The 72,089-nt window shown below is 34.0% G+C and overlaps 5 protein-coding genes across 12 annotated transcripts; 1 reads left to right on the plus strand and 4 right to left on the minus strand.

Annotated features, from left to right (window-relative positions):
- Positions 1-10,067: 10,067 nt before the first annotated feature.
- LOC110724140 lies at positions 10,068-17,031 on the minus strand. 6 transcript variants are annotated; one of them, XR_002511861.1, is made up of 7 exons: positions 15,924-16,682; positions 13,355-13,409; positions 12,801-13,254; positions 12,553-12,699; positions 11,761-11,856; positions 10,519-11,084; positions 10,072-10,394 (listed from the first exon to the last, which is right to left on the minus strand). XR_002511861.1 is itself a non-coding variant. In XM_021903531.1 (5 exons), exons 1-5 carry the CDS (start codon positions 16,706-16,708, stop codon positions 10,584-10,586), a joined length of 900 nt encoding a protein of 299 aa, XP_021759223.1. In that variant the 5' UTR covers positions 16,709-17,031; the 3' UTR covers positions 10,068-10,583. The 6 variants fall into 6 exon arrangements, 1 of the variants encoding a protein (XP_021759223.1); XR_002511859.1 differs by lacking the exons at positions 12,801-13,254; positions 13,355-13,409 and adding an exon at positions 16,689-17,031 and having other exon boundaries at positions 10,069-10,424; positions 15,924-16,059; XR_002511858.1 differs by lacking the exons at positions 12,801-13,254; positions 13,355-13,409 and adding an exon at positions 16,689-17,030 and having other exon boundaries at positions 10,070-10,394; positions 15,924-16,059.
- Positions 17,032-20,375: 3,344 nt separating this feature from the next.
- Positions 20,376-23,632, plus strand: LOC110724011. Of its 2 annotated transcripts, none has more exons than XR_002511806.1 (5): positions 20,376-21,532; positions 22,279-22,377; positions 22,716-23,089; positions 23,204-23,347; positions 23,432-23,632. XR_002511806.1 is itself a non-coding variant. In XM_021903419.1 (5 exons), the coding sequence occupies exons 1-3, from the start codon at positions 21,278-21,280 to the stop codon at positions 22,579-22,581; spliced, it is 459 nt and encodes a 152-aa protein (XP_021759111.1). In that variant the 5' UTR covers positions 20,924-21,277; the 3' UTR covers positions 22,582-23,089; positions 23,204-23,347; positions 23,432-23,632. The 2 variants fall into 2 exon arrangements, 1 of the variants encoding a protein (XP_021759111.1); XM_021903419.1 differs by having other exon boundaries at positions 20,924-21,532; positions 22,477-23,089.
- A 1,019-nt stretch (positions 23,633-24,651) lies between these two features.
- On the minus strand, positions 24,652-26,868 carry LOC110724141. The gene is made up of 7 exons (XM_021903532.1): positions 26,852-26,868; positions 26,646-26,770; positions 26,374-26,539; positions 26,122-26,279; positions 25,307-25,976; positions 25,009-25,182; positions 24,652-24,931 (listed from the first exon to the last, which is right to left on the minus strand). Exons 2-5 carry the CDS (start codon positions 26,651-26,653, stop codon positions 25,772-25,774), a joined length of 537 nt encoding a protein of 178 aa, XP_021759224.1. The 5' UTR covers positions 26,654-26,770; positions 26,852-26,868; the 3' UTR covers positions 24,652-24,931; positions 25,009-25,182; positions 25,307-25,771.
- An 8,803-nt stretch (positions 26,869-35,671) lies between these two features.
- LOC110724142 (branchpoint-bridging protein-like) lies at positions 35,672-36,300 on the minus strand. Its single transcript, XM_021903533.1, has 2 exons — positions 36,012-36,300; positions 35,672-35,938 (listed from the first exon to the last, which is right to left on the minus strand). The coding sequence occupies exons 1-2, from the start codon at positions 36,285-36,287 to the stop codon at positions 35,684-35,686; spliced, it is 531 nt and encodes a 176-aa protein (XP_021759225.1). The 5' UTR covers positions 36,288-36,300; the 3' UTR covers positions 35,672-35,683.
- Positions 36,301-36,579: 279 nt separating this feature from the next.
- LOC110724144 lies at positions 36,580-37,561 on the minus strand. Of its 2 annotated transcripts, XR_002511863.1 has the most exons (3): positions 37,255-37,561; positions 37,026-37,169; positions 36,580-36,861 (listed from the first exon to the last, which is right to left on the minus strand). XR_002511863.1 is itself a non-coding variant. In XM_021903534.1 (2 exons), exons 1-2 carry the CDS (start codon positions 37,531-37,533, stop codon positions 37,098-37,100), a joined length of 351 nt encoding a protein of 116 aa, XP_021759226.1. In that variant the 5' UTR covers positions 37,534-37,561; the 3' UTR covers positions 36,580-37,097. The 2 variants fall into 2 exon arrangements, 1 of the variants encoding a protein (XP_021759226.1); XM_021903534.1 differs by having other exon boundaries at positions 36,580-37,169.
- Positions 37,562-72,089: the final 34,528 nt, after the last annotated feature.

Genomic DNA, 72,089 nt, shown 5'->3' on the forward strand with positions numbered 1-72,089 from the left:
TCTCTTCAATTCTTAATACTTGTTCCTTCCTAAAAAAGGAGATTATATATACCTCTGTAGTTTTTATTGCATAGCTAGTTAGATTTATGGTATCTTAACACCTTAATTAGTAACATAAATAATTACAATTTGCTTTTTAAAACCTCATAAACAATTACATTATAAACATGAACCTGATCACTTTATTTGTTTGTCAAAGTAGTGATTATATCAATACTCGGTAATCTATCCATGATTATAGTGCATTAAAGACAAATAACACTTACCAAACAATTAATCAACAGTGAAATCTTTCAAAAAAAAAATCAACATTGCAAACTACATTTTAAAGGAGAACTATAACAACTTTTCAAATAAAACTTATATCAGAGATTATAAATTTATCCTTCACCAATCCGATTACAAAATATGATATGACCAAGAATGCTATTAGTCTTTTTAATTAGGAGCCACAATATCAATTCCTGCTACAGTAGCTTAAATAATAATAATAATTTAAACCAAAAAAATACAGAAATACTTCTAGCAAAGCTAGCTTGTTAGGCTCCCATGAGTAAGTTCGTTCCACCACCACTGCAGATGATGGTGCAGTCCATTCCTCCTAATAAAACCTCAACAATAATAATGATAATAATAATAATAATGATAGTAATAATAATAATAATAATAATAATAATAATAATAATAATAATAATAATAATAATAATAATAATCCAAATAATAAGAAGTATAATAATATTGATGGTAGTTTGTTGTACCACCATTCTTGTTGACAAAGTACTCGACGGCCTGGTAAAATACACTATTTCTCCAATTTTCCGACCACCAACAATGGGGGCAGTTATGCACCTCGTCGATTGTAGAGTGACTGATCTGACAAAGAAGAAAGGTTGGAAACAGTGAGCTGCAAGTTGACTCCAATCGACATCAACGTTCCTACCCACTCTTGCCCCTGCCTTTTCACCCCAGTACTTGTTGAGGGACTGAATACGTAGGATGTCAAATATGCCAGTGATTTCGGAAAAATTTCCTCTTCAAAAAGCACATCCCACTGTCCATAAGCATCATGGTCAAGGTAATAAGGTTCACCTTCATGATGTGGTTCCATGGCTATTAGATTATAATTTAAAAAATGTGAATAAAGTGAAACCTAGTCTCTACTGTGCCTTTTTATAGACTAGAGGATGTACCTTTTTTTTAAAAAAAAAAGTATTTTTAATATAAGATGATCAACCAAAGAGATGCATTTTATATACACAATTAATTACAAATACACTTTATTTCTATAAAAAAACATTAGTTACTAAATATTGGAGTAACTATCTCACTAATACAAAAAAAAAGATACTTTTTTAAATTTAGCCGTCATTGAAAATCACCCTTTGCCTTTTTGTTTTTGGATGTAAAATTTGCATGATCCTATCCATTAGAAAATTAAGTTACATTTTATTTCTTGTATATCTCCTTGCATTTGTATATTTTTATAGAAAAAAACAATTGAATGTCATATATTTATTAATTGGACACACAATTAACCATTTTTTTTTTATTAATTGGACACATAATTAACCATGATGTATTGTAGAAAATAGAATTACTATTTCCGTTAATGTAATATAAATAATAAAACGAGTTAATACTGTACGACCCATTGGTTATTTATTACTCCGTACTTTGTACATTACATAGCCAATATAACCATTTAACAATAAATAATACTATCTATCCTGGTTAGGGGTATCCATTATTCGGTAGTAAACTGAAATCCAACCAATTGAAACCAAAATTTTAATTTGAATATGATCTAAACTTTAAGTCTGATCGGATCAATTCACAGTTTTGAATCGGATCAGGTTGACCTTGTTCAGTTCCAAAAAGCAGAAATAACCAAAATATGAAAGCATTATTTTACAAATAAGTATTGTTAATATTAATCATGTTTTCCAATGTTTATGATGATATAAATATTAATCATGGAAAACTATGTTTTCAATACTTGTATTAATAGTGTATTTTAATATGGATTCTTGGATTCAATCCAAATGACGAAATTATAATTCTTGTTGAATTTGGTGGGGAATTTGGATAGGATCGGAGTTGACATTTGCAATCCGATTTATTTCCAATCGGATAGATTTGGGCAAAATCCAAACTGAGAATCGAATGGATACCCCTAATCCTTGTAACTTTATAAGAAAAAAAATAATTCTAGAGACCCATTAGATGTAGGCAATTTTGTCATTCAAATTGAATCACGATCTACTTTGTGTCGCCGGAAATTTATCATCATCAACCAAAACTGGATAATTCTAGGGCCTAATGATATCTCTTCCATGACCTCTACAATGATGAAAGAGGTGTAACAACAATAGTCAGTGATTCAGTGCCTCCATCGGATTAAAGCAATTAGTATTCCTTGTTTCTAACAACGGTTAGGAGTTAAACATCCATAATTTCCATTTCTTGTAAAATGTTAAGTAAGAAACAATTCCTTATCACTGATAATTTATGTGCTATGACCAATTTGAACAAAGATGTATTTGATTTTGGATTACATTTTTCTATATTATCAGTTCTATTAATATTGAGTATCACTGACCGTTTTCATAGTATCGCACAATATATTATTTATGGAATGTTTGGTATATGCATCGTAAATGAAACAGAAATGATTCAAATAAGTAGCGGAAAGGGTAATGATAGACGTTACCTTAACGATAAGTTTGGTATCATAGTGGAATGGCGGAAACAATCTGAGCACATTGTGATTAAGTAAGGAAACATATTTTGTTTCTACTAGTTTGTCAAGGGTAACAAATTAAGGGATTTTGTTATCCTTTGGAAATGGTATTTGTTAATTTCAGTTTTCACCCATACGGCCATACCAAACAACTAGAAATTAGAACACATAATTGGATTCATTTCCTACATCTAAAATTAGTATACTAGACCCCACTATAAAAAGACCCTATAAAATAAGTAAGGATTTATCGTTTAAGCATGGCATCAGAAGAAAAATTCAACTTCGCCAGTTCGAGCGGTTACGAGTTCGAGAGTGACCAAGCTATGGAACGCGGACGCATTTTATGGTCATCAAGAAACACCTCCACACGGTTTTCTTTTTTCCATTTAACGTCTTTGGTAGGATGGTGTGCCTTTGTATTGAGCCGATGACAAGTGCGGGGCAACCCTACCCCCACTCCCCCACCCCGTGAGATTAGTGCCCTAGCCGTCACAATGTCAACTTTATGTTAATACTAATTAAGGTTTATCGTTACAATAAATTAGATTATGATACCCATTAAAGTTGTTTGTCACTAATACAATATCTTACTTCGGATTGAAATTAAACTGCTTATCAAAATTTATTTTAACACAATTAAGGATGTATAGAGACTCGATCCCTACACAATTTATTGTATCAATATGTCAAAATTACGGTTGCATAAAATCAAATCTGTAATGCCACATCTGTAGCATCAAATTCAAACCTATATATGATACGTATTCCACTCGGTTTTCTTTTTTCCAATCAATGTCTGCGGTGGGTTACTTATTCCTTTGTATTTAGCCGATGACAAGTTCGGGGCAACCCCACCCAGTTTGATTTGTGCCCTAAGCGTCACGAGCATTTAATCTGTGCACATGTGTTTACTTCCTAGTAATCTAGTGTAAGCGTTTCATTTGGAGACTTATATCAATTTTATCTATCGATGCTTGCATAGCCTAAGATTAGAGTAATCGTCTCAATACTTGTTCCTTTATGACAAATAATATTTCTTTTTTCTTGAAATGGTGATAGTTAAAGTGCGAATTGAACAAGGTAGGGTTGCCTCACACATATTATTTGTTGAGTGAAGAATATTTTTGAATTTCTCAAACATAGTAAACTACAAGATCCCGTTAACGGAAATCACACAACCAACCTCACCCCGGCTGTGAGAAAATAAATTGGCGGGCACCGTTGTTTAATTTATTCACTATATAAAAAATTGTCCAATGAGACAGACGACATCATATCGCTTATTTGTATAATAGTGTCCCTTTTGTAGTATTATTTGCACGTAAATGTGTATGCTAATGTTAACTTTTGTATTTTTTTTATTGCACCTAAATAATTTCCAGTTACTGGACTATAGGTCTTTTTACAAAACTATAATGACTAGTTTCCTATTAAACCTTATTTTTACCAAACTAAAATGATAATTTTTCGATTAAACCTTATTTTTACCGATTTTTTTTTAATTATTATATATATATATATATATATATATATATATTATAATTGGATCTAATTTTAAAGAACTCTTTTTACCTAGGATTTATATGACAGATGTAACTACATACGTACCGCTTGGTAAGGGAAATTTAAGCGTTTCGTGCAGGTACCGAAAACCTTAGCGTGCCCAGCGGTGTGCATATAGTCCGCTGTAAGTATTCTGTAGGGATACTTTATTTTCCGTGGCCTTTAGTTGAGTGTAGGCCTAATCACTTAAATGAGTGACGAAGCTGATTATCTTTCGTGCCATTTAGATGTGGTCACAGTTACGACAGCTTCGGGTTTAGTATCCTTTTTCCCGGAATTGGCTTAAAATTTTAGTCCGCGTCCAAGTTCACTCGATTAATTTCACGACCGCCCCTGTTAACTGCTGTACGACAGTGAAATGGGTAGTTTGGTAACAGGATATGATTTAGCGGTAACTACATAAGTGCCGCTTGGTGAGGGAAATGTAATTGTTTCATGCAGGGGAGACAATGAATTCAAAAATCCAATTTAACCCGAAGTTCTAACCCAGTCTAGAGGGTCGCCTCTGTTGGGCCCGAAGGCGTATGGAAGGCCGTGAAAATGCCCATCCGCCGATTTTCCGCATACTAAAGTAACGAGCGATGCAGGCCTGGCTGCCAAACTAGCCTTCTCACATTCACCCCTAAGTGAGTGGCGAGTTTTTTGGAACATTTAAGGGAACGCATAGAGCAGTCAAAATTGCAGAGAGGGGTGCTTAGGCACGTGTTCACTCCATCTACCTTGAAATCCCGCCGACAGTCTAACTAAATGTGATCAAACTCAAGCATAACAAATTCGTCCGAAAATGAAGTTGTACCGTGGAAATTCTTCTTTTTAGCCACACACACATCGGTACGGTTTTGTCGTTTAAGCATGGCATCGGAAGAAATTTCAACTTCGCCAATTCGAGTGGATACTCATTCGAGAGGGACCAAGGAACGCGGATGCATTTATGGCCATTGAGAAACACCTCCACACGGTTTTCTTTTTTCCAATTAACATCTTCAGTAGGATGTGTGTGCCTTTGTATTGAGCCGATGACAAGCGCGGGGCAACCCCCCTCCCCGTGCGATTAGTGCCCTAGCGTCACAATGTCAACTTTATGTTAATACCAATTAAGGTTTATCGTTACTATAAATTAGATTATTATACCAATAAATGTTTTTTGTCACTAATACAATATCTTACTGCGGATTGAAATTAAACTGCTTATCAAAATTTATTTTGACACAATTAAGGATGTATAGAGACTCAATCCCAACACAATTTATTGTATCTATATGTCAATATTACGGTTACATAAACTCAAATCTTTAATACCACATCTTTAGCATTGGATTCAAACCCATATAGATACGTATTCCATGCGGTTTTCTTTTTTCCAATCAATGTCTGTGGTGGGGTACGTATTCCTTTGTATTTAGCCGATGACAAGTGCGGGGCAACCCCACCCTGTTCGATTTGTGCCCTAACCGTCACGAGCGGTTAATCTGTGCACATGTGTTTACTTCCTAGAATTCTATTGTAAGGCGTTTCATTCGGAGACTCATATCAATTTTATTTACCGGTGCTTGCATAGCCTAAGCTTTGAGTAATCGTCTCAATACTTGCCTTCTTCATGACAAATAATTTTTCTTATTTCTTGAAATTGTGATAAATAGAGCGCGAAATGAACAAGGTAGCTTTGCCCCACACTTTTCATTGGCTGAGTGAATAATATGTTGGGAATTACACCACCAACCTCACTCCGGTTGTGAGAAAAAAAATTGGTGGGCACCGTTGTTTAATTTATACACTATATTTTAAATTTACAAGTAACAAAAAAATTTTCCAATGTGAAAGACGAGTATATTAAGGGATTTTGTTTCGCTTTGGAAATAGTATTTGTTAATTTAAGTTTACACCGATACCCAACAACTAGAAATGGGAACACTTTATTGGATGCGTTTCTTACATATAAAATTAGTATACCAAATGTCCCTATAATAAGACCCTAGTATGCAATAGTGTATTAGATACTTGTATGTTAGAATATCATGCTTACTATGTACTTTTTAATGTAGGCTTTTGTTAAAGTTACCTTTTAGCTGATCATTGCTTTAGTAGAAGGCGTAGTTGCTATATGTTACTGTTGCTATCTATATAAACTATATTTTGTTTTATACAGTATTATTTTCCTGGCAACAATGAAAGTTATTATGCGTATGGTATACGAAAAATGGTAAACACAAGTACATTAATAGTTACTAGATTAGTTTATTAGTTTTTTGTTTTTTTTTAATGAATGTAATCATGTAACACTATATAAGTTCCTTTATTGTGAAGTGTGATGGTGGCATAATCTTCACAAAAAATCTATATTTTATAGATATTCTATCCTATCTTCACCATGGATTCCCAATCTAATTATATCCCAGATCACAGTGCCTTTGGTAAACGGGATGAAATTTTTGAAGAGGAAATTTTTCCTAAAATTAGTTGAATAATCGACATTCTGAAGATACAGGTGTTGAACAAGTCTTGGAAAGAAAAGGCCGGATTGAGAATCAACAAAAATGAAGACATCGATTGGAGCCAACTCGAAAGTTGTTGATGCAAACCGTTATTTCTCCGTGCTAAAGTACACACATCAATTCGGGATGTCGGACGGTGCGACGAGTGCGGGTGGGCAATAAACTAGAGGATGAAGGTTTTCCAACGGAGTGTCGACTACTTTATCAAAACTCACGGCGTCATAAAGAAAACTCCTAATTACTCGGCGTGGCCTGGGAGAAATTATATGTTAGTAGGAAAAAAGCATGAAGATTATGTTGTTGATGAAGCAATTTTGTGTGTGGAGAAACAATCAACATAAAATTTATTTTCTAATGCTTTTTATATTATTGTTGTTTGTGTATTAGAATGATAATAATTTTGAAATCGAAATGTTTCTGAAGCTGAAGATATGTGGCTTTAACCATTGTACCGAATTACAATAAACACAATTTCCTTATCGATCATACATTCATTCTATTATAAAACTATGATTTGCAATTACTATAAATTAGTTGAAGGGTGTGTATGAAATTTTTATACATACTTACCGTATTATAAATGTAACTGTCACATTATGTTTTGAAAATGAAAGTAAATAATCATAACTGTTTACAAAAATAAAATATAATTTTTTTTTTAAAACTCCCCTCCCCCCCCCCCCCTAAAAAAATATAATAATAATAATAATAATGATAATAATAATAATAATAATGATAATAATAATAATAATAATAATAATAATAATAATAATAAAATAATAATAATAATGATTGACCTATTATAATTTGTAATATCATTTGATATGTAGAAAACTATATTTTTAAATATTTTAAAAGTACATACATATTTTTTTTATTATTTTAATATCAATAAATACTAATGTTAAACAAGATAATATGTTTTTAAACAAATGTTCACACTTTATCTAATTTTTGTATTTCCTGAAATAATTATAGTATCCACACAAATTACTGTAAAATCTTCTATAATTTAAAACAAATGCTTCAAATATTCCTCTATTTAAATAAAATAATTTTTTGATCGTACATTGTATTTGTTACGAGATACACCGTAAAATTTAAGGGATTAAAGTTTGGAAATATGAATATTGTTAAATTTGTAATATTAATGTTAAATCATAATTATTGTATTGGGAAATTACAAATAGTTATATTTTATTATTATTATTTTTTTTTAAAAAGCTGCCTTTTCCATGTTCCCAATGCATAATAACAGTGGCATGCATTAAAATTTCCATCAACCACCAAATAATGACGTTGCATTCTGATAAAAAAAGACGTTGCATTAAGCCCTAAGAGATTGGCGGGAAACACGTATTGTACCAACTAGATATTAAAGTACATTCGTTACTAATTAAATATGTTTGCTACATGTAAGTGCTTAATGTACCAACTCAAATATTGCTTAGGTTACTAGCTTCCGATGGTGTTGTAATGAAAATGTCCACAGAATTCCCACCCTTATCCAATTTTGGCGGAAAAATGCATAAAATAAATTATAGTTGAGTTCTTACAACATATTAAGTATCCTAATGTCCCTTCTATATATATGCACCTTGTTAGTTATGATCATCACAAAAAAGCAACTCAAAACAATATAACCTTCTCAAAATCTAATCCTTTGTTTTTCTAATACACCTTATATCAAAGAGAAACTTCAACTACCATGAATTGTATTTCCCATCAAAATAAAAGACAGAAACTGTCTTTTTGGGAAGATGAAGTGGAAGAAGATGTGTACTACCCAGACCATGAAGCTTACGGTAAATGGGAAGAAATCTTTGAAGTAGAAATCTACCCCAAAATTATAGGATGTTTTGACATCATGAAGCTTCAACAACTTAACAAATATGGGATGGAGAAGGCAGGGAAGAGAATCAACGCTAGTAAGAACATTAACTGGAGCCTTCTTGAGAAGATATTATGTTTTAACCCCGTGCCTTCCTGTCCAAATCAGCATAAAACCCTCAAAGATGTTTTGAGATGCTGGGTTTGTTAATGGACTGTGAATTGGAAGACCTACGCTTACAAAAAAAAGACATTGAATACTACACAACCACTCATGGGGGCCTAAAAGAACACATCGAGGCTTACAAGGGCTTTTATTGGCATATTATTGTCGAAAACCAGATGCAGAAAAAGAAGAAGAACTAATTGTTTGCATGGGATGGATTATGAAGTGTCCTTTTATTTATGTTTTTAGTTTTTTACACGTGTTTTCTTTTTGGTTTAAAGTTTAAATTATCTTCTACCTTGTCTTGTTCTCTGTTTTTGTTATATTTTACCTTTGTTGTTGTCTTTATTTTATGTTTTTAAATGTTGTGCTCTCTCTTTTGTTCAGGTTTTAGCTTTATGATATGCCTAAAACTATTATATGAATGATCATAAGTGTTTTAATAGATCATCTTCTTATTCCACAAAAACCAAATAATCACTAAATGTTCCTGTAAAAAAAAATTACAACCAAAGTAGTTACTAAATTAATAAATAATTAGTACAGGACTACAGGATATTTTATTAAACTAGCCCACTATATTAATCAAGCAAATATGCACTTCTGTGAATATTTACAAAATTTACATGCGTTTGAATTAAATTTCCTTATACATTTTACAACTTGTTACTGGATTGGTGCCTGATTATATTTTTGTATTACCACAGGTAAAAAGAAATGCAGAAGTTTAAAAATTCTTGGGACCGGGAAGCATAACAAGAATTGAACACATTACATTCTAAAATGTTTAGTAGTTTGCATTTATATATTGCTAACGTATTACTTCTAGCCCGCTATATCTATCTAAAAATTGTTTAAAGGTTTACATAAGTTTAAGCACCTATTTTTGTTTTAATAATTACGAGTTTTTTTATTACACTCCGTCACATAAACTCCATAATAGTAAACTTAACACAAAGATTTTCCCTATTTGCTATCATTACAATTAATTTTTGTATGATGCCCTAAATAAATAATAGTTAATAACCAGAAGCATATAAAAGGGAACCAAAACTAGAACCTATAGTCTCCTATCTTTTTTTTAAACGGTTTAGACTCCTATCTTGTTTACCTATTATTTTGACCGTTGACTTTGTAAAGATCACCCCTAAAATAAAACCATAATACCAGTGTTAAAACTTTTTTTTTACACAACTTTAGTTTTAACAATTATTGATGCCTAATCGGCTTAGCTTGTTATTTGATGATTGTTTATTAACAATAACCCATAGAATATATGATAGATATATAATTATATATTTCAATTATTACTTAAACTACACTTAAGTTATTTGACAAAAATACACACCTTATCCTACAATATACTACCATAATTAATAATATATGTGCAACCAAACCAGTTTTGTTAGGTAAAAAGGTTAACTTGCACTACAAATCATACAGACATCAAATATTCTGGTTTATCAAACTAGTTTTGCATACCCCCCCAAAAAAAAGAAAATGTTCAACGAAAGGATTTGCAGCAGTAACAAAGTCCCACACTGCTCCAAGTATCTTGTTTATTTCATCCATCAAGATTAGTAATCACACAACATGCTGCCTGTAAAAACCAATCATCATCTCAGTACCACTGGTTCAAAGTGAGCAAATTTTACTTTTAGCATTCATATTTCAATTAAGGGAAAGTAATTTAAGTAAATAGTTCAGTTGTTAAATGCACGCACTTGTCAACGCCGTCGAATGTGACCCTCAATACAGCCGTAGTCATCGATATCCAAAATTCCCACCATTAACATCTTTTTTGTTTACTGATCATCATTGCTGGATTTTTAATGCGGGGGCTTCTTCTTGGAATGTTTGTCGTTGTAGGGGAATTTTGAATGGTATCTGCAGGAGACATGGGAATGCGCTCTGAAAGAGCTTTGTTGCCGGAGCTTCTTCTTTTAGGAGCACTCTCTTGTGGAGCTTCCCCCTCTGGCCTCATCTCTGCAGCATCTCCTGTGCGGCTGATCGTCACTGCTGGATCTTTATTGCGGGGGCTTCTTCTTGGAAGGTTTGTCGCTGCAGGGGAGTTCCGAATGGTATCTTCAGGAGACGTGGGAATGCGCTTTGAAGGAGCTTTGTTGCGAGAGATTCTTCTTGTATTAGCACTTTCTTTTGGAGCTTCTCCCTCTGGCCTCATCTCTGTAGCATCTCCTGTGCGGCAGCTTCTCCATCTTGAAATGGTCTCGGGAGGGCATTTGAAACCAGCCCCATTCTTCGCTTTCTTATAATCCATGGAATCAAGGGCCTTCAATAGATTTGAAAAGACAAATTAATCATTTCACATAGTAACCAAAGATGCCAAAAAACAAATTTAATAAATCACATCATCACCCCCCGGAGAACCATCATTGTTGGATCTCTCAGTCTTCTTCTTTAATGTTTTTTTATTCCCGGTTTTCTATTTCCAATCGATCTATCCTCAAAATCCTTATTTGTTATAGGAAGATCATCATCACAACATTTCAGTGAAAGACCTAACTTAATAATATTGAATTGTTACTAAATAATAAACTAAAACTATGATTTAACTAAAGCAAGTACTGCAATATAGCAAGGAGCTGTAACTACATAGAAATGGAGTATGCTTTAAACATAATAGGGTGACAAATACACAAGGATGCTTATGATAATTACACTACCACTCGATTCAGAACTAGAACTAGGGCAGTATAGCCAGTGTGGTCTTCTGATTTGCGGTTTTCTATTTCCAATTTAATCTATCCTCCAAATCCTGATTTGTTATAGGAAGACCATCATCACAACATTTCAGTTAAAGTTCTAACTAAATAATATTGATATGTTAGTAAAACATAATAATGCAAGTATTGCAATATAGCAAGGAATTGTAACTACATAGAAATGGAGTATATGCTTTAAACATAATAAGATGACAACTCAACAAGGATGCTTATGATACTTACACTACCACTCGATTCAGTACTAAAACTAGGGAAGTGTTGCCAACGTGGTCTTTTGATTAGCGGTTCTCTATTTCCAGTCAATCTATCCTCCAAATCCTGATTTGTTATAGGTAGACCATCATCACAACATTTCAGTGAAAGTCCTAACTAAATAATATTGATATGTTATTAAAACATAATATAAGTTTATGATTTAAAACTAAAGCAAGTACTGCAATATAGCAAGGAATTGTAAATACATAGAAATGGAGTATGCTTTAAACATAATAGGATGACAAATCAACAAGGATGCTTATGATACTTACACTACCACTCGATTCAGAACTAGAACTAGGATAGTGTTGCCAGCGTGGTCTTCTGAATCCTGGTTTTCTATTTCCAGTCAATTTATCCTCTAAATCTTGATTTGTTATAGGAAGACCATCATCACAGCATATTAGTGAAAGTCCTAACTAAATAATATTGATATGTTACTAAAACATAATAAAGCAAGTATTGCAATATAGCAAGGAATTGTAACTACATAGAAATGGAGTATATGCTTTAAACATAATAGGATGACAACTCAACAAGGATGCTTATGATACTTACACTACCACTCGATTCAGAACTAGAACTAGGGCGGAGTTGCCAGAGTGGTATTCTGATTTGCGGTCCAATTGGATAGTCATGTCCATACACAACACCATGAACAACCAAAAAATCAACTTATACATAAATCAGACTAAAGTCATAGTTATACTTCAGCTACATATTATTATTAATCAACTAAAACTAGAGTCGCAGTTATACCTCAGCTGCACCAAAGGTACCATCAGGCCTCCTATTAGCTGAAATTGCTTTATCAATAAACTGTTGTTGCCATGCACCGATTCTCGATTTCTTCTTGTCCCACATCATCCCTTTTCCATCTATGTTCAAACGGCCCAGATATCCAATCTGCATTGTTTAGTAGGTATGCTAGGTCATTTACATTACACGCAAACATATTCTAAAATATTTCCTAGACAATAGTCATACAACACATTAAATTTTATTACCATAAGAACAATTGGAGATCCCTTAAATCCCCCGTTAGTATCACCTTCTCCATACTTGACCATCCAATCAAGTACATATTTAGACCAGTTATATCTTTTCCCTTCATTGATGAACTTTTCTTTCAACAACCAACAATGATTTGGGGAAATATTGTTGATAGTTGTAATGCATAGAACAACTCGCAACCAAATAAAGGACAAAGTGCTTCAGAAAATCTTTGGGCTTCTCATTTTTATCCATACACTTTTCGTACACCAAGCTGTAGCTAATATCCCCCAAATGTTGGTACATACTCTTTAAGGCCTTGAACTTCGAGTTATTGCAATTCACATCTGGAATGTCGTAAGTCATATCTCCATAAGGAAGTCCCGTAATCAACCAATCATCTCATCATCTATCTGCAGCTCGTAGTTATCTCAAATATGTAATACTTCTCTATCCGCATCCCACTGACTAAATAAATATGCCAAGAATTTCTCGTCAAACTGTTTGAGTTTTATGCCCAGAAACGTCCTAAAAAAGGTTTTATTCAAGAACTTAAATCTATCCTTACTCATTGTCTTCTTAATCTTTTGCAAATCTCGAGAATAAGTCATAATGAAAGGGTTCTGTAACACATAAACACCATGAATTAAAAAATTACAAAAATCATATCACTAAGGCATGAAGTATTGAATACTATGTGTTTATTAGTGTAGGCGTCATTTGGAGTGCACCTACGTTAAAAGCATGTTGTGAATATGCTTGGCACCCATAGGAAGTGGGAATTGACATTATAATTAGGGACAACGATTAGGGACAAATCAAAGTAGGGAGCCGCCAACAAGTTTTTAAGGAACTTGTAAACCGTTCATGGATCATTAAAGGCAACCACGATAAAGGGACAATGAAGGCAACAACGATTGACCCGTGAATGTTACATCCCATTCATAATCCATGAGATTACTAACTTTATATGGTTTGGAACCACGAAAAAAGGATCGGGGATGATGGTACGAAGTGAGTCATGGAGTCACATTCGCCCGTATTGGCCTGTATTGTAGTGAAAAGTGATTCCTGCGATCTCAAAGGCATGCAAACAAAGATTCAATTTGCTCCAAAATATTATTATATAAAATTGGTTTAATATTAATGCAACACAGTATTCTAAAATATTGTGATCACTTGGTTTAACAACAAGATTAAAAAGGATCCTAAACCGATTGTCCAAATTATCTTATTAGGCGTGATTTTCAATTACATATTCCCTTTAAACATGCAATATGGTGATCAATAAATAATAATAGAATAAACATTAATATTGGAAGCAATTCAAAAATAGTTTTAGTCAAATTAAATATAAAATAACCTAATCATTATACTAGCAATATAAAATAAAATAACAGTAATTAAATTAATTAATTAATTTCTCACATTCTGCGCGTTCCTTTAAAAAGCTACATCATGAATAAATTGTTAGTAACTTCAATAAAAAATATAAATCAAATTGAAATTAATTTAAATAAATTTAGATTTGATTGGGTCCAAACCCTCAGTTAATTATACCTTTGACTCCTTAGTTTAAGTATAGAACTTTGGGTATTGTATGAACTCCTTGGAGTGCTTAATTAGGGGAAGTATTTTGAGAGAATAGGTGGCTAGTGTTTAAGCTAAAGAGGGAGAATAGAATTATTTTGTGATCAAGCTTATTGATGATTGAAAAAGGGGAGATATGAACTCTATTTATAGAGAAAAAAGAGGGGTCGAAGAATCAAGAAAAGATAAGAATTCGAAACGGATAAAACTCTTGCGATAGACAACAGTTTTTGCGGTTTTTGTTTTATCATATCATTTGATCCAGAAATTGGAATAAGATAAATAAGATATCTTTGGAAAGCTCTTGAAGTTTACTTTCTAACCCAATTAGAATCAGATTAAAATATTTTGTAGAATAAAATATTTGGCCGAAATAGTGAGACGGTGTTAGTTTTAGATAGAGTTTGATATTTTATTCATATCTTCTCCGTTATAGCTCGGAATTGATATTATAATATATCATTGGAAAGATAATTTCAAGGTTTATCCAACCATATAAAATTTAGATAAAAACTATGAGGCACGAAAATAATAACTGTCTATCTTTGAATGTCTTTCAATTCGAATAAGATTAGGATTTACAAAAAGAAAAATTTTATTCAATTTCAAAACTCTTTAATCTTATCTTTTTAAAAAGGATAATTAGGATCTTTTACACATGATCATTGGGTCGTAGGTCAGGTGGGCTTAGGTTCGGTTTGGGCTCAGTTTAATATTTTGGCCATAACTTATTCGTTATAACTTGGATTTGGGCTTATAATATATCGTTGGAAAGCTTTTTTAAAGCCCCATCCAACTATTTAATCATTGTACCCAGATAATGGACCAAAATAAACTGAACTAAACATTTTTTTAAAAAGGACATGAAATGAATGATTTTAAAGGACACGAAATGAATTATTTTGGGTTTAAAGGCACGGAAAGAGGAAAATAAGTTATGGTTTGGGAAAATGGGATAGGATTTGGGTTGTTTTATGAAATGAAAATTTGGATTTAAGCACTCCAAGATTAAATACTCAACCCGACCAATAATGGCAGTGAAAGGTTGTTCATCACCGGGTTTGGTTTTGGGAGACATTGTTAGGTGTCTAATTAGGCTCGTTATAACTCTTATGTTTTTAGGTCCATCAATGCGTGGTCATCCTTGGTTTTTTGCAGCTCCATGAAGCATATAATTACAATTAACTCTTCCTAAACACTTTACTATGAAGTGAAATGAAATCTTTACTCTTCCTAAACGAATAACTGTACATCATTTCAACAATTTAACTCGTATTGCCATTATCAAACCACCACCACACCTGTCCAAAGCATAGAAATCCACCAACACAATCACACCGGATCCGACATAAAATTACACATAATCAAGCAACTAAGAATGCATTATATAGTTTTCAAAAAAAAAAAATGCATTCTATAAAATCATATATAGCATATTTAATTGATAACGCATATATTATTGATAAACACATAGCTCATTACATTTAAAACTGTATTAGTAACTATACAATGACTAAACCAAATACTCAAATTATAATGATACATACCTTTTTGGAATAATCATCATTGGGGCAATATGCTCTTTCCTCTTGGGTCCTCCCCGCACCTTCCCCATGAGTTTCATTGTCAATAGTCGGCCTCCTTAGTACATTTTTGTATTCGATATTAGACTTAGTAAATGAACTGCTATAGGGAGATATAATCAGTGAATTAAAAGCTTGCCTCACACATATTTGGTTTATTTTTTATACCTCTTGAAGAAAATTACAGGATACTAGTGATTCAAAAATTTAATTATTTTTCGAGGAAACCAGTGATCAATAGTTTCATTGCCATTTACCATCAAAAATTTTATGTTCGAGCAGACTCACTAATGAACTACAATACGGAGATATATAGTTTTGGTTAACTACCCTTAACAATTTCCCATAAATTATTCTATTTGATAGTAGACTCACTTAATGAACAACAATACGGAGATATATAATTCGACAGTGATCAATAGTTTCATTGTCATTCGTCATTGATCTTTTACACTACCAATTTATTAATTTACCCTTACCTGGGTTACACAATTTCAAAATTTAAAATAAATTATAATATATATGCATTCTCTTACTTAATTGAAACCAGAGTATTTAAAATTAAAGAAGAAACCTACCACGAGAAGGCGCTTAACAAAAAAAAGGAAAATTAATAAACGATAACAAGTAACAACACTCATATTCTTAGAACAACAACATCAATTTATTTTAAATACATCAACTTGAAAAGAAAGAAAACATAACTAAGGCAAATACCCAAAATCTTACCCTATCGTTGATGCGTCCATTTTTTGTTTTACACTTAGCTTCTTACAAACGATCTTGAATTGTGAGGTAGAAATTGTAAGTCAACCAGCAATTGTATAGTGAAGGAATGACTCTTATTTTTAAAAGTGTAGTGGGAATCAATTGCCTGAAGAAAACTAATTTTAAAAACCTAGGTTTTTTTGGAGGAGAGATGGGGAATATTTAATTTAGTTAATCGAAAAAAAAAGAAAAAATAAATATTTTTTTACGGGAAATAAAAAAAGCTTTCTAACATCAAATTATTCGGTAGTAATTAATAAGTGTCTTAGTTCTCACCCCTGTAGCGTGGGCTGATGTCACGAAAATGGCTCTCCCCTTCTGAATTAATCTGATTTGTTACCATCAATCAAATCTAGTTTTCTTTTTATTAAATGTAAAACTATGTTACAAATTTTCTCTCTTTGTTACTACTTACGTTACATTTAATAAAAATATCAGCCCAAACCTTTAAACCACGTAATTACCAAATATAAAGTCTACATCACATATTTTACAATTGTTTAAAATAAATTTGTACAAATTACAGTATAATAAAGGTCTATAATAAGGTTTAAATGTAATTAATAAATGTTTTTTGAAACATATGTCTATAAAAATGTTTGTAATAATTTCCCTCAAAAAAAAATGTTTGTAATAATCCATTACTAGATTAAGTCTTGTGTACAAACATAAACTGGCGAATAAATCTCCATCAGCCCATATTCATTTACAATTTTGAAAGATTTTTGAATTATAGAATTCACCTTAGACGGGCCACAAGGATACAAATATTATTGTAGTAATTATATATAGACTAGCATTGGAAATTAATTCCTTTTGCAACCAATCCAAGCATAATTTTACAAATCAATTAATCAATCAATTAACATATACTAAACGCGAACGTAAAGTGACACTTGTCATGATGTCATTAAAAAATTTCCCGCTTTTCTTTTTTTCTTTCTTTATTTTTTTTTATTGCCAAATTTGAATGAATTCCAATTTTTAACATACAATAATACTTATTTCCATTTTGACAACACATTTAATTCTATCATACTCAATTAATTTTTTTCTTATTATTTTTGTTAACATATATTTTATATACTAGGAATCTTTTAGTTACAAATATAGTAACATAGATTAAAATTAAGGTATTGAAATACTTCGTATATCATTATCCAATATTATTATAATATTATCAATTTTTTTCATCCAACTTAAAAAAAAAATTAATTAAAAATAGTCTTTAATTTTGGTAGCATACTTGGTATAAATCTTCAAATTATGCATAATGTTTATAAGAACAACCAAACCAAATTATTTTATTAAATTATATTCCTCCTTTTTTGATATGTTATAGCTGGATTTGCACATTTTTCAAGACACAACTTTAACCATCAATAACCTTAATTAAAAACTATTATTTTGTTACAAATATTTTGTTTGGATAAAAGGAATCTAAAAATCCAACCTTTGGCCGGTCTGACAATAAAAATCTAACCTTTCAGCAATCTCAGAAAAATCCAACCATTTCCCCCCACCTTCTCCAACAGATCCATTACCTGTTGATGAGCGTTTTTTGTAAGTTATGTTCCACGTGTCAGTCGTTAATTGGTCAATAATTTTTTTAATCATTAAAAAAACAAAAAAAAAAAAAACCACCAGCCACCTCCCCCTCTCCCCTGCAATTTCCCCCTACCCCAACCAGCCCTACCATCGGGGTCGCCGGATTTCGGCGATCTCCCTCCACCCCCCACCCCTTGTTGCAACCTCCCCAACCACCAAAACCCCCTACGATCTAAACCTTAACCACCACACCAAACACCCTATTCGACCCTCCAAAACCAGCCCGACCCCTCCCCGAAACTCCCCACCCTCCCGCCGACCACTTACCGACAACCCCTGACCCGTTTCCACCCCTCCCCTCCCCACCCTAAACCCGACCCCGGTTTTCTAATACCCCTGACCCTTTTTTGGGGTTGTGGGTTCGATTTCGGGGTTCTGGGTTTGAGTTCGGGGTTGTGGGTTTTGGGTTGTGGATTTGAGTTTGGGTTGTGGGTTTTGGGGTTCCGGGTTTAATTTGAGTTGGGGTTGCGGGTTGTAGTGGTGGATGGTGTCGTGGTACTAGGTGGTGGTGCTGGGTGGTTTCGTGGTGCTAGATGGTGGTGTTGGGTGGTTTCGTGGTGATAGGTGGTGGTGGTGTTGGGTGGTTTCGTGGTGCTAAGGTGGTGGCAGAAGTGGTGGTGGTGTAGAGAGGAGAGAGAAAGAAGAGGAGTGAGAAGGAAATTAAAAAAAAAAAATTAAACTGGTTTAACAAGTTAAAGGTCAAATGGACCTGTTAAAGAAGGTGGGGTGCAAAGGTTGGTTTTTTTTAGTTTAATGGAAGGTTGGATTTTTATTGTTAGACCGACCAAAGGTTGTATTTTTAGATTCCATTTTTCCTATTTCTTTTGGTAAATTATTGTTAAATTAACATCATTCTTTATAATTTTTGTTATAAAGTTTAATTATTACCGTGCATGACACGGGACTTAACCTAGTTAAAAAATAATAGCAAAATAGCTTTTAGTGGATATTTATTTCCCATACATTTATTCAAAAACTAGTAAATAATAAGATAAAAATGTTACATTTAGCTTTAAGTTAGTAATATTTTTTTTTGTGCGTTTGGTAGTGCATAGAGCCACAAGGACAACGTGAGAATCGATCTCAGAATCTCCTAAAACCGGGGGGAAGCTCTACCTACTTGAGCTATCCCTCACTCTCAATCATCAATCAATCAATTACATACTATTAAAGTCGAAACTAAAAGTTACCCTTGGCAAAATATTATTAAAAGTTTTCACTCCAAATAAATATACTTAAAAAAAATTCATTATAAATAGAAGGTTTGTACTAAACTTAGGATTTTTTCGTTGTACAAAATCTAAAGTAAGCTTCTTATAATCTCAAATTGCCCATTACAAGTGGTAGGTTGGGTCTGTTCTCATACGTTGAAGTCAGTTCAGTTTAGTTCAGTTCAGCTCAGTTCAATTCATTTCAGTTTAGTTCATTTCAGCTCTTAATTCCTTCTCTGATAAAATATTAATTTCGGTTTAGTTCAGCTCAATTCAGTTTATTTAAGCTAACTTCAGTCAATGAGAACAAGCCCTTACTTATTACCAATTAGTTGTTGTATAGTTGTGATTATGACTACACTTGGTAGGGAGAACCTGTGTTCGATAGTGGGGAATGACAAATGAATTTAGCAAAACTCCCTTGCATATCAAACAATTGAAATTGTGACACATAACCAAAGTGAAAGAGATTGTCATAGATGGCTTCTTATCCAAATTATTATAGATAGGTGTTTATTTTTGGACTAGATATTTAAAAAAATTAAATCGTAACAATTTTGGGTAATAATTTTGGAATAATTTGTTTATTTTTTAATCCTTTCTTGTAAATGTTGACACTTTTGCATTTAGAGTTTAAATTATGTGACACACCTAACGATTATAATTCTATACTAGCAATATCAGTCAATAAATAATTTAAATTATAAATGAACACACAATAGTCTTGTTTGAAAAAAGGAACAAATATATAGTGCATAGTTTATTGAAAAAAAAGGATATTGTTTTAAATTTATCTTGTAAATTAGAATACAAAGGGATATTTAACCAATATACAAGAGTGACACACTACAATCCTACAATAAACAAGAATTACCAAGCCCTTTTGACTAAACAAGTGTATCATATACCGAAAAACATACAGTATAATGCTTCTTGTTTACTTCCACCCTAAATTTTCTTTATTTTAATTAGATAATTAAAATACCCAAAATAAAAGGAAAACATTAAAAAAATAAAAAGGTAATGATATATTTCATTTTTAGTACTCATATTTTGGTAATTTATCGACAATTAATGAATAAATCGATGTCATATATTTAAATTTAATTATATTTTTTACCTTTTAGCTACTTAGTTGACTTTTTCCAAAATGAATTTCAATGGTGATAATGCCTAATTGATAAATTGGTTGTATAAAGAAGTTTATCAAATCCCTTAAAAAAATACTGGCTATATATAACTAGTAACTGCCCTTTTCAAAAAAAAAAAAAAAAAAAAAAACGAAAAAAAGAGATTTACTTGTTAACTAGTAACTGGCCACGAGATTAAAAATTTCTAAAATTGGTTTTGATACTTAATCTAATTTCAAATTATTAACCCATTTCTTTCAACTGCCGTTTTGTCGGAGTATTCTCTAAAGTGCCATATCTTCCCTTGTATCACTCTCAAACTCCCTCCTTGTATCACTGTCAACCTCTCTTTCTTCACCTTTGTCTACAACTACTTTCAATAAGAAATGACTATGATAACACTGTGGCATGGGGCAAGTTGGAATCAACTCCCATTCGAAGGTATGTTTGCGGCTCGTCTCACGCATTTGATTTTCAAACGAAAGAATTCGGTGTCGATAATTTTAAATCCAAAATCCATAAATTGGGGTACCCTAAGTATAAATTAAGTTATGTAGGTTCAATTGAGGATTTACCAAATGAGCTTTATGTAGTTGATAAAATGAGGGATTTCAAGCACCTAAAAAGCATGGTGCTGTCCAAAGGATTTGTAAATATCTTCATTAAAGATAAGTCGAAGAAATCAACGCCAATTGAAGCATCGATTGACAATACGAGTTCAACCCCAAGTCATGGAACAGGCAAAAATACTCATGAAGCTGGAAAGCGCCGAAGGAAACACGTTATAAATGGTCCAAATCGGCGCGATGTTCCGATTGTAAATTGGTACAATAAAGAATTTGATGAAAAACTACAGGTTAGTTTGCCTTCCAAATCTAAATTTTAAAGCATTTGATAAATACCCTATTCCACAACATTGTTAATTTTATTGTCAATTTCTTAATCGACATTGAGTCAATGATATATAGGTTGCCCCTAATTTAGTAATTTAATTGAAATAGATGGACACAATTTTATCAAGTAATTACTCTACTTTGGAATTCAATTTACCTAGATGAACAGTAAACATAATTCAAGTACGATTATTAGTCACATATGATAATATGAGTGTATGACACATTCTAATTAATTTTAAATACCAATTTAATCATTAATAAGGTGGATTTTGAGTTATGAAAAAATATTCTAATTACTATAAACTAATATTTTTGCTGTGTTTCTTATTTAATTTAATTTTAATTTTTGTCTTTAAACATTCTAAATGTGTAGAGTAAATCATTGGAGGATTTTGAATATCATGTCTTGATCACTGTCTCCTTAATATTGTCAATAGGGTTTTAGTTAATGTTACCATTAAATTGTGTAATTTACAAATGATTTTTAAGTTAGCAATGTTAATGTAACCTATTACCAATTAATATTCCATATTATATTTGTTGGTGGTACTTCTTACCAAATAACATTCTATCGTGCATTAGTTGGTCATACCTTGTACCATGTAATATTCTGTCTTATCTTTGTTGGTCATACCTGTTACTCAATACAAATCTAACCTTTGCCATTGTAAAATTTAATTCTATTACGTTTTATTTGATGTTTCAGAGCACTAAAATTGGTAAGAATGCCAATGAAAATGCTAATACTGCTGATGAACATGCACTATATGAAGTTCAAGAGATTCCTACTTCTGTAAGAAATAAGGTTAGTTTACTCTTACTTAATACACGTGTAACAATATGGTTATTTCAGTTTTATTATCTGTCTAGAAATAATTTTGTGACATTGATAATTATCCAACAGTGTCCATCATTAAGTTGTAAAGTTGCAAGATATGTAAAAATCATTGAAAATTGTCAAGGGATCAACGAGAATGGGTTAAAGATACGGGGTTCAGACATATGCTGAAGATAAACATCACCCATATTGACCTTGTGTTTGGTGTTTGGATAACCTCTTTTTTGACGCTACAAATATGATTCTTACTATAAGGGACAATATATCAGTCACCATAGATGATGAAATGGTTGGTTGGGTATTAGGTATTCCTGCTGGTCCAGATCTGTTTCTCCCTGAAGAATCTGACATGAAAGAGTTCAAACAATGGAAGATGAAATACAAGCAAGGTATAATGTATGGTGCTATAACGGAGTCTGTAGTGTACAACATGGTTCTGTCTGAGGAAAGCAATAAGAAACAGTTTCAACGCCATTTCTTACTAAACACTTTAGGTATCCTTCTATGTCCCACGCAAAAGCAAGGGTGGATAAGTCCCCTACACATATATATGTTGGGAAACGCCACAAAGGCTTACAAATACAATTGGGGCAAGTATGTGCTAGACTGGTTAGTCAAATATCGGGAAAAATGCAACACGACAAAAGAGGGCCTAGGTGGATGTACCCTACTACTTCTGGTAATTCCCTATGATATTTCATTGTTGTTTTGTGACCTTTGTTCAAAAGCATATACATATGAACTTCAAGTCGGGCAAATTGATACTGATCATAATTTTTCTGTCCTAATGTAGGTGATCTACTCAGATCGAATTGCCCATGGTAGAGCTGTTGAATGGAATAAATCATCGTGTAGAGTACGCTACTAGGACCAATCTGATGTTGATTATGCTTTAAAATATGACATGGGAAGTGATTGAAGCTATGGTGCTGCACAGGTAGTTGAACATTTCATTATCTTTTAGATTGAACACTCTTTAAATCAAATAATTCACTCGTTGTTTTGTTTATGTTGTTCGCAGGCTGTGGAAAACGTTGTTTACGGTCAAGATTACCCAACAAATTAGAGGTACTTATTCAATGTTTGTTAGTGCAGATTATTGTCTACAAAGTATTTACCTACTACTTGAAAGGATGATTATATGGTATGACCAGTTTGAACAACGATTTATTTGTTTTTCAATTACATTTCTCAGTATTCTCTGTTAATTATATATTTAGTATCGTAAACTGTTTTCATAGTATCATATAGTAGTATATTATATTATATATAATTTTAAGTAATTTTGAGTTTGGGTGTGTTCTACAAAGGTTTTTATCAAGTACAAATCATCGTTGAAGGTTATGTGTTGGACTTTCTTTGCTACCATCGAATCTCATATAAGTGACACTCATTAAATTTTTCTTGTCATAAAAATTTGTGTATTTGCTTGAGTAATTGTGTATTTGCTTGAGTTCCTTAGTTGCAAACCCAATAAACAAATTTTAGGGAAAGAATGGGATGGGAGATGTAGATAAAAGATAAGTTGGGTGCTACAGCATTATTCATCTTTGAAACTGTTTTTTTTACAAAGCATTTTTACAGCATTTTTCTAGGACTTTTCCCGGCATTTAGAAAGGTTGACTTTTATAGTTTCTTAAAGCCCCTGAAAATGGTGTAATGGGTATGATCGCCTAAAGGTCACTGCCACTTCACGAATTGGGTTCGAAACTAATCAAACCCCGATACCTTTAGCAGGCTGTGAGTGGGTTTGCAGTCCTTTTAATTAAAGCCTTTGGAATATTAGGTATAAAAACTGAAAAAAAATAATGTATGTATATATATTTTTTAATTTGGGTTCCCAAAGCCTATGAGACCCACGTATTCAGTAAAATTATTCAGCACCACAACAAAAGTTAACTTATTTTTTATTCACTTTACATATTATTAGTTGGGATAATTTAGGTAAATTCAATAATTCATACCCTTCATCTGTTTCTTTTCTAATTATTAGAAAAGAAATTTTAATATTGTTTCGCTTACTAATTCAATCTATATTTAGTCCATCCTAAAAGTGGGGAAGTTTAGTTAATGTTGGAGTTACAGTATTACTGTTTAGTTGTTGCTACTAACATATGGAGTATTTTTATCATGACATTCTATAACAACGTATAATCTGTTGCCTACATCGGCCTCAACAGATATAACCACAATGTAATTTAAAGCAAGCTTATCTTCAATATGAAAGAAGACACCTTAAAGTTTGTTCTGCATTAAGTTGCTACTTTAGATATAAAATTCATCCTATATACATTTATTTCCACACATAATGAATAAATTTAGATAACTATTTACGATCACTTCAAATAGTTACATCAAACACAAATTTGGATTTCATAGTAGGTATGAATTTCCTATTATGTCCTTCAAATCAAACACCCTTGACCATTTCCCACACAGAATAACGGATCTCGTTCATATCGTCCATTAGAATGTCAGAGCACAACTTCAATCTATAGCGCTCTTCATCACCGTCATATGCCTTAGAACAAAAGAAAGTCAACAATTCTTAGGAAACGTACAAACAGGGGCCGATGTATTAAGATAAGTAATACTTACATGCATCCAGGAGTTGGCAGTCATTAGGTTGTACAAAAATAGCATGCATAACATTCCCGAGTCCTGAGATTTTTTTTCCATGGGAATATCTTTGACATTTTTAACTCCAAAGGATGTTAACTGTGGCTGGTCGTTATAAAAAAACACCGACAATACCCTTTCTGCATAATGTACCTTTTACAATATATTGTCAGTGGTTACTTAAAACATTAAACAGAAACTATGTTGGGTTTATATTACTAAAAGGGGTTATAATATAAACTCAAAGATGTAAATTGTATTCACTCGAAGAACTTACCACATAGGGAAACATTTTACTGTGATAATTGTGGGGATATGCATATTTGGTGGCAAACACATAGATTCTTGCTTTCTTCAAACTTATTATGTATAACGTCCATCTGCCCTCAAAAAATACTGGACGGAATATCTCCAATTTTACAGTGAAATTAGTACATAATTGTTTTCCTGAACATAAATAAAAAAAACATAACACAACAAAATCAACTCCAAAAACAAAGGTGTTAATTTGTAGGTAATTTCAATACCAACCCTTTTATAGTCCTCCAAACTGTCACCAAATGAAGTATCTGTCTCAATGCCAGCAACATGTTCATTCACCATGCCCGCAACATCCTCATTTGCTGTTAGTTTCTTAATAGCCTCACGTTGCATGAAAAACATGGCAGAGGTTTATATTTCATACAAATATTTGAAAACAAAATATTTGATACTAATATATTATTTAACATGTTACTATGTGTTAAAGAATAAGCACCAGGTAAGTTGCTAGCATAATGTACGAATGCCTTGCAGCTACAGGAGCAAGATGACTAATGTGATTTAAAAATTTCCCATACGCATCCATGACATAATCCACAATTGTCCCGTTAATTTTAAAAGAATCATGCAGCATCTCACCAGACAACGTCAGTCTTTGTCCCTTGTATAAAAGTGTACACCTCAACCTGTGGATTGAAAAGATTAACCTTTAAATCAACATATCATATTTCCACCTAAATCAAATAATGATCATACTCTATCAATCAATTTACAACTTTTCCATTTAAAAAAATGCTACAAATAACAAAACAAAAGAAAAATTAAACTTACGACTCATCGCCTTTTGACTTCATTGATAAAATTTCACCAACCATTCTTCTGTATGTGGTAGAAATAGTAGGCCTCTCTGCATGCGGTCTAGGGGTGGCTTGGCGAACATCGTCCGATGATTCGCTACCGGTACCTACTCCATCGACATTCTCCTTTTCCTTTACATTTTCTTAAGATGTCATGATAACAACTTATTATGAAAAAGAAGTTTTGATAAATATTTGATTACATATATTTTGGTTTACAACTAACCATTACAGACACATCAAACTCTTCCGCTATCAGCTTTTCACAGACACATAAATATTTCGGGGTCTTTAGAAGAATTGCAACAACCACTTTTTTTAGAACGAATATCAGTACTTGCCTTGCTATCAGCTCCAATCTTGCTTTTAGAAAGATCCTTTTTAGAAGATGCCTGCAATACAAAAGTAAATTAGTAACATGACCATATCAAACCAACTTAATGAGATTCTTAAATAATACTAAAACGTGAGCAGAGGATGACATCAAATGCGTCTTACCCTATCATTTTCCTTTCACTGTCACTAAAGTCTAAGTTTTTTTGTTGGTGCGCATTTTTGCAAGGAGGTAACACATTCTTGGGACCCTCATTCTTGGGTTTCTTAGTGGGTGGCAAATCTACGTCCTATCATGAGAAAGAAATAAGTTAGATAATTGGCAAGGTAATCGATTCAAAACAAAAGAAAAGAAACAATTAAAGACCCACCGACAGCTTTTCACTGGCTGAAAAAAAAACTCAAAACTTGAGCTTCTGTTTCCAACTATTTCCTGCCATAGTGACAAAACCACATCACGTACTATTTAATGTAGGACTTTAAATCAAAATGTAGTTTGAACCACATTAACATCTTCATTGCTTGAAGACGACTTGGATATGTTTTCCTTTCCACTTACTCGGCCAACTTCCGCTCTTGGAAGATTCTACGACAAAACACATGTTAAATATATCAGTTAATAACTAAGATACATATGTAAAAAAACATTATCATATCAATTCCATAATAAATATTTTGTACACACTCACATACCTCAGAAGTACATGCAGAAATAACGGTATTAGATATCTTCTTCTTACCCATTTTAATACTTTGTACATCCTGCTACAAAATAAACAGGCATATAGTACTGATCGAGTTAGTAGAAGTTTCAAAATGAATTTTTAGTAATTAGTAACCCAAGTAGTTACCGTTTTACCTCATCACTGCTTGAAGTGATGGTCCTCTCTATACCGTATTTGGGCTTTTTCCCAATAACTCGTTCCTGAAAACTCAAAAAGAGATAAAAGGAATAAAATCAACTCATAAAGACCAACATTTAGTTCAAACCAAATTATACTTCCTCACTACTTGTTTAAATACCACCCTAAAATTTCTCTCCCCAATAATTTTGCGCCTACTTAATTTATGTACCTCCTCCAATGGAAACCAATTTTTAGATTATTGTTAAAAATTCACTTATAAACCTAAACATTACAAACTAAAATATATAATCATCAACACTTCAAATAAAAGCATGCCATATGTCTCATCCTTCAAGTTTGTGCCGTTGTATTTTAATGTATTTTTTTCCTATTTAACAACTGAATAAGTAACCACTACTACATGCCAAATTACATAAACATTAAACAATAAATACATAAATACCTCACTACTACTTGTAGCCTTCGATCCTTTTTTTTTGGTGATAGCTTTTACCACCTGGTTACCATCATTCTCATCATTTGAGTCATCATTCCCAGCAGTAAATTCATCACTCTATGATGCCTAATGTAAGAATAAAAAATGTAAACCACACAATAGATTGTCTAAAAAAATAAAAAATAAAATACACAATAGGAAAATACTTCTTTAATTAGTAACAAAATATCCTCATAAAACATCAAGTTACCTCATCAGTAGTTGAATAACTCCCACCCTTTTTTCTTCTTTTTATGCTCAACTTTGGCCTTTCCTGCTTTGTGTGGTAAATTCCTTAGTCTCTCTATTATCTCAGCACTATCATTGTTAATTTCTGAGTCCTGCTTTTCAACAAGAAATTGTATGAAAGGATAATCTTAAGAGGAGCATAATAGTAACAAGTAACAACACTAAAATGGAGGATAATTATTATAAATGGTTAATATAAGATAAGAATCGATGTAAACCATTAACGGGTTTTACATGGCACTTACACTACGACTGCTTTCAGAGCCAGAACTATCATATTTAAGCCATATTGTTTTATTTAAATGTCCTCCCAATTGGATAATCCTCTCCGTAGACAACATCATGTACAACCTACAAGCATGAAACAAAGTTCACATATTAGTAACAATGTCACATTAAATAGTAATAACATACTATACATAGGCTTGATATACCTTAGCTGCATCAAAGCTTCCATCTGGCCCTTTATCAGCAGTTATGGCTCTGCCAATATTCTTTTGTTTCCAAGCACCTATCCCAGGTACCATTTAGTCCCAAATCATTCCGTTTCCATCTATGTTCAAACAATCCAGGTATTCAATCTGCAACATTTTACAGGTTCAATAGGGCAATTTTCAATGGTTAAGATACATGAGAGAAGGTTTCATAGACATTTCACATAATTAACACAAAAACTTGATTACCATGAGAACCAATGGAGATCCCTTAAAACCCTTGCTAGGATCACCTCCTCCATACTTGATCATCCAGTCAAGCATATATTTGGACCAGTTGTATTTTCTAGCTTCATAAATATACTTTCTTTTCAACAACCGTAAGTGGCTAGGGCTAATATTGTTGCTAGTTGTGGTGCATAAAATGATCCCAATAAAATAGGGGACAAAGTGCTTAAGAAACTCCTTGTTGTCCTCATTTACATCCATGCACTTGTTATACACCACTCCAAAGCTGATTCCCCATAATTTTTGTACTCACTCTTCAAATCCTTCATCTTTTGATCACTATTGTCCACTTCAGGAATCTCATAAGTCATATTACCAAAAGGAAGCCCAGTGATCCAACCAACCATCTCTTCATCTATCCTAAGTTCGTAGTCATCTCGGATACGTAGCACTTGTCTATCCGCATCCCATCGACTAAATAAAAATATCAAGAAATCCCTGTCAAAGTTTTTAATTTTAAAGGTGGGAAAGCTCTTGAAGACTGTTTTTTTCAACAACTTCTTCCTTCCTTCACAAATTTTCTTGATAATCTTCCTGATAAAATGGGGATATGCCCTGAAGATGGGGTACTGCAACACAATAACAGAGGAATAAATAAACAATTTCTTGTATGAACTAATCAATATAACGATATATTTAAAAGGAATGAAGAGCTAAGCAATTATATTTGTAAAAGGAATTTCAATGTAACTTAAAACTCCATACCTTTCTAGGTCCAACTCTTCGTGGTCTTCCACGTTTTCTTTTTTGGTGTACATCCGATACTGGTGTTGCCTCCTAGAAAAACAACCAAATGCGCAAGACATATAGTTACTATTGTTTGTTGTAATGGATCAGTGTTTCAATTGTTGAGTACCCTATTTTATTACTGGTAAAAATTCTTACTTGTTTAGAGTCCCCTAGTCTGGGTCTTCCTGATCTCCTTAATGTTACTTTACCTCCTTTAGACTGCTACACACAAATAACAATATTAGCAACATAAAAATCTTCAACCACATATAATACTTCACGTGGTCAATATCAAACTTTTAAAAGGCAGACAATGTATTACCTTTGATGAAGCTTCAGCCTCATTAGTTTTCGTACAAACAGGTGTTTCAAAGGGAGCTGCTACAAATGTAATATTCTGTAAAACAAAAGAATGGGAAAAAAATTAGACAGTCACATTGTCATATTGGATAACCTAGCCCAATTCACATGTTATGAGGTTTATTTAACCTCTGTTGGGGGATGGTCTGGTATGTGGTGTTGTTCAGGTCCAGTAGGATTGATACAATCCTCGGCAATAACCTGTTACCAGCATCGATGTTCATTTTATCATTTACTTGCTATTGTGTTACTAGCTATATAAGTATCTATTATGCTGTTACCTTTCTTCAAATCTCCTGAGTGCCGGTTATGGCCCCCAGTCCTAACAAAATCTCTTTTGTAGTTTTCACACTATGGCTGTTCTTATTCAAGATAGTCTCCACTTACGCAAATGGTAGAAAACACATTACTTGTTACATTACTATGATTATAACATGTTGATTGCACCATAACTTAAACGAACATAATTAATAGTATCTTAATTAGTAAAAACGATCATAATCATAGTTAATATGTTAGATGTATTTTTTTTAATTGTAAAAGTTCATAAAACTTTAATTAGCCTAGACAATCAAATTTTTTTTAAAAAAATGGCAATTTGAATGACTTGGCATCACCCCTAAAACATTAACAACTCGATAATTTGTATTTAAACAAGTATGTTACCCCAGGTCTCTTCAAACACATACCCTAATAATTTTTAAATATTACAAATGAGGACACACTCATGATTAATCAATATCAAACTTTGATATGGTTTCAATATAAAGATAAAAAATATCAAAACTTAGATACAATATCTTGTTACATCGTCAGCCATTTTATAACAAACATAAAATACACTTATATTTCAAACTCATTCACTAGATTCATAGAAACTTACTAAGAAAATCTAAAGAGATCAAAATAATATTTATAACTATATAGTTACAATTGTAACAAACCTTATCTTCACCCCTTGTGGTTTCATTCTATAAAGTTACTTGCTCTGTGCTACCCTCTCTTATCCTAATATTGACATTTTGCGCACCTCCTCCTTCATTGTCTCCAATTGCAGTATTTGATAAAAATTGGGGGTCTGCCACAGTATTTGCAAAACTAAAATTCTCCATGTTAGAAGTTTCATTGACAAAATATTGATACACAGGCTAGTTGAACTATAATTATTTCGTTAAATTAAGTACATAAACAGTCTATAAATAAATTTGGGTTTAATAAATTGAAATAATTTAAAATTGAACAACTCTAGAACAAATTGGAGTTCAATAAAGAAATTAATTAAAGATATCAACCTAGTCTCTCACTAAATCGATGTAATTATCAATACATTATAACCTACACACAATAGGTAATTAAAACATGCTTAACTGAAGCAGATAGGGGGCGCAAATAAACTTACCCTGTCTCGGGTTCGACCATACTCCTTATGTAATATTTATTCAGTTACAAACGCTGTTGACTATGAAATTTGAATGCAAAACAAAAATAATTCGAATAGAAATTATGGAATTAAAAGGGAAAAGTTTAATGTTTTTTTGGGGAGATTAGATGAGAAAAGGCCACCCGTCATTACTTCATAACAGCGCTCCGACAAGAACAATATTACTCCCTTGAACGGTGCCCTGATGTCATCATTATGCACTGAACATCCTGATGAAAAACGCGCTTTGTTACTACCGGTCTAATCAACCTTTTTTTTTAAATGTTATTATTTTTTTTGGTAATGAGTTTAAAAATCGAATCAATATAATTTGTGTAACACCTTTCAATTTAATAGATATTAGATGTAAGCACGTGCAACATTTTTATCATAAATCCTATTTGTAGGTTATTTAAAAAAATTAAACTTTCAAATCTTATTCGTTAATTTAGCTTATGTGCTTGATAATTCTTTAAATTCTATATTAAATTTATTTGTTTTCCATTGGTCAAAATAATGTCGTGTATGAGTTAAATTATCCGTCGTAAATTGCATAATAAAATTATAATTGAAAAGCAATGGTTTTTAAATAATTTTAAATCATTATTCGTATTATATAATGCCTTGCACATATATTTAAATCTCAAGTCTTATTCGTTGTTGGTCAATGTTATGCTTATAAGGTGTGGTCAACAACACACAAAAATCCTAAATCATAGATTTTAATTTTTTATTAGCTCTTGAAATTAGACTTTCAAATTTCGGTAGTTAATTTTGTTTATATGAGGATTCATTTTATTTGATACTAAGTTAAAATTTAAATTTATTTTTATTGGTTAAAATAAGATAATTTTATATGTTAGCCCATACTTATCTATGAAGAATAATAGGATAAAACACATGTAAAAAAATTATGTATTTTTTTAGTTATTTAAAATAATTATATCTGTGTGGCCCTACATATAAAAGTTTCCAAGTATTCATTTTTAAATTATTTGTGCCCAGCGGTGTGCATATTGGTCGTTGTACGTATTCTGTAGGGATGCTTTATTTTCCATGCCCTTTAGTTGGGTGTGGGCCTAATAATTTAAATGAGCAACGAAGTTGATTATCTTCTGTGCCATTTAGATGTGGTCACAGTAACGGCAGCTTCGGGTTTAGTATCCCTTTTCCCGGAATTGGCATAAAATTTTAGTCCGCGACCAAGTTCACTCGATTAATTTCACGACCGCCCCCGTTAACTGTCGTACAACAATTAAATGGGTAGTTCGGTAACAACATATGCTTTAGCGGTAACTACATAAATGCCGCTTGGTAAGGGAAATGTAATCATTTCATGCAGGGGCGACAATGACTTTAAAAAAGCAGTGTAACTGGAGTTCTAACCAAGTGTAGAGGGTCGCCTCAGCTGGGACCCAAGGCGCAGGAAAGGCCATGAAACAACCCATCCACTGATTTCCCGCATACTGCAGTAACGAGCAATGCAGGCCCGGCTGCCAAACTAGCCTTCGCACATCCACTTCTGAGTGAGTTGCGAGTTTCTTGGAATATTTTAGGGAACGGCGAGAGCGTTCGAAATCGCAGAGAGGGGTGCTTAGGCACGTGTTCACTCCGTCTACCTTGAAATCCCACCTACTTCCTAACTAAATGTGATCAAGTGCCAGCGTAACAACTTCGTCCGAAAATGACGTAGTATCGTGGAAATTCTTCTTTTTAGCATTACAAACATCGGTACGACTTTATCGTTTAAGCATGGCATCGGAAGCAAAAATCAACTTCACCATTCCAGCGTAGGCTGAGGCCATTTCTAGAATGGTTCGCTCATAACGAGCTCGTTGGATGTTAGTATACAAAATCTGCATGACAACTTCTAAGCTTACGGAGTTATGAAAACTTTGACTCTCTTCCAGGTACACCCGAAGCAAGCCGAGGGTTTCGAGGCAGATAGCGCCATGACACGGTAGTAGGGAACCCGGGCCTTTTAAGCAGCACTAGAGAGGGGATAGAGACTCGAGACTGAAAACTAATGTCCTTCTTCCTCTGAGCCAGGTTCCTTGTAGAGTCTATCTACTAGCGGTTATGAGTTCGATAGGAACTAAGGAACGCAGACGCATTTTATGGTCATCGAGTAACACCGCTCGTGTTCCATGCGTTTTTCTTTTTTCCAATTAACGTCTTGATGTGGATCTCTCAAGACTCTCACAAGGCTCGCAAGCTATAATAACATTGTATCTTGGATTTTTAATATGGAATAAAGAAATTACACGAAAGTTAAAAGGATATTACTCTAATTCTCGCATGAATAGAAGGTATCTTCCTATTCTTAACTAGAAGATGATCACAAGTCGCAAAAAGTTATGTTATTTATTAACAATCAAACGAGCAACACTCAAAGGATTATCCCATACCAAATCTCTCTCCTTCTTAAACTATTATTTATATACACCCATATTTATAGGGTGACAAATCGTACAATGATAAGATACAAAACTAATAATTTTATCCCAAAATAAGATAAAATATTAAGAATCCTTATCCTAATATATCTACTAATGATATTTTAACCAACTAAAAAATCTATACAAACATAAAAAAAAAATAAAAATAAACTAATGGCTAAAACTCTTAAATCCTATAAATGAAGGAAAAGTCCTTTCAAGTGAAAGGTAAAATCCCATAGGCAAAAATCCTAATAATTAATAATAACTAAAAGATAGTGTAGGCTTTTTTAAAATTCCATGAATTTTCAAGAATACCCATATTGGTCTATTTTCCCGCATCAAATATGCGGTAGGATACATGTTTCTTTGTATTCACTCGATGATAAGTGCGGGGTAACCCCCCTCCCATTATGCGATTAGTGCCATAGTCGTCACAATGTCAATTTTATTTTAATACCAATTATGGTTTGCCGTTATTTTAAGGTTATTTTCATTTTTACCACCTTCAAATAATGACTTTGTCGAATTTACCACCTCCAAAAAAAAACATTTACTTTACCACCTCATAAAAAAATTAAACATCAGTTTTACCACCTCATCTGAGCTCAGGTGACGGAAAACGCTTGTGGGGCCCAGCATAACGGCTAGTTTTTGATTTTTATCCCAAATTTCTCTCGATTTCCCTTTTATTTAAACCTAGTTCTTCATTTGTACACCAAATTCTTGCAGATTAGAGATTAATTTTTGCGATTTTCTTCACAAATCAGTATTTTTGGGCAACTTTAACAATCCCAAACCCTCTAATTATCAAACAATCAATTGAACTCCTCGACAACAAGCATAAAAAAGGTAAGCCATTGTCGTTAATTCTCTAGCAATTTTCGTGATTTCTGTTGTAATTTTTTGGCAATTCGTTGCGTGATTATGTTGCATTTGCTAAGAGTAATTGAAATTGGGCGTTTTGTGAGGTCAATTAAACCCCAATTTCAATTAAAATACTTAGGGTTCATGTAAGATTAAATTAGATTGGGGGTTTTTGTTATGTGAATTGGCTACTGAAATTAGGGTTATATTATGGTGATTGTGTTCAAATACAATTAATTTCATTCTTGTTCTTACTGAATTTCAGAAGGGAATGTCTTCAGTTAGCATGTCACCCTCAAAGGAGAAAAACTGCCAATGTGGAGTTCCAATGTCTAGGTTGACTGCTTGGACTAGGGAGAACCCTGGACGCAAGTTTAGGACCTACAAATTCTATGATCCTGTGACTGAGTCAAGGGGGTGTAAAGCTTTTGAGTGGGTGGATCAACCAGATGGAACACCTTGGCAAACAGAGGTGATTAACAACTTGCTGCTGGACAAGAAACTAATGAAGGGAGAGCTGAATGACATGAAGAGGGAAGTTGATGATGTTAGTGGACAAAGGAGTTGCTTGCTCAATGAGATTGACAGCTTGAAGATGAAATGCAAAGCTCTTAGCTCAAACAGGAAGAAGATGATCAAGGAAGTGCATGGCAGCAATGCAACAACAAAGAAAATGCTCACAGTACATGCTATTGTTGTGTTTTGTTGTTTTGGTTTGGTACTGGCTATGTATTTTAGATCTTAGGTTCATTTAGGAATGCTTAGAAACAAAAAAAATCCCCAACTTATGTTATGTTTTGTTGAATTATTATGTGTGGATGTTGGGATGACATTTCTTGTACTACTTTTAACTAAATCAATGAGAAATGGAACTTTTTGGTAGAAACATATCACATTTCGTATTAGTACTTGCAACACAATGTTTTTAATTGTTTTACATTGGCTGAGACAAAAGTTAAGGCACCTTTGTGCAAAATCATTGTTCAACTACCAAATATACTGCCTACTATACACATGTGTAGTTAATAAACTTGGTTGTCTATTACAAAATACTAATGAGTAGACCTAGGGTCACAGTTAATTGAGATCCTTGTCCTTCTTGCTTGTCATTACATGAAGCTTGGACCTGGTCTGTATTTTGACTTTGGGAGGAGTAGTTGTTGGCACTCTTGTGGGTTGACTCAGGCTCCTGTTGCTCCTGGTAACAGGCTGAGTTGGCAAAGGCTCTGTTCTTGTTGTAGGCTGGCTTGACACAGCAGTTGCAGGTGCAGCATTACTTGACCCAACCTGTGCTGTTGTTGGAGGCTGATATTGTGGCAACTTCAGTGCAGCCTGTAATCACAGTATGACAAGACTCAGAAACAAAGCCACTAAATACACTCAAGTCACAAAATACACAAAATACCTGTCTTGCTGCTTTCTCTTCACTTTTCTTTCTCTGTTCCTTAAGCCAAGGAGTCTGCATCTGTGGCCTCCCACCCTTTGGATTTGTTGCAGGTGGGTTAGGCTGTTCTGGTGCTGCTTCAGCCTTGCATGTTTTGGCAAAGTGGCCAAACCCACCACAGTTCTTGCATTGTTTCTTCACCTTTGGCTTCTTGCCCTCAGGTGCTGCAGAAGTGCCCTCCCCTGGTTCAAGCTTTCTCTTTTTTGCCTTAGGTCTTCCTGGCTGCACTTTCAGCATAGGTGGCAAAGGCTGTCTGTATTGGGTTCTCATATGCAGCCAAGTATGTCACCCTATAGTAATGTGGGTGCACATACAACTCAGGATCATCCCTTTTGTCCATTATGCAAGCAAATGCATGGACACAAGGTATTCTTGTCAACTCCCATCTATAACAAGTGCATTTTCTCTCTTGTAGATCCACAATGCACTGATCATCCTTGTATTTCACCTCATAAATTTCATCCCTTGAAGCTGTAACCTCACATGTCCTAGCATACTTCTCCAACCCATCAAAGACTTCGTTGACAAATGGGGTTAGTAAACCTTCCCAAGACTTTGCTGCCTCCCATTTGTCATTACTCCTCTTCATCATATATCTTCTAAGCCATTCCATTTGAGTTAGAATAGGCTTGTCTCTGGCATCTCTAATCACTGCATTAAATGTCTCACACATGTTGTTTAACAACATGTTAGACTTGCAGTTTGTAGAGAAAGCATGCCTTGACCAGTGCTGGGGGTCAATGTTTGACAGCCACTGGTATGCTTCTTCATCCAAAAAATTGATACTTTCCATAGCAACTTCAAACTCAAACTGATACAACCACACACATGACAACCATTCAACACAACATAGACACATGGCATACAGTTTTCACAAAATAGAAAGACATGCAAATATGTGCAAAACTAAATGTTCCTAGCATACATTATAGTTCACCATAAAACTGACATAAAAGAACCTAAATAGAAGCTTACCAGAGTGCTTGCCCTAGCAGCAGCCCAGAACAATTCCTTGAAAGTTGCACCATGAAATTTCAGTTTGAAATTTTACCAAATATGCCTCACACAAAATCTGAGCTCAGCTTTGGGGGCCACATCTGCAAATGCTTCTATGAGACCCTACACACAAGGCAAAACTAACAAGTTACTGTACAGAAAATTCAAATAAAGCAAAGTAATTTAAACACAAACACAACCCACTTACTTTCTGTCTGTCAGACATAAAAGTCAAGCCATCTCCTTGGTCATACACACAAAGTGCCTTGAGCAAGCTCTCCAGAAACCAGCACCAGCTGTCCTTGTTCTCAATCTCTGCAGTTGCCCAAGCAATTGGGAAGATGGCATTATTGCCATCTTTTCCAACTGCAACCAAGATCTGCCCAGGGTATGCCCCTTTTAGATGGCACCCATCCACCCCAATTACTGGTCTGCAACCAGAAATGAATCCATCCCTAAGTGCAGCTAAGCACACAAACATCCTCATAAAAATTGGTCTTTCAATTTGACTAATATCATCCACCACCACATTACACTCACTCTCTGAGTTCCATTTCAACAGTGCCTTCCCATAGTCCCAAACCTTTGAGTATTGCTCTGATGAAGAGCCATATATTATAAGCTTTGCCCTACTTCTAGCCAACCAAGCCTTGGAGTATGTAATTTTGATCCCCAAGTCATTCAAGGTCCTGTCCTGAATCTGTTTAATCTTCCATCTGGGGTTGCCCCTGAACTCCTCCAAGTACCTATCAGCAAGGAACTCTGTTGTCACCTTGTTGTTCATTTTACTCCTAACCCACCTATGCTTCAGCCTTAGTGTCTTAATTTTCCAAGCCTCTGATTTCACAAGCCTTGTTGCATAAAACTTGAACCTACACCTAACACCCTTACTACATGTACACTTCACTATCCTACAACTGTTCTTGTTATACACACACTTGCATTTCCTTTTGCAATATGCTGTTAGCCTCTTTGAATCATTGTGAAGAAGGTAATACTCATACCTATTTTCAATTGCATGTTGTCTCAAAGCTTTTCTCATTGTTTGCACATCACTGAACCTTTGACAAACTACAAATTTGATAGCCCTTTCAAAGTCTGTCTCAGGGTTAAACCAAGTAACACTACCCTGATCATCATCTGAATCACCTTCCACACTCTTTAGCTCATCAGAATCACAAGCTGCCTCCTCTTCAACCCTCACTTCAATTTTCTGTAGATTTCTTTCTATGTCAAACCCTGTGTCCTCATCATCACTTTGATCCCCTCCTTCAGTAACTCCCCTCAAACTGCCTTTCACCTCACTGTTAATATGGTCTAAATTTATCTTCAACCACTGTTCATCATCATCAGAGTATAAGTCCTCCTCTCCCTCATCAACTTCTAACTCAAAATCACTCAACTCGGAATCAGAAGACTCTGTATCACCATCCTCATCGGTAAACACATCACTGTCATCCCTTAAGCTCCTCACTCTTTCTTTTATTTTTCTCACTAAATTAGCAAAATTTCAAATCTCATCCCCAACCTTAGCCTTACCCTTATCTGCAGCAGTGAGTTTACCCTTCCCTTTATGTGTATTAGCATTCACTTTATCTTCCCTAGGAAGCCTCTCCTCAGCCTCTCTGTCATGTATAACAATGCCTTTTAACCTAGGGCTTCTCCTAAATGGCTCTCCTTCAGTGGGCTTACTAAGTTCTGGGCTGGGTTTATATACTTTAGGCCCACCAAACCTCTTTTTCAGTTCCTTCCTTTGTGCAGGGGTTAGCTCATTCCCATTTGAAGGGTGTTTTGTTAGTCCCTTCAATTGGCTCATGACTGGTAACATACATCTCACATGCCCCCTCTTTGTTCACAGACTCTAGGAAACCATTCACCTCACCATCAACAAGCTCCCTTTTACCATTCACCCAAGACTTGCCCTTTTGTTTATACCAGCAACTAAACCCCCTAGGAACCTTCACATTCACATACACAAACCCATGTATAGCTTCTTGCCTCAAAAAGTGTACATCTATCTTATTTTTTTCCACTTTTCTCATCCAATAAACCCACCCACCATCCCAAGTTAACACCCTCCTATTTTTACCAGCTAAAGAAGGTATAAAGGCACCCCCTACTGTAATTTTTAAGTCCACTGTGTCCATTCTGTAACAACACCATCAAAAGCACACACAACAATAACCAATTTCAGTAATTATCAGTAATTACAGTAAACAACAACAACCAATTCACCAATTACAGCAAGTAAAAGCAATTCACATTGACTATGCACTAAATTAACAGTAAACAAGTAAATCTAATTAACTAATTATTTAACAAATGCACACTCTAATTCAGTCAAAGATTCGCATAATTAGGGTTTATAATACTTTAATTCACAGATTCCCAAAAAAGGCATACTTTACCCCAATTGACAACCATAAATCCAACGAAATGTACTAATAAAGGGTTTAAAGTACCTCTTGTAGTCAGGAATCTCAATTTCTGTCAGCAAATTACCAAGCTTTTGGTCCCCTCACCCTGTTGAAGATGACAAGAGAAGCTGATGTGTTGCAATTTTGTGGTTCCAGCTCGATTTCAACCATCCAAATTGATCTAGGGTTTCAGTTTTTACAGAGAGAAAGAGAAAAATCAAAGGAGAGAGAAGCAATTACAGTGAGAATCAAGAAAAATCAAAGGAGAGAGAGACTAAAATTGATGAGGAAGTGAGAAATTTGGTGAGACATTGATTATGGAAGGTGGAAGGTGAGAAAAGGAGGAGACAGAGGGAAATCGATTTTAAAAGAATTAAATTGGAGGGACGTGACAGTTAACTGGGCCCCACAAGCGTTTTCCGTCACCTGAGCTCAGATGAGGTGGTAAAACTGATGTTTAATTTTTTTATGAGGTGGTAAAGTAAATGTTTTTTTTGGAGGTGGTAAATTCGACAAAGTCATTATTTGAAGGTGGAAAAATGAAAATTTCCTTATTTTAAATTAGATTATGATACCAGTTAAAGTTACTAGTCACTAATACAATATCTTACTTTGGATTAAAATTAAACTACTTATCAAAATTTATATTAACACAATTAAGGATGTATAGAGACTCAATCCCTACACAATTTATTGTATCAATCTGTCAAAATTACGGTTGCATAAACTCAAATCTGTAATACCACATCTTTAGCATCGGATTCAAACCTACATACGATACGTATTCCATGCGGTTTTCTTTTTTCCAATCAATGTTTGCGGTAGGGTACGTATGCCTTTGTATTTAGCCGATGAAAAGTAAAGGGAAACCCCTCCCTATTCGATTTGTGCCCTAACCGTCACAAGCGTGTAATTGGTGCACATGTGTTTACTTCCTAGTAATCTAGTGTAAGGCGTTTCATTCAAAGACTTATATCAATTTTATCTACCGGTGCTTGCATAGCCTAAGCTTTGAGTAATAGTCTAAATACTTGCCTCCTTTATGACATAATTTTTCTTTTTTCTTGAAATTGTTATAGTTAGAGCACGAATTGAACAAGGTAGGGTTGCCCCACACTTTTTATTGGCTGAGTGAAGAACATGTTTGAATTTCTCAAACAAAGTAAACTACAAGATTCCGTTAACGGGAATCACTCCACCAGCCTCACTCCGGCTGTGAGAAAATAAATTGGTGGTCACCGTTGTTTAATTTATTCACTTTATTTTAAATTTACATGTAACAAAAAATTATTCAATGAGACAGACGACATCATATCGCTTATTTGTATTATAGTGTACCTTTTGTAGTATTAATTGCACGTAAATGTCTATGCCAATGTTAAATTTTGTATTATTTTTATTGCACCTAAATAATTTCCAATTACTTGATTAAAAGTATTTTTACCAAACGATAATGATTAGTTTTCTATTAAACCTTATTTTTACCAAATTAAAATGATAATTTTCCGATTTTTTTAAGATTATAATTAGTATATATATATATATATATATATATATAATTAGTATATATATATATATATATATATATATATATATATATATATATATATAATATTCCGTAGGGATACTTTATTTTGCGTGGCCTTTAGTTGGGTGTAGGCTTAATCACTTAAACGAGCAACGAAGCTGATTATCTTCCGTGCCATTTAGATGTGGTCACACCAAGGAAGCTTCGGGCTTAAAATTTTAGTCCGCGACCAAGTTCAATCGATTAATTTCATGACCGCCCCCGTTAACTGCCTTACAACAGTGAAATGGGTAGTTCGGTAACAACATATGCTTTAGCGGTAACTACATAAGTGTCGCTTGGTAAGGGAAATGTAATCGTTTCATGCAGGGGCGACAATGACTTCAAAAAAGAAGTGTACCCCGAAGTTCAAGCCTAGTCTAGAGGGTCGCCTCAGTTGGGCATGAAGGCGTAGAGAAGGCCGTGAAAGAGCCCATCCGCTTATTTCCCGCATACTACGGTAACAAGCGATGCAGGCCCGGCTGCCAAACTAGCCTTCTCACATCCACCCTCGAGTGAGTGGAGAGTTTCTTAAAACATTTTAGGGAACATCGACAACAATAGAAATCGCTGAGAGGGGTTCTAAGGCACGTGTTCACTCCGTCTACCATGAAATCCCGTCGACCGCCTAACTAAATATGATCAAGCGCCAGCGTAACAACTTCGTACGAAAATGAAGCTGTACCGTGGATACTCCTCTTTTTAGCCGAACACACATCGGTACGCCTTTATCGTTTAATCATGTCATCGGAAGAAAAATTCAACTTCGCCAGCTCGAGCGGTTACGAGTTCGAGAGAGACCAAGGAACGCGGACGCATTTTACGATTATCAACACCTTAACGCGGTTTTCTTTTTTCCAATTAACGTCTGCGGTAGGATACTTGTGCCTTTGTGTTGAGCCTATTACAAGTGCGGGGAAACCCCTCCCCCCCCCCCCAACCCCGTGCGATTAGTTCCCTAGCCGTCACAAAAATACACTATCTTTTACTTATTATTAATTATTAGGATTTTTGCCTATGGGATTTTACCTTTCACTTGAAAGGACTTTTCCTTCATTTATAGGATTTAAGAGTTTTAGCCATTAGTTTATTTTTATTTTTTTTTTATGTTTGTATAGATTTTTTAGTTGGTTAAAATATCATTAGTAGATATATTAGGATAAGGATTCTTAATATTTTATCTTATTTTGGGATAAAATTATTAGTTTTGTATCTTATCATTGTACGATTTGTCACCCTATAAATATGGGTGTATATAAATAATAGTTTAAGAAGGAGAGAGATTTCGTATGGGATAATCCTTTGAGTGTTGCTCATTTGATTGTTAATAAACAAAAAATAACTTTTTGCGACATGTGATCATCTTCTAGTTGCGACTAGGAAGAAACCTTCTATTCCTACAAGAATTAGAGTATTATACTTTTAATTTTCGTGTAATTTCTTTAGTCCATATTAAAAATCCAAGATCCAATGTGATTATAGCTAGCGAGCTTTGTGAGAGTCTTCAGAGATAAACATCAAGACATTAATTGGAAAAAAGAAAAACGCGTACGTGGAACACGAGCGGTGTTACTCGATGTCCATAAAATGTGTCCGCGTTCCTTAGTTCCTTTCGAACTCATAACTGCTCGAACTGGTGAAGTAGAATTTTGCTTCCGATGCCATGCTCAAACGATAAAGTCGTACCGATGTTTATAATGCTAAAAAGAAGAATTTCCACGAACTACTTCAATTTCGGACGAAGTTGTTACGCTGGCACTTTATCACATTTAGTTAGGCGGTAGGCGGGATTTCAAGGTAGACGGAGTAAACACGTGCCTAAGCACCCCTCTCTGTGATTTCGAATGCTTTCCGGGAAAAGGGATACTAAACCAGAAGCTGTCGTTACTGTTATACAAATAAGCAACACGATGTCATCTGTCTCTTTTGACAATTTTTTTGATACTTGTAAATTTAAAATAAAGTGAATAAATTAAACAACGGTTCCCACCAATTTATTTTCTCAAAGCCGGAGAGAGGCTAGTGGTGTGATTCTCGTTAACGGGATCTTGTAGTGTACTATGTTGTAGCAATTCAAACATATTCTTCACTCATCCAATAATAAATGTGGGGCAACCCTACCTTGTTCAATTCGCGCTATAACTATCACAATTTCAAGAAAAAAGAAAAATTATTTGTCATAAAGGAGACAAGTATTGAGACAACTACTCAAAGCTTATGCTACGCAAGCACCGGCAGATATAATTGATATAAGTCTCCGAATGAAACCCCTTACACTAGATTATCAAGAAGTAAACAAATGTGCACAGATTAAACGCTCGTGACGGTTAGGGCACAAATCGAACAAGGTGGGGTTGCCCCGCACTTGTCATTGGGTAAATACAAAGGAATACGTAACCCGCCGCAGACATTGATTGGAAAGAAGAAAACCGCGTGGAATACGTATCATATATAGGTTTGAATCCGTTGCTAAAGATTTGGTATTACAGAGTTGAGTTTATGCAACAGTAATATTGACGGATTGATACAATCAATTGTGTTGGGATCGAGTACATCCCTGAATGTGTTAAAATAAATTTTGATAAGCAGTTTAATTTCAATCCGAAGTAAGGTATTGTATTAGTGGAAAAAGACTTTTATTGGTATCATAATCTAATTTATAGTCACGGTAAACCTTAATTGGTGTTAAAATAAAGTTGACATTGTGACGGCTAGGGCACTAATCGCACGGGGTGTGTGGGGGGTGGGGGGGTTTCCCCGCACTTTTCATAGGCTCAATACAAAGGCACACGTATCCTACCGCAAACGTTAATTGGAAAAAAGAAAACCGCGTTGAGGTGTTTCTCGATGACCATAAAATGCGTCCGCGTTCCTTGGTCCCTCTCGAACTCATAACCGCTCGAGCTGGGGAAGTTGAATTTTTCTTCCGATACCGTGATTTAAACGATAAAGCCGTACCGATTTTTTGTTAGCTAAAAATAGGAGTTTCCAAGGTACAACTTCATTTTCGGACGAAGTTGTTACGCTGACGATTGATCGCATTTAGTTAGGTGGTCGGTGGGATTTCAAGGTAGACGGAGTGAACACGTGCCTAAGCACCCCTCTCAACAATTTTGACAGCTTTCAGCGTTCCCTTAAATGTTCCAAGAATCTCGCCACTCACTCAGAGGTGGATGTGAGAAGGCTAGTTTGGCAGCCGAGCCTGCATCGCTCGTTACTGTAGTATGCGGGAAATAAGCGGATGGGTTGTTTCATGGCCTTCCCTATGCCTTCGGGCCCAACTGACAAGACCCTCTAGACTGGGTTAGAACTTCGGGGTACACTGCTTTTTTTAATTCATTGTCGCCCCTGCATGAAACGATTACATGTCCTTTACCAAGCGGCACTTATGTTGTTACCGCTAAAGCATATGCTCTTACCGAACTACCCATTTCACCATCGTACGACAGTTAACGGGGGCGATCGTGAAATTAATCGATTGAACTGTGTCGCAAACTAAAATTGTAAGCCGATTCCGGGAAAAGGGATACTAAACCCGAAGCTTCCGTTACTGTGACCACATCTAAATAACATGGAAGATAATCAGCTTCGTCGCTCGTTTAAGTGATTTGGCCTACTCCTAACTAAAGGGCACGTAAATTAAATCATCCCTACGGAATACGTGCAGCGGACTGTATGCACACTGCTGGGCATGCTAAGGTTTCCGGTACCTGCACGAAACGATTAAATTTCCCTTACCAAGCGGTACTTATCATTTTAGTTTGGTAAAAATAAGGTTTAATCGAAAACTAATCATTATAGATTGGTAAAAATACTTGTAGTCCAGTAACTGGAAATTTTTTAGGTGTAATTAAAAATACAAAATTTAACATTGGCATAGACATTTACGTGCAAATAATACTACAAAAGGGACACTATTATACAAATAAGCGACATGATGTCGTCTGTCTCATTGCAAATTTTTTTTGTTACATGTAAATTTAAAATATAGTGAATAAAATAAACAACGGTGCCCACCAAATTATTTTCTCATAGCCGGAGTGAGGCTAGTGGTGTGATTCCCATTATCGGGATCTTGTAGTGTACTATGTTGGAGCAATTCAAACATATTCTTCACTCATCCAATAATAAGTGTGGGTCAACCCTACCTTGTTCAATTCGCGCTATAACTATCACAATTTCAAGAAAAAAGAAAAATTATTTGTCATAAAGGAGAAAAGTATTGAGACGATTATTCAAAGCTTAGGCTACGCAAGCACCGGCAGATAAAATCGATATAAGTCTTCGAATGAAACGCCTTACACTAGATTACCAGGAAGTAAACACATGTGCACTGATTACACGCTTGTGACGGTTAGGGCACAAATCGAACAGGGAGGGGTTTCCCTTTACTTGTCATCGGCTAAATACAAAGGCATACGTACCCTACCGCAAACATTGTAATAGTGACTAACAACTTTTATTGGTATCATAATCTAATTTATAGTAACGATAAACCTTAATTGGAACTAACATAAATTTGCCATTGTGACGGCTAGGGAACTAATCGCACGAAGTAGGGGGGGTTCCCCGCACTTGTCATAGGATCAATACAAAGGCAAATGTATCCTACCGCAGACGTTAATTGAAAAAAAGAAAACCGCGAGGAGGTGTTTCTCGATGACCATAAAATGCGTTCGCGTTCCTTGGTCCCTCTCGAACTCGTAACTGCTCGAGCTGGCGCAGTTGAATTTTTCTTTGGATGACATGCTCAAACGATAAAGCCATACCGATGTGTGTTCGACTAAAAAGAGGAGTTTATACGGTACAACTTCATTTTCAGACGAAGTTGTTACGTTGGCGCTTAATCACATTAAAGTAGAAAGAGTGAACACGTGCCTAAGCACCCCTGTTAGAGATTTCGATTGCTGTCGTCGTTCCCAAAAATGTTTCAAGAAACTCGCCATCAGTCAGGGGAAGATGAGATAAGGCTAGTTTGGCAGCCGGGCCTGCATCCCTCGTTACCGTAGTATGCGGGAAATAAGCGAATGGGTTGTTTCATGGCCTTCCCTACACCTTTGGGCTCAGCTGACGCGACCCTCAAAACTGGGCTTGAACTTCGTGTTACCTGCTTTTTTGAAGTCATTGTCACCCCTACATGAAACTATTACATTTCCCATACCAAGAGACACTTATGTAGTTACTTCTAAAGTATATGCTGTTACTGAACTACCCATTTCACTGTCGTAAGTCAGTTAACTAGGGCGGTCATGAAATTAATAGATTGAACTTGGTCGGGGATAAAAATTATCAGCCAATTCCGGGAAAAGGAATACTAAACCCGAAGCTGCCGTTAATGTGACCACATCTAAATGGCACGGAAGATAAACAACTTCGTCGCTTATATAAGTGATTAGGCCTACACCCAACTAAAGGGCACGAAAAATAAAGCATCCCTACGGAATACGTGCAGCGGACTGTATGCGCACCACTGGGCACGCTAAGTTTCCGGTACCTGCACAAAACGATTAAACTTCCCTTACCAAGCGGTACTTATGTAGTTACTTCCGTCATATAAATCGTTGGTAAAAAGAGTTCTTTAAATTAGATCCATTTATTATATATATATATATATATATATATATATATATATATATATATGTATTAAAATAATAATAAAAAAAAGAAAAGAGAATCGGTAAAAATAATGTTTAATCGGGACATTATCATTTAAGTTTTGTAAAAATAAGGTTTAATCTGAAAATAATAATTATAGATTGGTAAAAATACTTGTAGTCCAGTAACTGGAAATTTTTTAGGTGTAATAAAAAATACAAAATTTAACATTGGCATAGACAGTTACGTGTAAATAATACTACAAAAGGGACACTATTATAAAAATAAGCGACATGATGTCGTCTGTCTCATTGGACAATTTTTTTTGTTACTTGTAAATTTAAAATATAGTGAATAAATTAAACAACGGTGCCCACCAATTTATTTTCTCACAGTCGGAGAGAGGCTGGTGGTGTGATTCCCGTTAACGGGATCTTGTAGTTTACTATGTTTGAGCAATTCAAACATATTCTTCACTCAGCCAATAATAAGTTTGGGGCAACCCTACCTTGTTCAATTCGCGCTATAACTATCACAATGTCAAGAAGAAGAAAAAAATATTTGTCATAAAGGAGAAAAATTATATGTATTACGCAAGCACCAGCAGATAAAATTGATGTAAGTCTCCGAATGAAACGCCTTACACTAGATTCCCCTTACTAAGCGGTATTTATGTAGTCACTTCCGTCGTAAATAAAATTCGTTGGAGAAAAATTTCTTAAAAATTACATCCATTTATAATACACTTATCTTTCAAACATTGTGTTATAACCAAATCTTAAGTTATATATAAAAGTTTTATAACGGTTAACATATACATACCTGTTCAAATTGGTACCCCTTGTAGGTGACTTTATATTTTTTAATTAAAGTATATTATTTAGTAACACCATCTTGTTAATTTCATAACATTAGGATGCATTATAGTGTCGATATCTTATTCCGTTTGTTACTGAATAGTATACTTACTAGCACCAATGTACCATCTTGCAACATTAAGTTGTCTTTAATCACAAAATGCAATTCATCACGGAGTAAGTTAACATGTAACCGTATAGGTGTAATACCGAGTCTTTCTGGTCATAGAATTTTTTATACTGAGTAAATTTCATATTTTAAAATAACATGAAAGTAAAGCAAGAACACACAAGTTAATACTTGTATATTACAATCATGTGATTAATTGATACAATATAACTTGTGACAAGGGAATAAACGCGTCGTCAATTGTCTACCCCTAGATCAAATACAATTTATACAACCTAAACAAACCTAATACGAGTATAATGCAAGCATAGGGGTCGAATCACAGGGAACGAATAAACACCACCATATGTTATCGACAATTAAGCTAGTCCGGAATAGGAGATAAATAAACTAAAGTCTAAAGATGCTAAAATAAGAAATAAAACTCTAAGAGAAATGGTTTAGGTATAGCATTCACTTGAACATAAACAAAGGAATATAAATTGAATTAATTATGCACTAAACATGCTCGAATATCGAAGTTAAGGATCTAATCTAGCCGCCTTCCGGAGTATATTGGCTTCTCCTAACATAGCTTCTATGTTTCCACATTAGAACCATATACTAGGAGGTACTATTAAAGAACAATCGATAGTAATGAACCTTAACTAAGTCAACTTCTATTTCTTGTTAGCAAAGATTCACCTTTAATCAACCAACAATGTGCACTTGCAAGAAGATCAAAGAATATCAAGCATATAAAGACTTTAATCACAAATAAATCAATTCTAAACCTAGAACATGCTCAAGATCCAACTACACCACAACCATCCCCTTAATGGGGGAATTACTCACTAATCATGATAACAACAAGATTAATCAACAAATAATCAAGAATCAACATGATTAACAAGCAATACCAACAACAAAAATAATAATCAAAAGAAAGCAAATAAAATAGAGGAGAGGGAGTTAGAGATTCTCATTGATTGAATGTGAAAATCTACAAACAAGATGATCAATCTTCTTCTTCAATATCCAAGCTCAACAATGGTGAAACCCTCACTTTCTCTCTCTAAACTACTCTAATCCTAACCTAAACCTAGAGAGAGAAGCTCTCCTAAAAACTAATTAGAGAATAGAATAAATGTTAATTGAATATTTCATGTTTATTCTAATTACCCCAAAATTGGGTATTTATACTAAGCTAGCCAAAATAAGAAAAATAAAAGAAGGAAAATAAGTAAAGAAAGAAAAGTAAAATAAAAAGAAATAAAATAAAACTAAAGAAAGAAAATAAAACTAAAGAAAGAAAATAAGAAAAGGGAAAGGAAAAGAAATAAAAAATAAAAGAAAAAGGAAAAATAAATCCCCAAAATTTAAACATCAGACACCCCCCCCCCAAAATTATTCCATTTCTTCTTAATTCGCTGCCCTTAACTTTCATCACCATTCATCAACTCCATCAATGGCTATCCTCGCTTCAACCTTCAATGTCAATCGTTTGATCTTATTAAACATCATGTGCGAAGCTCATTAAATGGTTCGGTCGAACCATGGGTTGGTGTGGCCGAACTACGGGGTTGATCGGTCAAACCATGGGTGTGTTCGACCACACCTCTTCAATTTAGAAAACTTCGAAAGTTTCTGACTGGCACTTCGACCGAACTCCTATGCGGTTTGCTTTAACCCAAATGAACTTGAATTGCTCTGAATTTGGTTGATGCTTGTGCGAATTGATGGGGTTGATTAAGGTTTGCGGTGGCCGGGAATTGCAAGGAAGAGGTGCGGTGAAGGGCTACTGCAATTAAGGGTGATTGGTGGTGATTGGAGACAGCAGTGGTGGCTGGAGAATTGAAGATGCGGGCTGCTCTGGTTTTGGTGGTGTTCCTGCGTGAAGGGTGGACGGAGGAGGTTAATTGGTACGAATTTTGGTGGTTTGTGAATTGGTTGTAGGTGGTGCTGCTGTTGGTTTGTGGCTGGTGTGAGGGATGTTGCGGGATGGCTGAAGGTGAAGATGCGGGTTGGTGGTTGGTTGGTTGAGTGAGGGAGCAGGGGAAAGGTTGGTGGCTGCGGTTTGTGGCTGTTAAGTTTGCTAGGTGGTTATAGCAGGGGAGCTTGGTGTTGCGGGGTGTTGGTTGATTGTTGCAGTGGTGCAATTGCGTGGGAGCTGGAGTGGTGAGTTATGTGTGGGTTTGGTTGCTGTTGTTATTGCTGGAGCAGGGGGGGTTCCAATTGGTGTGGTGGAGGTTAAGAAAGAGGTGGGTGAAGGATAGGAGGTGGGCAGCAGCCAGCAAAGTAAAGGCACACACTTTGTCTCGTCCCCGAATTCCGAACTCACTTGACATGAAACCCGGGACCCTAAACACAAAACCGAGGAGAAATCAAGATAAATAAAATGAAATAAATAAATTAGGAATAAATAAAGTAAAATAGAAAAAGAGAAATAACACTAAACTAATAAAAATTAAATAAAACTATACAAGTAAATAAAATAAAATAAATAACAAAATAAACTTAAAACTAATAAAAACTATGAAAGTAAAAAAGAAAAGGAACGAAATAAAATAAATCGAAAGCAAATAAAATACGAAAATAAACTAGAAACCAATTAAATAAAGAAATTAAAATAAAACATACTAAAACTAAGAAATAAACTAGAAACTTTATTAAAAAAAAACTAGAGAATAAAAGGGAAAATAAACACGGAAATAACTCTAAAACTACTCCCTAAGAGTGACATAAATGTCACTCATCAACTTGATACATGATGTCCACATTATTTTTTAATCTAAATATGCAGAAATACAAGATATAAGATAGCACTAAGCAATGATGTTTTTTTCCTAATGTGCGAATAGATTGTGCATCTCATATTGAACTCTGCAAATCTGACAATTTACTTGATCCTTAGGAATTGTTTCAAACATTTCCCAATGATCGTTTTGGGGACTAAGCCTTGGACAGATATTCTCCGTTGCAGATATGAAATTCCAACATCAAACAATTTTGTTTTTAAATTCCTAACTCGTAAAAACTTTCGTAGCCTAAAAAGAAATAACCCAAATTACCAAAATCAATTTGACTCAGGATTAACAAGCCTTCAATTCTATCCTCCACATACAACAACACTCCACATAAAAAATTTCCAAGTGGTGTGAATTTTATCTAGTGTAAGGGGTTTCATTCTGAGACTTATATCAATTTTATCTGTTGTTGCTTGCGTAGCCTAAGCTTTGAGTAATCGTCTCAATACTTGTCTCCTTTATGACAAATAATGTTTCTTTTTTTTTTGAAATTGTGATAGGTATAGCGCGAATTGAACAAGGTAGGGTTGCCCCACACTTATTATTGGTTGAGGTAAGAATATGTTTGAATTTCTCAAACATAGTAAACTACAAGATCAGTAGGGTGATTTATTTTCCGTGGCCTTTAGTTTGGTGTAGGCCTAATCACTTAACCGTGCGACAAAGTTGATTATCTTCCGTTCCATTTAGATGTGGTCATAGTAACGTTAGCTTCGGGTTTAGTGTCCCTTTTCCTGGAATTGGCTTAAAATTTTAATCCACGACCAAGTTCAACTGATTAATTTCACGACCGCCCCCGTTAACTGTCGTACGACAGTAAAATGAGTAGTTCGGTAACATCATACGCTTTAGCGGTAACTACATAAGTGTCGCTTGGTAAGGGAAATGTAATCGTTTCATGCAGGGGTGAAAATGACTACAAAAAAGAAGTGTACCCCAAAGTTCTTACCCAGTCTATAGAGTCTCCTCACCTGAGCCAAAAGGCGTAGGGAAGGCCGTGAAACAGCCCATCTGCTGATTTCCAGCATGTTACAGTAACGAGTGATGCAGGTCCGTGAATATATACTGTATTAAGGTCCCTTGTATATATAATTATCAATTATATGTATGTATTCAAAATATTTGTTAATAATTGATTTTATGTAACGTATTCCCTTAACGAACTTTTTAACTAACAGGCTTTTAATGTTGAAATTATGATATCAGGATTTGTTCATTCACTACCAGAATACACAGAAATTGAAAACCCATACTAATGTTGTGGAGGGTAACAAGGAAAAGTCTCCTCTTTTGGAATACATACAATAAACTTAGCTAACCATAACATGTGTCAATAGTTCTGTAGTTTATTATTTTCTAACAACGTATTTCATTGATGGTCGATTGCACTCAACACTATAAGTACCAACGACGAAAATTAGTTACCAATTCGATTCACAATGTCAAAATTGAAACATATGGTGTTACACTTCACAATGTCGAAATTGAAACATATGGTGTTACAATCAAATAAGTATGTGTTTTAACAAAGAATGTCAGTTTTGTAAAAGATAGAAAGTTACATAGGGGTGTATGGTATAAACATTGTAAATGAAACGGAAAGGATTCAATTAAGTAGCGGAAATGATTTAAATAAGTAGTGGAAAGGATAATGAGGAATGTTACCTTTATTATATGTTTGTTACCCTAGTGGAATGGAAACAATTTGACTGATTGAGTAAGGAAACTTATTTTATTTCCACTAATTTGTCAAAGATAACAAATTCAGGGATTTTGTTACCCTTAGGAGACAGTATTTGTTACTGTAAACCCATACCAAATAACAAGAAATAAAAACACATAATTGAATCTGTTTCCTACACCTAAAATTACTTTACCAAACGGTCCCTTAAACATGATGTGTTAAAATGTGTAATCATGTAAAACTCACCAAAAATTTCGTATTATAGTAAAAAAATGTATGATTTATTAGTTATAATGAATATAATATGAAAAATTAAAATTACATACAACAATAAAATAGATACTATTACTACATTACTAATATAACATATTAATATTTTTTTTGATGCATCTTAATATATAATTCAATTTAATTAGATTCATCTTCACCATCAGAGCTTGTTTCGTCATCATCGTCGTAGCACGTTTCATCATCACTCCAATTGAAATCTATGGGAACTTTGATATCTTTTCCTAAACCTCGTCCAGGCCACATTTGATGATACCAACTGTAGTAACCCATGGTGTGAATCCACCATGGAATAGCCCTTCCCCATTCCCTACATACAGCCATGCACTTTGCAAGATTCTTTTGGCATAATTTCATCCAAATGTGATGCATCACAGATTCATCCGAAAAGAAAGAGGCTATACCGTTGTAATCATTTGGTAATATATCATGTTTGTCGCATAATTGAAAGAATAATCCATTTGGCTTGATTGATCCACCCCAGGAACCCAACTTCCTTATTTTTTTAATCTTCCTCTCACACCCACAATTACGGTTATCATCCATGGCGCGCTTCCACCAAGGAATAGCCCTTGCCCATTCCTTAAATACTACCATACACCTTGCAAGATCCTTTTGGCTTAATTTCTTCCATATATGGTGCATCATAGATTCATCCCAAACGAAGGGTGCTAAACCCTTTTCATCGTTTGGTAGTATATCATGTTTTTCGCATGATTGAGATAATAATCCTTTTGGCTTGAGTGATGCACCCCACGGAGCCAACTTACTCATTTTTTTTATCCTTATTTGATAACCACTTTTTATTTCCTTCTTAATTTCCTTGTTAGTCTTTGAACATTCTTTCTATCAGGATATCAAATATTTTACATAATCATCATGTAATAACTTTAGATAAAAAAATGTATAAAAATAATAACACTTGTAATATAAAATGTGAGAATATATGGGACTAAATTTTCAAAATTTCTTTTCTTACGAACATGAAGATCACACTCTTGTAGTGAATCCTCTTCTACAAGTGGTCTCTTTCCTTTGTCTTTCTTACTCTCATCCGATTTAGAATCTTTTTCTTAATGATCACGACGATCCATTCTTACTAACCAATCCTAATATTATCTATATAAAATTGTGTTTGTATTCTAGTATTGCATGGTGTATATATATATATATATATATATATATATATATATATATATATATATATATATATATATATATATATATATATATATATATATATATATATATATATATATATATATATATATAGGGACATGGAGAAAGGAGACGGTTGGTTGATATGTACCGATCAGTATATATGTACCAGTTGATAAATATTTCACATATGAATATGATAGACAATTTTATAGTAACAAAATATTTTTAAATGATATATGCAGTGGATACGCTGGTACTGACAACAACACATATAGTAATAATATCATATTAATTGAATTCAAACATATGCTCGCTCAGATAAATTGTTTTCTAATTCTGGCCTGGATATTAATTTCCTTGTGATTTCATAACAAATATTGGATGATTGATAGGGCTTACTCTGGCCTGAATATTGATTTCCGTATGATTTCTTTGATCTTCGTTTTTTATTTATACAAGTATATTGTGTTTGTTATGATTCCATTTCCGATTTTAGCCATTATGTATTTTGACGCGTTGTAATAATATTCCTGAAAAATATAATTGATACGTTTAATATTAACGTTAGTTGAGTTTGTATCACGCGTAAAACTTAAAATAATCTAAGAAGTGTACTTTTAATAATGAAAATTAATATTAATGTAAATAGTAATGCATCTGGGTATTGATTACATTGGAAAATTATATTGCCTTACATTATAAATTTAAAAAATCCATCTAGTATGTTACTTAGAAGCGTAACCAACAAGGATAAATATCTTTAACTTCTTCCTCCGCTGCTCTTCCTTCATGCATTCCTTCCAAGGCCATGTCTGACCTTCAAAATACTAATTTTGTCCACCACTAGTGTCAACATAGTACTGCTGACCTAGATTGAAAACCTGTTTGCGACAGCTTGCTATCCACGAACATTTATCACAAAATTTCATTTCCTCAATGTTTTCATGAGGGACAATGCATGTATTTGTTGGACGGGCACATATCTTTTCCAATTCACTCCAATCAATGTTCTCTTGCATACAAATTCTCTTACCAGCTTTGTAGAGCCATTTCTTATTTAAAGCTTGTATCTTCAAAATATCGAATATTCCCTTCACTCTTGGAAAAATTAGATCTTCGAAAGTTGCGGCCAATCCACTGCATTATTTTCCTGCGACATTTGACACTCTTTTTTCATCTGTGAAGGATGCATTCTAATTTTATGACTAACAGAGGTTTGCTTTGCAATGGTTAAATGTCTATTTTTTGCCTGATTTTTGTGGACACAAATTTAATATATTATCTTGCTTTTCCTGATTTATACTAGTACATTTCCCTCCAAATTCAAGTCACTAATGCACACAAGTTCTAATTTGGCAGGAAAAGTTATAAGCCAAGTCTCATATCCATAAATGTTTCACACAATTTATTAATGCTTATTATTTAAGACGTTTTGTTTCTAAATACTAAATATGTATATACAAGTAACTCATCAGCCTACAAAATAACTTAAATTCATTTTTACTTAAATTTGGGGATGTAAAATAACTTCGATTATTATTTAAGACGTGTTTTTACTATGTATTACACTATCCATAACTCCTTCCGTAATAGATCGTCAGTCAACAACGATCTTCGCTGTGCACATTCGACCAAAACAACAAAGTTAAGATCGATCACAACACATTAATGACGAACACTCAATAAGAACTGAATTACTAAGATGCACTTTAGCACTTCATAATAAGAGCCTAAAAATTAACATTGTATGTTGAAGTTTACACTCTATAATTTTTAAGTTTGCACTCCACATTGTACGTTTGTGATAATTCTCATCTACTTGCGATGTCTGCTAATCCATTTTGCAATTTCACAGATGTTTGATTCCAAATAGCTTAATTCATTGTTCCGAATTGTGTCAATTGAAGTTCTAAATTTGCAATTTGTCAGATGTTTGCTTCCAAATAGCCAATATATGGAATTGTTAGTTCTAATACAAAGTATAATTTATAATTTTTAGTATAATGTTCTTATTGTTTTAAAATACAAGAATTTGTTTGGTAACAATGAAAATTGGTTTCTAACAATTTTTTTGTTGGTTCTTTTGTTTTTTGAAAGAAACAATTTCATTTCTCAAGGGTAGACCTTGCAATCCTGTCCCAGACCCGATGACCTGACCTGAATGACTCGACCAATAACCAAAATCGACCCGAAACCAGTGACCCGAAATTGATCCAAAACCCGAATTCACCCGACCCGACCCTTACCCGACTCGAAGTGGAATCGACCCGACCTTGACCCAAAACCCAGAATGGCCCAACCCGAAACGAACCGACCTGAGATGTCCCGACTCGAAGTGTACCCGGGACCCGAAGTTGAGCCGACCCAAAAATGACCCGTCTTTTAACTTCTTTTAGAAAATAATTATATAAGTTATAAAAAGTTTATAATATGAAATTATACATTAAAATAGACCCAAAACATCTTACATGACTACATTTACTTTCATATACTAGTAATAGCTAAAAAAGATGGTCAAAGTGAGATATGAGAATAGTGCAAAATGTCAAATCGTTAAGAGTAATTTAGGACGGAGGGAGTATAAGAATAATTCAAAGAAATTATTACAACGATGACAATGATAATAAGAGTACGTATTAAAACTAAGATCAATTTGAGAGTGAGGTATAAATCAATTAGTGAGAGCATCCCTCTTAGTTTCAGGAGATCCTGAAAGTATTGTCAGTCTAAACACACACAAACATAAACAAAAATAAGGTTAATAAAAGTCAAAAAATTATTGTAATTCATGAATAAAATAGCCTTGATAAATATAGTGTGTTTTTCGTCAAAAAATAAACAAAATATATATACAGAGTTGAATGTAACCCAATGAATCACCCAAATATGACTCGACTCGAAGTTGACCCGAATATTAGACCCAAAAACTAACCTACCCAAACTTACCTGACTTAAAAATTGACCCGATCCAAACTGACCCGACCGAATTGTTGACCCGACACCCGACCCAACCCAATTACCACTCGTCCCGAAATCAATTTGAATCCCGAAATTTTCTCGGCCCATACCAAACCCAAATGACCCGTTTGCCAGGTCTACTTAAGGGCATGGAATATGGATGGATAATAAATACATTTACATTAACGGTCACTAAGGGTAATTTTGTTATTTTTATTAAAATATTAATCATCACCGTACATAAGTTACTTTATTAAGTTGGTGGCATTAATCATTAGTACATAAGTCTCTATTTTGTTGATATTCTTTCCCTCGTTCATCATGAATCTACAACATGATATCCGTTCTTTTGTTACCTTTTTTAAAATTATTCGAGAAGAAATTTTATTATTCGTTTCCGTTACCAATATAATATGATGATTTAGTCAATCCTCAAGCTAGGGAAGTTTAGTTAATGTTGGAGTTACGGTATTACTATTTAGTTGTTGCTACTATCACATCGAGTATTTTTATCATGACATTGTATAAAGACGTACAATTTTTTCCTACATATGCCTACACGGGTAATTTAAAAGTTGTATAACCACAATATAATTTTAAGCAAGCTTTTCTTCAATATGAAAGAAGACACCTTAAGGTTTGTTCTGCATTAAGGTGCTACTATTGAAATAAAATTCATCCCATGTACCTTAAGTACAACTATTTACATTATAGGTATGAATTACTATCAGTTGAAGTAGTTACATAAAACACAAAATAAGATTTTAGTAACAGGTATAAATTTACAAATTTGTCCTGTTAATCAAACACCCTTGACCATTTCCCACACGGAATAACGGATTTCGTTCATATCTTCCATTAGAATGTCAGAACACAACTTCACCCTGTATCGCTCTTCATCACCATCATATGCCTTAGAACAAATGAAAATCAACAAGTCTTAGGACACGTACAAAGAGGGGCACCGATGTGTTAAGACATGTAATACTTACATGCACCCTGGAGTTGGCATGGGAGGTTAATAGGTTGTACAAAAACAGCATGCATAACATTCCCGAGTCTTAAGGTTTTTTTTTCCATGGGAATATCTTTGACATTTTTAACTCCAAAGGATGTCAACTGTGGCTGGTCGTTATCAAAAAACACCGACAATACCCTTTCTGCATAATGTACCTGTTACAATATATTATTAGTGGTTACTTAGTAATATATAGTTTCTGTTTAATGTATTAACTCAAAGATGTAAATTGTGTTCACTCGAAGAACTTACCACATAGGGGAGCATTTTACAGTGATAATTGTGGGGATATGCATATTTGGTGTCAAACACATATATTCTTTCTTTCTTCAAACTTATCATGTATAACGTCCATCTGCCCTCATGAAATACTAGACAGAAAATCTGCAAATTTACAGTTCAATTAGTACATGATATTTTTTCTGAACATAAATCAGAAAAACATAACACAACTAAAACAACTAAAAAAAACAAAGGTGTTAATTTCAATTCTAACCCTTTTACAGCCCTCCAATCTGTCACAAACCGAAGTATCTATTTCAATACCAGAAACATGTTCATCCACCATGTCCGCAACATCCTCATTTGCAGTTAGTTTCTCAATAGCCTCACGCTGCATGGAAAACATGACAAAGGTTTACTTTTTCTTTTGTGGTCTACTTATATCAATGTCATGAAATAAAATTAACTCGTATCTAGCAAAATGAAATCAATCTATTACCTTGGTCATGGATCAACACTTGTCCAAGCCAAGTAAACCAAATCAGTATTCTAACAGAAAACCAAAATATTGTCTCATCAAAAACTGGAAATTGTTCTTAAATCATGATAAACTGATCAGAAAATAAAACTATGAAGCTATTTCTAGAAATTTAAACAATTCTAGTGCACCTTCAGGCTCCATTTCCATTGCTTACCTCACTCACTTGCAATCCCCGGGCAACATTCATAATGTTTAACAATGCAACTTGGTATCACATACCTAAGTAAAAGTAAAAAAGTTTATAACATAATACCCAAGGTTGATGCTCCATTCTTCTTGAGAAAGTCAAGGTATTTCTGGCAATTGCGTTACCAATGCCCCTTCTTCTTGCAGTTAAAGCATTCACTTTCACTTGCAGCCTTGAGTTTTGGACTTGCCTTAGGCTTCTCAGGAGCCTTGGCAACTTGCTTGCCCTTGCTATTGGCACTAGCCTTTTTCCCCTTCTTCTTGAACCCCTTTCCCTTTTGAATCATATGAACTTCCTTCTCAGGTTCCTTAGGAATTTTCTTATTAGCACTAACCAGCATTGCGTGCAATTGATTCATAGTCTTTGCAGTCGCAGTCATGTTAAAGTTCATGATAAACTTGTTAAAACTTTCTAGAAGTGAATGAAGAATGATGTCAGTTGCTATCTTATCACTATATGGGTGCTCTAGTTTCTCCATATTTTGAATAAGGAAAATCATTTTGAAAACATAATCATGAACTGTGGCACCCTTCTCCATCATATAATCCAAAATCTCACGATGGAGCTCGTACCTTTCAACTCTAGCTTGTTTCTTAAATAAAGTTTTGAGTTCTTGCATGATTGTGTACGCATGATGATCCTCAAAACGCTTTTAAATACTAGGTTCCATGGTAGCAATCATCAAGCAAGCGATAGGCACAACTCTATCATGAGCTTCCTTGTGCTTCTTGACTTCTGCCACAGTTGCAGTTTCTGGCAGAGGTCCTGGCTATGGGGTGTCAATGACATCCTCTCTACCTTCAGATTTCAAAACGAGCCTTAGCATTCTTTCCCAAGTGGAAAAGTTCTCTCCTGTCAACCTATCTTTCTCAAGGAATGGTCGCATATTATAAATGTTGTTGTCATTCTGATTACGGCTACCCATCTAAGTAAAAATAATGCAAAGTTTAATAATTATGTTTAATTAAAATTTAAAGTACCATAAACGAATAATATAGGTAACTTTAAAACACTTTATTCAATAATTAAATGATCCCAATTGAATTTTAAGTGATTCCAAGACCCGTTATTTGTACAATTATTTACCGGACTTTGGCCCTACCATCAACCATTACATTTTCAAGGTGAGTAAACTCTTTACTGATTACAACTCTTGTAACTCTTGGTTGAATAATTAACTATCACATGTTTAATTATTTCCCTTTGCTTCAAGTTTCTAAACTCTTTAGGTAACCTTGTTGAGAATAACCAATTAATATTAGGGTTTTTTTAAATTACCACCCAAAAATGTAACCATTTTCGAACTAAGCACCCGTTTAATTTTTTATTTTAAATTACCACCCCTTAAATTAAATAAATGCTCAGATTACCACCCATTTTAAAAATCCGGTAGATTTTCCGTCTGTAGGCCCCACCTAACACTTATTTAAACCATTTTGATTTATTTTTTCCCTGATTTTTCTCTTTAAAAACGCTCTATATACTTTATTCACATTTCCATCACCAAATTCAACCAAATTTCAAAGAGAAAAAAATGTGAATTGAAGTTAGGAGAGCTTTTTTAAAGAGAAAAATCGGGGAAAAAAATCAGTAAAAAAGGGTCAAATAAGTGATAGGTGGGTCCCACAAACAAAAAATCCACTGGATTTTGGAAATGGGTGGTAATCTAAGCATTTATTTAATTTAACAAGTGGTAATTTAAAATAAAAATATTTAATGGGTGGTTAGTTCAAAATTTACCTTTTTGGGTGGTAATTTAAAAATTTTCCTTAAAATTGTAAAACTTGATTGACCCCAAGTCTCCCAAGATATAAAATGACACATAGCTTTGGCATGACCTATCATGAATACAAGGGTTTGTCGGGTTTTTAATTGGAAAAGCAATCTCAATATTACTAGGACCTAGATTCATTATGTTATGATTATTTAGTGAACTCTAGGGCATCATCAATCAACTTAAATAAACTCTAACATGCATAATCTACTAATGCAATAAGACATGACATAGTATGGCCCCTTAGTCCTAAGAAAACTAGAAATGAAAAGCTCTTACTTGAATCATCATGGATCTCCATCCACCTTGCTCCTTTGGGCTTTCACTTCATGGGTTTTTATGGATTAACACTATTTAAATAACTAATCTATTTACTTTAAATAAAAGTTACAAAAATACTTAAGGGTATGTAGACCGTATTTAGATTACAAAAATACATCACGATGCGTAGATCGTATTTTAGAATCTACGGGCCATACTATTCTATATATAAAATGCCATATAATAAATCACTTAACATGCTTGTCTAAACTACAACATCGAATGTTCATAATTAAGGTAACGCATTTCCTAAAATATCATATATTTTAGGAAAAATCGATTCTAATAATTCAACCTTTACCCGGTTCGCTCGTAGTAATCCCACCTTTGAATTATTATTTAATAATCCCACCTTGTACCCATTTATTCACTTATTGGTCCTAACAGACTGGAAACCGGTTACGAGAGTCAACAAAAGAAATATTGACCTCCAAAATTTATTTCCCACATTAATTCCCCCAACCACTTATGTCTAATCATACTCTCTCTCTCTTCTACCCTTTCATTACCTTAATCTGCTTTCATCTCCCTTTAAATTTTTTAAACTCAATCGCCATTATTTAACCACCAACCATCAACATGTACTTCTCAAATTTAACAAGGGTTTTGTGCGTTGAATACGAAAGTCGAGGACGAGTTGCCGTTGCATTAAATTCCTTTCCATTTGTAGCAGGTTTGCAATTCTCAACCTTTTCCTTTTTAAATTGATGTTAAATTTTGCTAGTTGTTAATAATTAAGTAAAATTGGAGAATACTAGGCCCTCTACTGAGTGTAAGAAACCTGATTTTAATCATTATTATCATATTCCTGAAAATACTAGTAATTTTGGCCCAGTCCTTAATTATATAGTAGATCAAATTGGCGAATTAAAATCGGATGTTGATAACATACATGCTCGTTGTATTAATATAGAAAATAAGATATCAATAACCACAACTGATATTAATAAAAAAGTAAGCGACCAAAACGAACAGGTTAAACAAGTTCAACTTGCTTTAACAAACGAAGTTAGGCATCAATTTGGAAAATAAGTATCACCTAATAAAGAGAAAATTGTCCATATAAATATAAATATCCTTTTCAAAATCTAGATAAAAATAAAAAGTTTATTGTAACACTTTCTAAGAGACCTACTAGTAACCAAGAAAAGAATAAAGAAACTAAACATGATCCCTCATCTTAAGGAGAAAACGCTAACACTTTGTTTGGATAGGAAGAAATGGAAGGAAAAGAAGAGAAGAGAAATGGAGGGGGACAAAATCTCTTGTTTGGGTAAAAGATTGGGGGAAAGAAGGGGAAGGAGAGGAAGGGATCCATTTTCCCTCTCTCTTTAATAACCATAATCTCTCTAAAATTGGAGAGATTTGGAGGGAAAATAGAGCTCACCTCCCCCTCCCTTTCTTTTCCCTTCCCTTCCTCCATTTTCCCTCCCCTTCTTTTCCTTCCTTCTTCGCTATCCAAACAAAGCGTAAATGAATTACAAGTCCTATTCGACAAAGAAGAAGACCCTAATAAGCTTAACGAAATCATGAATTTAATTTCAAAAAAGAGGATTGCTTTTGATAATGAAATAGAGGAAAATAATTATGCTACTTTAGAGGAAGATTTATATCAACAAATGGGATTAATGAAGTTAAATGATCTTGACTTTCTACCCATAGAAGTTGTTCAACAAAAGATCGAAAACAAACTAGGAATAAGAGTAATGGATAATAATGATGTAGTAGAAGAAATTATTAATGAAAATATTAATGTAAATTTTATCCAAATACCTAGGTATCAAGGAGAAGGAAGTTGCACACGACCAAGTTACATACCAGGAAAGACTACCCGGTTTAATGTCAAGGTTATGCCTACTCATATACCTAAACATGAAGAAGTGACTCTTGAACCCACAAGTCAAACTGGTTATAAACTTAAATTAGATGGTGTAAGAAATAGACAAGATGTTTTAGATCAATTGAAGAAGAGTATGAGTAGTGTACTTAATTTAAATACTGAATGGACTTCAGAAAATTTCTTAAATTATATTGAACATAGTCTCTACGGCTTTGTAGAAGATTGGTACGATGGAATAGATGAAGAAGTAAAGACTGCATTAAGAGCTAGTGAATCACCTACTAGAATGTTTAGGCAGTTATGTCAATATATTGAATTAGAGTTCATTGGTCCTAAAGTCGATCCTAATGAGAAACAAATAGAATATCAAAGAAAGTTAAGTAACTTGTCCATCTGTAATATGAGATATGTTGATGATTATATTATGGAATTTGAAACGTATTATTATAAAATTGATGAAAATGAAACAAATCTTGGAATGTTCTATGACAAATTACCCAGTCCTCTTAATGAAGAAATTAGTGAAAAATATAAAGAATGGAGAGAGAGATTTTTAGCTATGGATGCCCTAGGAAACTGAATTGCTTTCCTTGGAAAGTGGATTGAAAAGAAGTGTAGAGAGGTTGCAGGAACTCAACAAATGAAGAGACAATTTCTCACTTGTTGGGATTTCCCAAATAACTATGGATGTGAAAGAAAAAACTATAATAAAAGAAAGAGCTATAAGAAAAATAAATTTGATCAATCAAGAGGAGAAACCTATAAGAAGAAGTATTATAAAGTAAGAAAGCTAATCATAAATTAATAGAAGCCTTAGGAAGTTGGGAATACATAGAAATACAAGAAGACGATACTTTAGAATTGGCTTTAAGTAATAATAAAGGAATAGTAGAAATCATAGAAGAGGAAAATGAGTGTAATGAAGAACCTGAAGTTAGTGATAAGTTTGAAGATGAAAATTATGAAGAAATAAATAACATGATGGAAGGAGTAGAATTAGAAAATTCAGAATAAGATGACAATGGGGAAGACAAAAGCAAAATGAAAATAGGTCAACTAAAAAGAGCTGAGTATTCATTTGAAGATAATAATCTAGATAAAGTAAACAAAGAAAGCTGAAATTTTCCCCAGATTACTAAAGATAAAATATTTAAAACTTCTTTCTTTAAAACTAAAACTAAATATGTATGTGAAGAAATGGAAGGAAGTATATTAATCAAATATTGCGAACAAAAGGCAGCCGAAATTAATATCATAAACTGGAAAAGTATTAAAAAACATAAAGAAAATGGAAATTATAGCTATTTTTGTATTGGTGCAGTACTAGTATACATAATTCCTTTGCAAGATTTTGGCAAAGATGTTAAATGCTTGAGTTTTATTTGTGATATTAGACATAAAGAATTTTATGATCAAATAATTAGTGGTATCACATGTAACTTAAGTCAAGGAACGATAAGCTATATATGTGAACCTAGATATTATGTGAGCTTAGAGGATTTCTTTGCGTCAAAGTTTTTAGCTATCAAGCTATTAACAGAAGGTGTGAAAATGCATAAAGGAACACGACCCATACAATTAAGATGGAAGGTGGTTTATAAGTAGGTAAACACTATAGACTCATTTATTAAGAAACAAATAGTCGATGCTCAAAAATATGACCAAGGAGGAGGTCCTAAGAAGAAAATTACGTCTATAAAGGTAAATTCTAATGAAATTGAAATTGAAAAAACTTGAGAGGAATTCTGTATGAACCCTACAGTTAGTAATAGATCAAGTAAGATGTTAATTGATGAATCAGGATTACTTCATATTGGAATGAATATAAAACCTAAATTACAGAGAAATCTGAGTCTTAGAACACCAAGTCTAAGTAGAAAAAATTCAACAATAATAAGAATTAAAAAAACAAGGTGATGAAAAGCCAGAAGAGGATGAAGAAGAAATATTAGCTCTACTAAAGAAACTAAATGAAAAATATGAAAGTAAAAAGGCCTTAAAACAACCAGCAAGACATATCATTGATATGGGATCATGTTCTAATTTCGAGCTAAATGAAGATCCGAATAATCCTATTGATAAAAGGAAGGTAATTGGATATAAGACCAAAACTGTGAGTGAACCAGTATATGAGGATAAAGTTAATATGCAAATGGAAGCTTATAATGAAATATCTAGTACTAATCCTAATAGTATTTATATACCAATTGATATATGCATTGAAGATTATAATAAATATAAATTATGTGCATATATTGATAGTGGTTGTTCTACATATTTTGGAAAGATATCATTATTTCAAAAATTCTTGTGGAAAAAGGCCAAAAATCCTATGAAAGATAGAATTGCTAATAATAGTGTCATGATGCATACGGAGATAATTGAAGATTTAAAAATAGAAATTGGAGGAGTTCAATGTGTTATTCCTATTTTATGGGCGACTAATCAACCTAGTCATGAAATGATAATAGGGAATAATTTTCAAAGGTTATACTCTCCATGCACTTAAACTATTGATCAAATAATCTTTACTATTAATGGTCATTATGTTCCCATATAGAAAATAACAAAGGCTTATACTCATCAGACAATGGAATTTACGCGCAGCCAGCGTGGTGATAGGGTTATTCCTACACAACGAGAGGTTGCACTTAGAATTTCTGAGTGTGATTCATCATTAATATTTCAGATAAATAAGCAACAAGAAAAACTATGCGAAAAATTATATTCAACAAATCCTTTAGAACATTGGGAAAAGAATAAAGCATTTGCTAAGATAACTCTAGCAAATCCTAATAAGATTATTAGAGTGAGACAAATGGTTTATACCTACCAAGATAATCAGGAGTTTGATGAACAAATAAAAGAATTGCTTAATAATAAACTAATTAGGAATAGCAAAAGTCCTCATAATAGTCCAGCATTCATGGTAAGAAATCATGCAGAAGAAAAAAGAGGTAAAGCTAGAATGATCTTTAATTATAAACAACTAAATGATAATACTATTTTTGATGGATATTACATTCCTAATAAAACTGTGTTATTTAATAGAATACAAGGAACCACATGATTTTCTAAAATGGATTGTAAAAGTGGCTACTGGCAAATTAAAATGGAAGAAGAAAACATTCCATTAACTGCATTTAGTACCCCTCAAGGGCATTATGAATGGCTAGTAATGCCTTTTGGATTAAAAAATGCTCCACAAATATTTCAGAGAAGAATGGATAATATTTTTAGAGAACTTATTCATTGTTGTTTGGTCTATATAGATGATATTTTAATAATCTCAAAAGATTTTGAACAACATAAGAATGATCCTGAAGTAGTAACTCAAAAATGTGCAGAGCATGGTATAATCCTTGGAAAAGATAAATGTGTTTATGCTAAACAAGAAATTGAGTTTCTAGGATTAGAAATTAAAGCAGGACAAATAATACTGCAAAAACATATTCTAGAAAAGATTGAAAAATTTCCCGATAAAATTAAAGATAGAAAACAGCTAGAAAGATTTCTAGGATATTTAACCTATGCTTCTGATTTTATAGAAAATCTTGCTTTATTAAGAAAGCCATTACAATAAAAACTCAAGAAAGAAATAACTTGGAACTGGAAGGAAAGTGATTCCAAAATTGTTCAAAATTTAAAAGTTATGTGTAAAGATCTTCCTGTACTAACACTACCTACTAGTGAAGATGATTTAATCCTTGAAATAGATGCTAGTAATGAGCACTGGAGTGTTGTGTTAAAAATAAAAGAAGGAGAAAGACTTTGTAGATATAGCAGTGGAAGTTTTAACAAAGTTGAGTTAAACTATCCTACAATGCAAAAGGAAATCCTTGCAGTTATTAGAGGGATCGAGAAGTTTTTAATCTTCTTAGCCCCTAAACAGTTCTTAATTAGAACAGATTGCAAAGGCATACTCGGTTTTGCTAAAAAGAATTTGTCTAATATGCAAGCGCAAGGGAGACTCCTACGTTGGCAATTACGGCTTAACCAATTCTCTTTTACTGTTAAACATACATAGGGAACAAAGAATTCTTTGGCAGGCAACTTGACCAGAGAATTAGCTAATGTCGTCCAAGAAGCTCAAGACTACACAAAAACCTCCTGCATACCAACTTCAAAAGATGCATGTAGAGAGGAAAACTCTCATTGATGAGACCGAAAAGGCAATGGAGCGGGTTTTACCCTCTAGTTGGGCCTTAATGCAAGGCTTGATCATATCGTCAAAACAATGTTTGCGAGACGGTTTAATTAAGGGTTTCCATCGGGTAGTCCAAAGGTTATTGATGTTCGAAATAACAATTATGTTATTTCAGCTCATTCCTAATGTACGAAATACAATATTCAACAAAATAAGATATAACGATTTTAGGACATGGTATGAGTTGGTGGTTACAAGGTCCAGTAAATTCTTTGATCTTCGAGATCTATGGGTAGAAAGAATAGAGTTTCCCAAAAACTCTAAAGTTGCATCATTGCTAATCTACCCATATCCTCTTAATGAAAATGATCCATTCATTAGTATACATTACAAGGCTTGGGATTATGGAATGGTACATGATTTCTATGAATTCCCTACTCCTAATGACTCTTTCTTTCCATGACTTACAAAGTTCCAGCAGTACGCATTCAACAAGGTTCGAAAATATTGTGATGACAAAAAAGACGAATTTTAGTTAAGAGTAAAGGTACAATGTGCTAATATCGAAGTTAAAGAAGGAAAAGTTAGTCCCCCGCATTACTTGATAATATTTGGGGAAGTAAGGTGTTGCAAAGATCCCATATTAATTCGTCAGAAGGCTGTTAAAAATCCAACTGAGGCAAGAGCACTGGGATTTTTCTACATTTCACAATATCTTAACGATTTTATAAAAAGGAAAGAAATTCCTCTTGTCATGTTTCATGTCGGTAACACTACAATTGTGGCGCCAAACGAGATGAAAGAACATTTAGTAGATGGCATAAACAACACCGAGTCAATCTACAAATACTTAGAAGATATCGAAAGTGGAAAGTTTCTGTCATTTGAAGGGTATGAGTATCTGTTTGAAGCATTCATGAATTGGGATGAAGGATATACAGCCAAATGTGTTGCAGACTTTTGCAGAGAGAATCCTATGTACGAAGACAGTAAAGATAGTGAGGGAGGCCTACAAGAAATGATGATGGATGAAATTATGAATGCTTGAGCCCACACTAACAATAATGCAAGGAATCTTCACTGTAGCCACGTTTTATTAATTGTATTGTTTCTGTATCTTTGTAAAAAGCAATGGTGTAAAATTGCTTGTTGAGTCAGGATAAGGATCCTATGTAGCTTTGCTTCCCTATAAAAAGGGACTTAGGCCAAGAAGTGAAGGCAAAGTTGGAAGAGTTAGCTAGAGAATTACTCTGAAAGATTTAGAGAGTCCTTTAGAGAAAAATACTCACCTTAAGAGAAAGATTGGTTCTCCATATCTCTTAAAGTAAAGAAAACTCTAGTTCAGCTTATGTCTGTTTAAGCTTTTAGTTTGTGTGTGTGTTGTAATATATGAGTGTTGTAATCTTTTCAGATTAAACAAAAGTTTCGTTCAAGAAGGGAACGTTATCCCCTTGAACCTTATATGTCAAATGAGTTATTTTTCTGTTTAAAAAGTTCCATCATAAACACAATAAGGATTGTTTAATTAGAGACTACGGTCTAAGGTAGGAAACAAAATAGATCTGTGCTGAGCCTGATCTAAGGAAGACAAGGTTGGGGTTAGCTACCTTGGTAAAGCCGGAAGCTCAAAACGCCGGAGGTTCCATTGTCGACTAAGTTCAGGTATTGGTCAAAACTCTCTAGTTAAAGAATTAATATTGCGAAGCATGGTGGGCTGTTAAACTGCTAAAATAATTTATTTTGATGCATAAGTAGCAGAGTTGTGATAATTAGTACTGTTAAAAGCCATCAATTAAAAAACAAGTGACTATTACTCTTAATTATAAAACGTTGTTATTTACGTATTCTCTTTAATAGTACTATTAATATCATCAATGGTAAAATATACAGTGTGGGTCATATTATTAATAGTTTCAGTAGTACTATAACAAGTTTCAGTAAAAATAAAAAATAAAAAAAAGACCACTTGTTATGTATGAGCATATACATAACTAACCTCCCTTTGGAATCCCCCAACAATTGACCCATGTGGAAAACATAGATACAGATGTCACTGCATTATTAGCACAAAGGACCCTACATAAAGATGCTTCCATCTCAAAAAAATCCTCTACATCAAAGAAAAACTTACAGATAAGCCCTAAAGTAAAAAAATTATCCACACTAAGCAACATAGCTTCTAAACTTCCCATATCAAAACCTGCTACTGCACTTGCACCTCAAACTGGAAACCCATTTCAACCTCACACTAGATCTGTCTTGCCTTAAAACACTTAATCTGTGCCTCATATCCCGGAAAATAGTGAAGGATCTTGTTCTTGGGAGGACAATAGGCCAAATAGTCCACTTCATTTGAATGATTTATTGCATTCTGCTGGCTCTTCTGACACCACAGATCCATTGTATGAGCCTGAGATTAAGGAGGGTGAGGTTAATTCAGAGGTTCATATAGGTGATGTAGAGTTAGAGCAAGAGGTTATGGGATATGATAGTGAAGATATTTTACTTGAGGATGGGGAAGATTATTTAATTGATCATGTGCAGTATAAGTCAGATGCTTCTGATGAAGAGTATGTAGCAGCTAGAGAGAAGGTTAATCAGTATAACAATAAGGTGATTCAACTAGCTCAGTAGCTTCAAAGAGATGAAGAGGAGGGCAAGCTAGGTCAGGGAAAAGCTCAAGGAGTTCAACAACAAACTAATGAAGGCACTAAAGAAGATTTTCAGTCTCAGTATGAGGAAAGTGACAATGAGATCCACACACCAGAGAATAGTAGAGATGAGGGGTCACTCAGGCAAAAAGAAAAAATCTGGTATCCTATTTAACTTGAACTCTGATTTTTCAAAGTTTAGCTTTGTAGTGGGTTAAAGATTTGCTAATAGAGATGTATTTAAAGAGGTTGTGGCTAATTATGCAATACTTCAGGGTAGAAATTTGAGTGTCATTGCTAGCAATAAGAACAAACAACAGAGAATATGTGTTAGGTATGCTGAAATTATCCTTTTTACCTTTATGCTTCTTGGGACTCTAGGTGGGAAACTCTAGTTCTTAAGAGATTAGTTAGTGACCACACTTGCTATAGAAATATGAAGAAGAACAAGCAGTTGAAATCCACTTGGGTAGCAAAACATTTTCTAGAAGTTTTTAAAACTAGATCCCATTTGCTGCAAAAGAAATAATAGAAACTGTTAGAAGAGCTTTTATGGTTGTTGTTAAAAGGGATTTTGCTTATAAGGTTAAGTCACTGCTCACAAAATGTTGCATGGATCAATACATGATCACTATAAAAAGATTAGTGGGTACATAATAGCCCTTAAGACTAGTAGTCCTGGTTTAACAATAGAGTTAGTGACTGATGTAAGCAAGCGACAAGATCCACCAGTTTTTCAGAGGTTATTCATGTGCTTTGAGGGTTTGGAAAAAGGGTTGAAGGAGGGATGTAGGAAGGTGATTTGTGTAGATGGGTGCTTCCTTAAAACCTTCCTTGGTGATCAGTTGCTCTATGTTGTGGGCAGAGACGGAAACGACTAGATGTACCCTATTGCATGGGGTGTAGTAGAGGGGGAAAATAATTGTTCATGGGAGTGGTTCTTTGTTCAGATACAGAAGTGCTCGAGCTTGGTGATGGTGGAGGCATTTTCATAATTTCTGATGAGCACCAGATTAGTATTGAATTGTTTTCAATTTCTGTAATCTGTTTACAAGCATTCTGTAGTTCAGTTGTTCTTTTTTTTAAGGCTATATTGAATGTTGTGCCTCAAGTCATTCCAAAAGCAGAACATTGACATTGTGCCAGACATATTTTTGCGAATTGGCACAAGTCATTTAGAAGTAATGAGATGAAATTGCAATTTCAGAAAATTGCAAAATGTTACAACCAAGCAGATTACAAAGATGCATTGGAAGAATTGAACACCATAGACCCTGATGCTGCTACTGCTTTCAAGGGTTATAATCCTCAACTGTTCTTTAGAGCATTTTAAGATCCTTCATTCAAGACCGATGCCATTTGTAGACACCCATTTTTGTCTCCCCAAAACCAAATCCGGTGATGAATACCTTTCGCGTCGAATCATAATCAAATGAAGTGAAAGTGCGGAAAGTCTAGTGTTGCGGTTAGTTTTTAAATTTAAATCTCTCTTTTTGTTTTCGAAAACCTGTTCTATTTTATGAAAATAGCCAATCCAGTTTAGTTTGGTCCATAACAAGGGTCCAACAATAGTGTAGTTGGATAGAGCTCAAAAAACGATTTCCAACGATATATTATAACCCCAATTCCGATGAATAATGAGGAAGTTATGGCCAAATTACTAAACTGGGCCTGGTTTGATCTTTATATGCGGCCCAATGATCTAGGGGAGGGCCTATTATGAATTATCATTCCTAATGCAATTAGGATTGATTGTAGTCTTCTAAAATCTTCTAGAAGGTTCTTTTGAATCCTAATGGGATTAGGATTGATAATTAAGTTTTATGAGTTTTATTTGAAATACAAAAAGTGTTTTTAATGAAATTACGATTTTACCCCTCGTACGGACTTTTACGACTTAATTTTATCAAAAAAATAGAAAACGTGTGGAAAAATCTCCTGCAGCGCCAAACGTCCTATCGCGCGGCGACAGGGGCTATTCTGGCGACAAAGGCGTTTTTTTTTTTTTTTTTTTTTTGAACTCTGACTCATTTTTATCAAATCCAGACTATTTCATTATAAATAGCATCCTTAGACCTTCATCAATTCTCACCAACTCTCATCAAGAATTTCTTGATACGAGAAGATTAAAGTATAGGCCTATTATTAGGGCAGGTTCTTTCTCTTTTAGATTAGATTTGTACCTTCATCCCGAACTTCTAGTCTTGGTTCAAGACCTATTGGAGTTAACGATCTTTCTTAGATCATTAAGGGTTGTAACCTTCACCTCATGAACAGTTTATAAGTTCCTAAAACTTGTTGGCGAATCTTTTGCTCTAGCTTCCTTCCTTTTGGACGCCACCATGCTTTAGTGTATGATCACAGTGGGGTTCAAGTTTGGGGTAATGCTTGAAATATTCCCTAAACTTTTTGGCGATTCCACTGGGGAGAATTTCTATTTTAATTCCTGTTTATTTTGGCAATGACTTAGAATGAGTGGATGAGACTCGAAAAATTCTAAGTATTTCATGTGCGTAATTTTAATTAACATTATTGTAATATGCATAAAAAAAAGGTTCCCATTGGAAAGACCATCCGTCATTAGTAAAACACATAAGATTTTTACACGTAGGAAATTTGAGGAAAATCATTCATAATTAGAATCGAAATAATACTGCAAAAAAAGGAAAGTTCTAAGAACACAGAAAGTTGATGAGGCTTGTAGGAACTAGCGCCTAGAAAAATTGGCCTGTCGCCGAAGATATGGCTTTGTTGCCTGGCGACAACTCTGTCATCTGGCGACATGGCTTATATCCTGGGAACATACTCTGTTGTTTGGCGCCGTGTTCTTCCAATACCGAGCCAAAAACCTGCCTTCTTGTTTTGGCTAGTTCTAACACTTATGGCTCGATTATACTTC

Source organism: Chenopodium quinoa, unplaced genomic scaffold (genome assembly GCF_001683475.1).
Source record: "Chenopodium quinoa cultivar QQ74 unplaced genomic scaffold, ASM168347v1, whole genome shotgun sequence".
NCBI classification, from domain to species: Eukaryota; Viridiplantae; Streptophyta; class Magnoliopsida; order Caryophyllales; family Amaranthaceae; genus Chenopodium; species Chenopodium quinoa.

Excerpts from the sequence above, each read along its gene's own strand:
- LOC110724142 (XM_021903533.1), bottom strand. The coding sequence starts at position 36,287 with ATGCTGAAAGTGCAGCCAGGAAGACCTAAGGCAAAAAAGAGAAAGCTT. Across the intron at positions 35,939-36,011 it reads AAGAGAAAGCAGCAAGACAG|GCTGCACTGAAGTTGCCACA; the intron begins GTATTTTGTGTA and ends CTGTGATTACAG.
- LOC110724011 (XM_021903419.1), top strand. The coding sequence starts at position 21,278 with ATGAGGGATTTCAAGCACCTAAAAAGCATGGTGCTGTCCAAAGGATTT. Across the intron at positions 21,533-22,278 it reads AATTTGATGAAAAACTACAG|AGCACTAAAATTGGTAAGAA; the intron begins GTTAGTTTGCCT and ends TTGATGTTTCAG. Across the intron at positions 22,378-22,476 it reads CTACTTCTGTAAGAAATAAG|TGTCCATCATTAAGTTGTAA; the intron begins GTTAGTTTACTC and ends ATTATCCAACAG.
- LOC110724140 (XM_021903531.1), bottom strand. The coding sequence starts at position 16,708 with ATGGACGCATCAACGATAGG. Across the intron at positions 12,700-15,923 it reads ATGATGATTATTCCAAAAAG|ATTGGATATCTGGGCCGTTT; the intron begins GTATGTATCATT and ends TAAACAATGCAG. Across the intron at positions 11,857-12,552 it reads GTACCTTTGGTGCAGCTGAG|GATTTGGAGGATAGATTGAC; the intron begins GTATAACTGCGA and ends ATAACAAATCAG.
- LOC110724144 (XM_021903534.1), bottom strand. The coding sequence starts at position 37,533 with ATGAGGATGTTTGTGTGCTTAGCTGCACTTAGGGATGGATTCATTTCT. Across the intron at positions 37,170-37,254 it reads TTATGTCTGACAGACAGAAA|GGTCTCATAGAAGCATTTGC; the intron begins GTAAGTGGGTTG and ends CCTTGTGTGTAG.
- LOC110724141 (XM_021903532.1), bottom strand. Across the intron at positions 26,280-26,373 it reads AGTTTGATGTGTCTGTAATG|GAAAAGGAGAATGTCGATGG; the intron begins GTTAGTTGTAAA and ends GAAAATGTAAAG. Across the intron at positions 25,977-26,121 it reads AAGTCAAAAGGCGATGAGTC|GTTGAGGTGTACACTTTTAT; the intron begins GTAAGTTTAATT and ends TTCAATCCACAG.